The sequence below is a fragment of the Pinus tabuliformis genome, chromosome 5_1, assembly GCF_031772625.1.
Source record: "Pinus tabuliformis cultivar Carrire ecotype Pingquan chromosome 5_1, CPIR1, whole genome shotgun sequence".
Lineage (NCBI taxonomy): Eukaryota > Viridiplantae > Streptophyta > Pinopsida > Pinales > Pinaceae > Pinus > Pinus tabuliformis.
Window position 1 is genome coordinate 701,398,797 of NC_142305.1, and position 72,089 is coordinate 701,470,885.

Sequence of the window (72,089 nt, forward strand, 5' to 3'; positions counted from 1 at the left end):
CATATAAAATGATACATACATGGCTGTACAGTAGTGATAGAAAACCTCATACATACTCTCATATGACCATAACATGACCTCATAACTTATGACTAGATAACCCAATGATACATACAATAAAATTGCATGTCTTCATGAGCATTTTACATGAATATGTCAATAAATACATAACTACTATGATCATCCTCTATGGACTAATGACTAAAATACATGATACATCATGACTATTACATCATCATTAGCCCATACATGTGGCTGAAAAATGACTCCATAAGACTCCTCCATAACATTCCTATCATCAAGATGACTCATCATACTAAGGACCAGACTCTCAACCTATTATATAATTATGATACAATAACAAATATATGATTGAGATAATGATCATACAACAAATCATACATGGTTGGTCCATGTCACATGTCATCTCTATGCATCTTGTACTAGGTATCTTATTGCATGCATGGTTGTACAAATTTTCAACCAACATGCATAGCTCCCCCTCAGCTCAATATACCTCCAATAGACAGGATAATCCTATGGACCTAAATGTGCATGAGGCTAAAAAAACCTCATCAGGTGTTGCTACAATTATCTCGTACTCATCAAGCGACCAAATGCTCCCCCTGAGGTTGTACACCTCTCATGAATTCTGTAGTCCTATATAGATATGAAGGAAATAATCATGGACTACAGGAGGGGATGATCTTCACTACTTGAAGAGATGTTGCTCATTTCTCCACACAATATTTGGCTACTTCTTTTCTTCCTTCATCTTCTTCTTTTCTTCCTTCACTGGTTTTGTCCTAGGTCCTCTTTGATTTTGATGTTTTTTTGTCGATTTTGGCTTCAATAATCAATAATGGGGCAATAAACAATCTCTTTCCATATGGCCAAAACTATGGCATATATAGCACTCCACATGACCAAGAGCATCAAATATTCTTTTGCTCATGCCATATCTAAACCTTTCATGAAAAGTGTCTCTCCTCCAACAGTTAGACTTGGAATCTATTGCCTTATGGCCAAATAGGCGACATGAGTAACAATAGCCATAAAATCGCAATTATAGTTGTTGGACAATCTCCTTGGTTGCTGATATTGTCGTAATCTCTGTTGATTGGATCTCTATGTTCTACTCTAGTAGTTAGTTGCAACATGTCCATACTTGTAAGAACTGTAGCATTGTATGTCATGCTACAAAAGGAACAAAAGAAGTTTCCTTCCTTTAAAATCTAATAAAGCATCCATGATTATCTCTAGGAGAAAAAGCTTTTCTAAATGTAGGAGCTCCTTGAGATTTTCTTCTTTGTTGTTGTTGGTTCTCTGTTCATTCTGCTTCTTGTTTCTTTGGTTTTCATTCTTGCCACTTGTATTTTTTGCTACAGGTTTATTGGGTTCTTCTTTGATATTTTTTCTTGCATGCAAACTAGATTCACACTTTTGAAATCCAAGATCATATTTACATAATGGTGATCTTTAGATCTGAAGCCAATTATTCAAGGCCACAATACGCTTCTCCATATTTTGCTGCTTTCTCAAGGAAGTCACTTCAACTTCTAATCTCTCAACCTCTTCTTCCTTCTCTCGGTATTGCTTCCTCATACTTTCTTCAACTCTTTCTGATTCAACCAACTTAATTTTTAAGTTGACAATCTCTCCCTTGAGCTTGGCCTCCTTATCATCATAGATATGAAATAATTTTTCTTGATCCTTACATGCAATTGCTAGTCTAGAAATCTCAGCTCTAAGACCCTTAATAACATTCTTAATTTCATTATGTGTTTCAACATGATCTAAATCTGAATCATCAAAACTATAACTAAAAAGAAAATCATTATTGTTTATACCTTTGGATTCATGATTTTCTGATCTCTTCTCATCATCCACTGAATCATGTGAACTAGAAGAATCAGACTTTTGGGGCTGAGATTGTTATTTTTGAAGGCCCTTCTTTTTGTTCTTCTTCTTGTTTCTCTTCTTCTCATTTCCCTTATTGTTGTTGATACCATGTCCAAATATGGAATCTAGCTTGTCCAACATTTGTTTGGCATATTTCAAACCTACTAGCCTCTTCAAATCATCATCATGAAGATTCTTGTAGATTATGCATCCATCTTGTGCATCCTGCTGCAAAACTTCATTTGCAATTGGATCCTTGCCACAACCTTTAAATAATACTCTACAAATTTTATATCCATGAGGCAATAATTGATAATTTACATTTTTTCTCCATAAATTGTAATTTGTAGAAGTAAGGATCTATTTCCTTCAAGAACTCATTCCCAAAATAAATAAATAAATAAATTAAAAAAATAAATAAATAAATAAATAAAAAAACCGCAAATTTCTACCAAAATCTCCAAGGTCCACTCTCTAGCGATCAAGATGCAACATAGAGCCTCGCTCTGATACCAATTGTTGGAAACCTTTGAGCACTACTAAGAGGAGGGTGGGTGGTGAATCAATAGTGTGTATTATTACTTTTTTTTCCTTTTCTTTACTTTATTGAATCTCACACACTAATTAGTAGAAACTCATTAAACATTTGTAGATCTATGTGAAAATGATAAGCAACAAATAAACCATATGAGAAAAATAACCATGAACAAGAATGCAAGAAAGAATCAACACATGAGACACAATATATCTGGTGGAAAAGCCTTCATTGGGCAAAAAACCACCCTTGTTACTGTTGCGCTGCTCTAAATCTTCTATTAATAAAATATAGTATTTTTACATAGATTGCTAATTCCGATCAGATGGGGACTCAACCTCATATACAATCAGCTAACTCTGATCAACCCCGAGACTCGATTCTACTGATCATCTCAAAAGAATATGTTTCCCATGGATCTATGGACTACCATCTGCTAAAATCCATCATGATCAATCGGTCCTTGCCCAACTCTGATTAGACTATCCAACTACTGTTGGATTGAGAAACTGTTCATTTCAATGAAACTTCAGAATCACTTCTCCACATCCATGAAGTCATTTCTCCTCTCCTTTATGTGAACCTCCTTTCATCTATTTTCAAACTAGATCCAAGATACTATGCTCAAATCTGATTCAACTCTGCAATCGCACTCTCAACAATAAGATATCATCATCAAATCAAATATAGACACCAAGAACATATGCTCTCCAAACTAGAAAAATAATGGCCACATCAAATCTAAAATACCCTCATAGTATCAAACCCTTGCATAAAAATATAATGTTGCATAATATAATAAAAAATAAAATACATTATGGCTATGTGCCAAATGCATTGTAGCTCCTGCAAAGAAAAAGAGAGATTCACCAATAAAAACACTATCCAACAGCATACAAAATCTCTCCAAACAATCTCTACTCCAGCAACATAAAATATGATCTATTTTACGACATGCTTCTGTTGCACTCCATTCTCTGCCATTAACACTCACTCGTTGAAGCATATATGATCTCCAATAGTTCTGTAGGATACTATCACAATGTAGCCTTCTCTTACTCATATACACTCAATATCTACACTCACATAGCTCCCAAGTGATGAATATAAGAAATGTAGGGAGAAATAGAGCTTAGGGCTAGGATCAAGTGTGTAAGAATGTCACCAAATCAATCCACTAAGACCACAACTTGTGTACTAAATGTTTTCACATCATCGAAGGACCTTTTCGATCCAATCCTGAGTTTTACAAATTATTTTGGAAGCCTCTAGGAATTTCCTTGCTAATTTTTTTTTCTGATTTACGCGAGGAATGTAGAGAAAATCTCATGAAAATCCTTAGTTGTATGCATAAAACTGGATAAACTTGAATAGAACCTTTAGTCACTCTCATAGGCCTATCTTCCAGTGTTTGGAGCCTTTCAGTCGCTCCCACAGGCTTGGCTCCATGCGATTGGGAAAAGGATAAAGAAAAATATCAAGCCTTTAGCTCAGAACCTCTGCCACCTATTGGATCACCTTATCCAACATCTTAATAAGCCTCCAAACTTATGACATAGACTCTAACACATTTGCAATTGGATCAAACATGTCTCCCATGTGTCACTGCCAAATTGACCTAGAAGGCCAACAAACAAGGTTGGCAACAGTGCTAAGAAGTCCTCCAATATCCAACAAACATCCGAGCAAGATGCAAAACCTTTGAGCTATATTAGAATATAATACAGCATCATTATCAAGCCAACATATCATTTCAACAAGTCATCCTCATATGTATAGACATGAAAACCTAGATGAAGACCTAGTTGCCAACTCAACTAATGTGCCACGAACCATCAACCATACAAATTCCAACATCTAACCAACATGAGTGACATCCTATTGTTGACATGAATGTCAACACAATCATCCCATTAGAGGAAATTTCATTCTAAAAGTAGGCTCCTAAATAAAATTAATAAAATAATAGGAAAATAATAAAATAAGAGTTATAAATTTTGGAGGCAAAAGAAGATAAATAATTTTTTTTTAATTGAATTTTTTGCTTACATCCTTATAAGTTTACTTATATTTTAAGTGTAGACACTTGTTGGATGCAAGATTAAATTCCACATCCATTGAGTACCCATTATGCATACTTCTGAGAAGAGCTGCATTGGTAAAAATGAAGATACTTAAAAAAAAATTGTTGATCATGTTTTTTTAATGTATCTTCAATTTTTACCAATGTGGGTATCCTCAGAAGTATGCATAATGGGTACTTTTTGGACGTGGAATTTATTTCTTCATCCAACGAGTGTCTACACTTGAAATTTGAGTAAACCTATAAGGAGATAAGCCAAAAATACATTTAAAAAAGTACTTTTAGGTTGAAATTTCCTCTAATGTAATGTCAACTCAACTAGATACAACCATGCTACAATGAAGGCACCCACACATCATCTAGGATACAAGGGTTGACATCAATGCCAACATGAGCTAGCTACCACCATGAACCAATGGCAACATGAACTAGCTAGATCCATGCACACCATAATGCCAACAATATACAAGATGCTATTCAAGATCAATTTCGATGCATAACTAGCCGAGAGAAGATATTCAATAGTCGAAAGGACTAAAGGGAGAAATACAAACCCTAGGTTCTTAGGGTTTAATAAAGAAAGAATCACAAAGTATTAAACTATAACTACATACAAGAAGAACAAGAGCCCTTTTATAAAGAATGATTACATATACATATATTATTCAAATCCATAAGCCACGAGACCAAGCAAATAAATATTGGAAATTGTGGCCAGAGACCGCAAGTACTAAATGTCATAATTCGATGGAATGAGTTAAGGGCCAAACCCCTTGTATTAAACCTTAGTGTTTACGTAGTGATAAACAAAGTTACCATCCAATAGTAACATAATTCATTAATGATTTTTCCCACTAAGAGTTTAAGCCATACAACCAAGTCTCAAAATTTATATAAAATTAAATAGAAAAGATTAATGACCTACAATCGTCATGAAAATATAACAAACAAACCCTACGCATCTTGGGTTGTATCCCTTCGAAGGCCGGAATAAAAGTGAACCACAAGTGTAATATAATTGGAACTTGGAAGCCATAGTAATTGGAAGCCAGAAGAACACCAATTCTTGAGAAATGAATCAATAGAGTTCAAACCTATAAAATTCCATGTGAAAAATAAATAGCCAACATAGTATTATGTCTGAGAGAGGCAACCCTTAAATAAAACAATTAATGAGTCATAAAATTAAATAAATTACTTGTAAATAAACTTTGGGGTAGTAGTAATTCCAAGCATTTAAATGAGAACAAGTTTGAAGTGTTATACAAAAAAAATTGCAAAATTCCAATATTGAAATAAGGAAAAATCATATAACCAAAGGTTAATGGAAAGTGAGCTTACCATATTCCTGCACATAGGAGAAATATTTTATCCTAGTGCAATAGAAAATTTTAAACTCTGGTTCCATTAATATAGTAAGAGTTTAGACCTGCGAAAAAACCCTCATGTCCATGAAAATAGAAAACAAAGAAATTTCTAATACCATTGTAAATGGTTGACAATAGTATTTTGGGACAATGAAATTACCTTTTCATGAAAAAAATAGATAAAGAATGAACCAAAGAGGGACAATGTCCCTTTTCCTGCAAAGCGAAACCCCTGCTGGGCAGGAGGCACAACTAGGGGAAGTAACAAGATGAAAGGGGCAAGCAGTGACCTTCATAACTGCTTAACCTCACCTCCACTATAGGATCTTAAAGCCAGAAACCTAGTTGTTGATCTCAACATCAATCCTTAGAAAATCGTAGCCCATGGAAATTAGTGCACGCCAGCTGTAAGGGAGTCAAGAAAGTTCCAAGAGGAACCTTGTCGAATTTGTGAAGGCCTAAGGTTTGGAATAATGTTAAACATATGACTATATAAATTCTTAAAATGTTTAGAAGCCATTGATAATAATAATGTCAATCCAATGCACTTGGTAGAATGAGACGAACGTGAAAAACCTATTTTATATTAACCATAATTCTCAAGGGTTTCACATTCATATAAGCCATAGTCGAAAGAAGAAGTAATAAAACATTAGGACCGTGAATAAATATGCAGATATATTAATCGAAGATGAAACATAAAACAAGGGAATAAAACAGATATACTACCATGAAATCATTATAGGTCTAAGTTACAATAGTGGCTAATTTTACAAAGGGAGAATTCGAAAAAAAAATAATAACAAAACATTAGGACCATGAATATATATGCAGATATATTAATTGAATATGCAACATTAAAAAATGGAAGAAAACAGATAGACTACCATGAAATCATTATAGATCTAAGTTACAACAATGACTAATTTTACAAAAGGGGGAACTGGAAAAAAAAAAAAAAAAAACCTTAACTATAGACAAAGTAAATGCCATGTCTATGAGTTAGTAATGGTAATTTTTTTATTATAAAAATTCAAGGGAGATGTTACAAGTGGTATCATAGCCATAGGTTACAATATTGTGGCCAATGAGCCCGATTACAACTAAAACAACATACTAAAAGCCTCTTACCAGATGAAGAAGTGAATAAAATTTCTAGTTTATCGAGACAAGGCAAGGAGAACTAAAATAACCCTTGCATCAGTAAATCGAAATAAATATCATTATGTGAATTTAGTTATAAAAATACTAATGGAATTATTATTGAGGTACCCTTACCCACAAGAAGGGATATATTGGGCACCTAGAAGAAGCAAAAAAAAACCTTAACTGTAGACAAAGTAAATGCCATGTCTATGAGTTAGTAATGGTAAAAAAAATATAAAATATCAGGGAGATGTTACAAGTGGTATCAGAGCAATAGGTTACAATATTGTAGCCTATGAGTTTGATTACAACTAAAACAACATACTAAAGCCTCTTAGCATATGAAGAAGCAAACAAAATTTCTAGGTTATAGAGACAAGGCAAGGAGAAGTGAAATAACCCTTCCATTAGTAAATCAAAATAAATATAATTATGTGAATTTAGTCTTAAAAATACTAATGGAATTATTATTGAGGTACCCTTACCCACAAGAGGGATATATTGGGCACCTATAAGAATAAACAATTGTTTAGAGGATTTATTTAATACCACATGTTAATTAGTAAATCATATCCCGTCACTAATGGATAATGAGTAGAGAGAAAATTTTATGATCTGTAACGATGAGGAAGTATTTGCGTAAACAAACCAAGAGACATATACATGTGTCAATGAAGTAAAGTAACATTTCTATATTGTTAAACAATTATAAAACATTATATAGTTATGTTTAAGAATGTAGGCAGGGTGTTTCATATGAAATCACCCTAAAAAGTTTAGGGTTATCTGCATGATGATTTCGTGTTTCTAGTTGCAAGACACTTTTGTTAATTTGCAAAAAATAATATTTCGATACATAATTTATAATATCAATAATCATAAATATAACTTAAATTAAACATCTAGTATTGATTGTTGAAGAAGGAGATAGGTATAAAAAGGGGTAAAGATATTATTAGTTCCAAATTAAGTAATACTTAATTGTTACACTAGGTACACTTGGAAAGTGATCGCATGATTGGTATAAACTACCTCCTCAGACATATACTTGATGTTGACTAAGAACCTAGATAGGAGTGTGAATCAATGAAATACTTGGTAGTAAAAAGAAAAAAAATTCAAATCCTAACTCAAGAGTAATCTTACCTATGTATGGGAATCAAGCCATAGCAGGAAAGAGACTATAGCATCATGGTGAAACACACACACTAATAAGTGCATTATATGCTCTAAAAGAAAATATTGGAAACCCAATGCAATATAATGAAAAAACCAAGGATATACACATAATAAAGCAATTATAAGAATTAGAAAATGGAATAAAGGGGATCGAGAATCCTGTAATGCACAAATCCAAATATATCATATATTGGTATTCCCAAGAATTCATTCAAACATACTTAATGATAACTTTTTTGAAAGTTGAATGGGAATATAAAACACTTATGATTACAAAATATATTTATAAATATGAGTCAACTGGAGTTATCTTGGGTGGTTCATGAGAATGGCCAAAATCCTTTGCACCAAATTAAGCATTAGCAATGATATGGCATACATCGACAATGATGACAATAAAAGATAAAAGCCTATATGTCAACAGTGTAAATAAGGTATAAATAAGTCCAATACAATAATAGCTCGTTGGTACAAGTAACTTTAGATTTCATGACTGATGAAAACAAACTGGTAAGGGAATTAATACACAGTATCATTGAAAAGACTCTTCATAAAGGGAGTCACAAAGGGACTTGTTACAATAGTGGAATAAATGGCACAAACCATCAACATAGAGGCCCTCCAAAAGTTAAGTAATTGAGAATTGTTTTTTGTTTAAAAACTAGTGAAATGGAGATAAGTTGTGATAAACTATCATAATAACTTGTGATGGAAATGATATCAGTCTCAGAATAGCGAAGTGAGCAACATATTTGAGATTTTAAGTTGAAAGTGACATGATAATAGTATCTAGCTTATTTTTGGATACTAAATAAACATAGAAGCACTTCAGAACAATGTTGTTGATACACAAAAGGATATCAACTTTACACCAAATTTATTAAGTATAAAGTGAGCAAGATTGGAGTCATTGTCAAGAATATGGAAATCTAATAGGAAGGGAATGAAATGAATCTAGGCAACTTTTGAATTTCTTATACTTGATGGATGTAGGGGTCTCAAGATTTTTGTGAGTTACACCCTCATAATACTGAATCATGGAATGGTTCAACAAATGGTTTTATTTATAACTGCCTTACGATTGGGAAGGTTAAGTTTGTTCAAAATAAATATGACGAGAATTTTGATTGATTGAAATGATTGTTGATTTTAATTCCAGTATCTAAAGATTTGACCTAAATTGGTACAACAAGATAAACAAGAATAGATGTAGGCTAGATTCCATGAGAAATCCAGTAGAACTGCATCTTACAACTGTACTTCTCTAGCATGCCTTACTCATGAGTTTCACTCAACTATCTTCTTCAGTTTACATCCATTTCTATTACGCATATTATTGATTAAGGTTTTTGGGGTTACATGTGCCCCGTCTATGGAGACCTTTCTCTTTGGATCTTCTATTATTGTTACCTGCCAGAACACATCATGTTAGTGTGGTTGTATTGACATATTGATTTTGTAAGCATATGTTCACTCTAATCAATCATTTGACCAAACTTCATTTGGTTCCATAAAATTCATATTGAAGTTCAAGGTACTTATCTGGGGTAACATTGGCAAGTCACATGTTGCCCTTTCCATGTCAACAAGAAAGGTAATGCTTTTCCCAATAGGTTACCAACATTATTTTTACCACAACATTAAGTTCTTCTTCAAACTATATGTCACATTTCCTTAGTTACCTTACTCGGCTATCTGTTTGCTTCTAATAACTTTTTTTTACCTATATCCACCATCAATCCTTCAATTCACCTTAGGACAACATACTCATAAAATTTAACATACACATCCATTGTCATATGTGTATTAAAATTTCATAAAAAAAATCATAAATAATATCAATTGCATATGAGATAAAATCTTATATTGCACTAGGTTAATTATTTACTACAATTAACAAAGTTGAAATCTACATTGATACTCTACTCTATATTGTTATCAAATTCCTAAATAACTTAAATAAACCACATAACATCCATTATCACTCAATAATGATCCATCTTAAAATTATTTTAATTTAAATACACTTAAATATTTTTATTATAAATATTTCACTCAATTAAATCATTATCATTTGATTGGGTTACAAAATTTCAACTTACAATCAGATATGGTCAAAAACATAAATATTTCCTCAATTAAATATTATTATATTCATTTATAAAAATTTAATTTATATTGAGATATTTAAGTGTATTGGGGTTCCACATTTCCTTGTCAACTACACAATTGGATATGCATTAGCATTAAAAATAAAACGTGATATCTCTAAAATAAGTGATTTTTGATATACTAGATCCAACACAACAACAATGTCTCCTTCCAACATGGGTTGTACTAATAATACTTCAAACACAAAATGACAATACTAATGTTTTCGGCAATTATAAGTATCAGGTCATGTTGTCCCTTTAGCACCACATGGAGATGTTTTCGGCAATTATAATGAAAAGCATTAGGTCATGGTGTCCCTTTAACACCACATTGGAGGAGCAGACGCAGCTGAAGGATGGTGGGGTTGGATTAGAGGGTTTAGTTGATATTCGATTAAAATATGGATTGGCATCATTATACGTGTTACTAAAAATTGAGATGATGAAGGTTTTTAGATTTAGATTACAAGTTAATATAGGTTTATTTTAAGTATGGATTTAACATGAGTAGAGAGGGATCAAATTTTTTCATGTGCAAATTTCTTTACAGTGTAAAATACAATGTGTTATTTTTTACAATGTGTTATTTTTCATTGTTTAAATTGTATTTAATGTTAAATAGAGTATATATAAGACCAAATAAACGTTTTAACCACAACAACTTAAATTTTTTTCATGATATGTAATTTTTTTATAAATTAGTTAACATGGATCTTCAAATAGTTTATATTAATTTTTTTTGAAATATTTTTGAAAACTATAAAAATTACTCATCTCATTCACACATTTTTTTCACTTCTAATTACTTTACATCATATTCGTTTTTTTATTATAGCTCACATCAGTTTTACATTTAAAACTAAATTTTTATTTTTTATTCTTATTTTAAAAGGGATTGTTGGACAGACAAACTTACACATATCCTCATACTGGATTATAGAATGAGCATCTCGACCCCATAATTCTCCCCCTTTAAAACATTCTTGCCAATTAAAACTTTCCATTTTAATATATCTTTAATCTTAATCTCACTACAATTTTCTTTAATCTTAATCTCACTTAAAAAAATTGTAATTTTTAGCCCTATGTAAGTTAATACCTCGATCAAAGAAAATGATTTACGAGCCATATAGGAACCTACACTTCCTATTGCAAACATAAAACAGACAAAATAAAAATATATACAGAAATTTTATTTATATAAACGTAAAACGCATGTCAAAAAATAGGATTTACATGAACTCTACTAAAAAAATTCTATGATGGTTGGAAAAAGTTGCTCATGCTAATGGTAAAGAAAATTGATGCTGGGATAAAGTCGCTTCCTGAATTTTCTGTTTATATGTAGTTCTTACCAAAAAAATTCAAATTCTAAATTGTGTATGAAAAATTGATGATTGGTTATTTTAATAGGGGAAATTTTATTTATTTTAAATAGATTATAGTAAAGAAAAATATCAAGGAAAAATCATGGATTATGAAAATTATTGTTAATATGTTTATATAATACAAAAATCCCAATTTTAATTTGACTATTTTATCTGAACATAAAAATTTATTTTATTTTAATTTAATTTAATTCTAAGTTTATGTTTTAATGTAATTTGACTTACTCAAAATGTTAAATATGATAGAATAAAACATAACAACATACCATCCATACTGAGCTAAAGAATGTCTCTAAATGGAATAATAATGATTTATATTAGTAACCATGATTTTGCAAATATATAATTAATAAATATATAGAAATTTAACATATTTAATGAAAAGTATAATTTGATCAGGGATCTAGGATTAGTAGATATACATACAATCAATGGTGTACATACTTGGAATAATCGCCGAAGAGGACAGAGCCAGATTGCCTCTCGATTGGATCGATTTTTATTATCCGAGCAAATTTTGAATAGAGATGTGTTTATTGAAGCTAAAATTCTTCCTAGCATCGGTTCAGATCATTGGCCCATTCGGTTGGAGGTTGATATTAAGCATATCAAAGGGAAAAAACCTTTTCGCTTTGAATCTTTTTGGCTGAGGGATCCACAATTCATTCAAAACATGGAAACCTAGTGGAATCAATGTACTAGTAGAGGGAAAGGGAGAATGCATACTGTTCAGTTGAAGCTTAAGGAATTGAAACAGAGAATCAAAGAATGGAATCGGAAAGAATTTGGGCACATTTTGGAAGCTAAGCAGAGGTTGGAAGGAGAAATGGAGGATATCCAGCAGAAAATAATATTGGAAGGCAGAGATGAGGACAATAGTAGGGAGGAAGGGCGGATTATCAGCCAGTTGGAGGAACGTCGCAAACAAGAGGAGATTTTGTGGCAACAAAAATCCAGGGTATGGTGGTTAAGGGTAGGCGAACGGAATACAAATTTTTTTCATCAAGCTATGATTCAACATAGATAGAGGAATCGAATTTTTTCTATCAAGAATGCGGAGGGCGAAAGAGAGGTAGAGCAGGTAGGTATTGCAAAGACTCTAGTGGATTATTTTAAGGGGGTGCTCACGGAAACTCATAGGGATAGAGGGGAGGCCATTAATAATATCTGCAGAGAGATACCAAGGCTAATTACAGCAGACCAGAATAAGGCATTAATGCGGGCAGTCACTATGGAAGAGGTAGAGGAGGTTGTGATGAACATGGCTAAAAATAAGGCTCCCGGGCCGGACGGATATACAATTGAATTCTTCCAGGCGAGCTGACATTTTATAAGACAAGACATCCTGGAAGCAGTGGAGGAATCAAGAATCAGACAGCAGGTCTGGCCAGGTATTAACTCAACCTTTCTCACTTTGATTCCTAAGAGTAACACATCTGAAGAACCACAGGGTTTCAGACCCATAGCCCTCTGCAATGTAATATATAAGATTATATCTACAATGATTGCGAAACGGTTGAAACCTCTCCTACCCAATTTGATTGCGCCTGAGCAGACCGGGTTTGTGGAAGGTAGGCAAATTTTGGATGGTATAGTGGTATCCCAGGAAGTCATACATTCTTTAAAATAGAGCAAGAAAAAAGGGATGCTTATGAAGCTTGATTTATCTAAGGCATATGATCGTTTGAATTGGGATTATCTAAGAGCGGTTCTTCAAGCTTTTGGGTTTGACAGCAGATGGATCGCATGGATAAGTAGTCTGGTCTCCACTTCGAACTTTTCAATATTTCTTAATGGGATACCTACTGATACGTTTAATGCCACCAGGGGTATCAGGCAGGGGGATCCACTCTCGCCATTCCTGTTCATATTAGCAACGGAAGGATTAAGCAGGAAAATTAAGCAGGAGGTCAGGGACCGAAGAATCAAAGGCATTAGATTATGGGGGGCGAATCTAATCATAACACATCAACAGTTTGTTGATGACTTGATGTTGTTTGGTGAAGCGTCGCTAAGAGAGGTAAGGGGATTCAAACATATCTTAGAAGTTTTTATGAATGCTTCAGGTATGGCGGTTAACAATGATAAATCTTGTACTTTTATCTTCAACACACCTAAAGCTGTTAAGGCCCATTTAACTCGAGTGCTAGGTTTTCGACAGGGAGAATTACCTACAAAATACTTAGGTATTCAGTTAGATAGTAATTCCAAGCGAATCAAAAATTGGCAAAGTTTAGTTGATAAGATCCAGAAAAGATTACATAATTGGTCGTTTAGAACGCTGAATTTAGCAAGTCGGGTTGTTCTTTTAAAATCAGTATTACTATCCATTCCTATATACCCATTGTCAATTATGTATGCACCTAAGGGAGTTTTTTGTAAATTAAGAGCAATCTTGGGTAAATTTCTTTGGGGGCGTCATACACAGCAAAGAAAATGGACCTTAGTTTCATGGCAGCATGTAATGAGGAGGAAGGAGGAAGGAGGCCTTGGTATTAGAGATCTGGAGATAGTGAATAAGGTTTTAGGAGCGAAGTTATGGTGGAGATGGGTGCAGGGGGGTGTGGATATATGGAAACGCATCTGGAATCAAAAATACAATATGCCAGGCTCACTGGAAGGATGCCTCCGGGTAGTAGAAACTCCAAGAGGATCCCAAATTTGGGAGCTAGCAAGAAGCAACAAAGATTTGGTCCGGGACTTTGCGTTTTGGGAAATCTGTGAAGGTAACCTTGCAAGTTTTTGGACGGATGGGTGGCAACAACGTGAGAAGCTGGAGAGCAAACCAACTCTACAAGACATTCAAGCAGGCGCGCAACAGGAAGGAATGGAATATGTTAAGGATTACTGGAGACCGGCTGATTTGAATGAAGTGTGGAGGATATGGAAACGACCGACTGAATGGGATGAGAGAATCAGTCCCGAGACTCAACTACTGTTTATCAGAGAATTAGACTCGAGGAAAATTAAGATACGGCCAGGTAATGATATCCTAAGATGGGGTAAGGCCACGCAAGGTATGTTCACAGTTAAAGAAGCCTATTATTGGTTCACGAAGGAGGATCGAGAGGCGGAACCAGTGGCTTGGAAAAAGATTTGGGAAGGTAAATGGTGGCCAAAAGTAACAATTTTCGCATGGTTAGTGTGTAGAGGACGGATCTTGACGTGGATCATATGCAGAAACGAGGAATAATTGGTCCATCTCGGTGTTATTTATGTAATAACGATTTCGAGACCCAGGAACACTTGCTGAATAGGTGTGTGTATACTCAGAGTTTGTGGGACGAACTTCGAGTTCTCTTTGGGCAGTTGAATCGGGATCCTGATAGTCTAAAGAATACCATTTTACAATGGGGAAAATGAAATTTTCAAAGCAAACTGGTTAGGAGGATTTGGAGTTTGGCGCTTGGTTTCGTAATTTGGGAGGTGTGGAAGGAACGTAACCGCCGTATTTTTAAAGATCGGAGTAGCCATGTAGCAAGAATATGGGATGAGGTCTGCCGTTCGATTAAAGAGACGGTCTTGTCTGAAACGTGGCGTGAGGAGGATTGGAAATTAAATTTGGACGAGCAACGCATAATAACCCAATTGAACATAGATTTTACAATGTTATATCCTAACACTGATAGACGTAGTCAGTATCGTATGCAGAGCCCAAATCATTTTCGGTTCCCAGGAGACAACCGAATTAAATTGTCCTTTGATGGCGCATCAAAGGGCAATCCTGGGGAAGCCGGGTGGGGTGGTATTTTCCGTGATAGCAGGGGCATCTCACGATGGGCATATGCTGAATGGGGAGGTGACATGTCAAATAATGAGGCAGAGCTTTGGGGAATTTATCATGGTATTCGCATTGCCGCGCGGAATGGATATCGGAACCTTGATATAGAGGGTGACTCCCTACTTGTGATAGAAATGTTACGGAAATTATAGGGGGGAAAAACCTGGGACCACGTTGCAAAGAGCTGGAGGATGGCTGCAATTATACAGGATATCCAAGGTCTGATGAGGCTGATCGACTATATTACAATCAATCATGTTTTGCGACGAGGCAATAGGGCGGCCGATTACTTAGCCAATTGGGCGTGTGGGGGATCGAATAGGGTGTTGGATGGCAGTTGGGTTGTATTACAAGAGGAGCCACGGTGGGCAGAGCTGGCAACCATCTTACGGCAAGATAATCATGAGGCGAGTGGGTTTGATAGGACTGTTTAACTACATCCCTATAATGATTTTGAAAGGAAACGACAGGCGCATTTATGATGACATTGGAGGTCTGAAGAAAAGAGGGGTTAAAATTTCAATATGGCGGAATGAGTATCTGCAGGCATGCGAAGACATGCTCATCCCAAGGACGAAGGCAGGGCAGGTACTGAGGTGGGAGAGCGGTGGCGTCAGGAGGATAGGGATCGTATCACATCAAGATCCAAGACCTGAAACGTGTAATAATGAGCAGGTTTGGAAGATAACTAACACTAAAGTGGGAAGGTGGTCGCGCGGGGTTATAATGCTGCATGGACGAGTTCTGAGTATGCATGACGGTAGATGCAGAACGGTAGCTCTCATACCTGTGTCTAGCTGATCGGGAGTAAGGTTCAATTCCACCCTGTATACAAGACGAGAGAGGGAAGGGGGTCTGGTGCTATTGTTGGAGCAGAGTCGGGTGGATTGGTCGCAAAGGATTACGAAATTGTTGCGTAACGTTATGGCAGTTAATCCAGCCCGAAGTGAAGGTCGGAGAACACGTAGTCAGGGAGTAACTATGGAAGAGAAAGGGAAGCAGGTGGCTGATGAATCTTTGCCTCCCATTTACCTGGACATACCAGAAGATTCGGAAGAGCCTGAAGTGGATATTCGTGAGTTTTTGGCAGAGGATCAACAGCGGCCGACCTCGGGAGGAAAGGTTGGAAAGTGGATGAGGCATTCGGCTCCAGTGGGCACCAGGGACGATACGGAGGTTGACTCGGAGGATGCTGAAGAGGATGACGATGGATGGCGCGGTAGAGGTCGCGGGCGACGAGGGCGCGGAAGAGTGCGGGGTAGAGGGAAGTTTGCAGGGTGTGGAGGGAACCGAGCTTATGAGGACGGCTCAGGCAGTGGGGTTCGAGGTCGACCGAGGGGCAAAAAGGATATGCAGACGAAATTACGGGAGGGGGAGGCGACCTACACCAATGAAACCAATTTTAAAATTCGGAGGATTATAGATCAGTTAGAGGAAGAGGTAATGCAGGATCAATCTGACCCTGAGATGGCAGACTGGGAGACTTTTCTCCCTGACCCGGGACATACTAGAGGGAGGATGTCCCTTTATAAGCAGTCATTGCATGTATATTGGGGTATGAAACGTTTACTTGCAAAGGCCCTGGAACAAGTAGCTGTTGAAATGGTGGAGTTAGCTCAAGGCGTGCCTACCCTTAAAAGAGAACTGAAGAATATACAAATGACTCTTCTCATGCAGGATAGGAAGATGGACCAGCTGATTCAGTTGCTCAAAGAAAGTGCAATAGCGGTTAAGACAGAAACTGAGGCCAAGAGTGATACCCTGAAGCAGTAGACAATGCAGCTGTGGACAAGAGGTTTTTACATGCAATTTTTGCCATTTTGAGATATTAGATGTTTTTGTTTACAGTGCTGAACAGTATGGTTATGTTCCCAGCTCTAAATAGTATGTTTTTTGGTAGAATAGAGGCGTTTTTAGTATGGTTTGATAAACTGAACATATACTTCTTTTGGATGGCGGTTATATACTTTCGAAGGCCACCCGGTTTCCCTGTTGGGCGGGTGGCAACCCGTATATGTACATAGTTTTATTACAGTAATAGAATTCTACCTCAGATTACAAAAAAAAAAAAAAAAGTATAATTTGAAATAAGAATATTTTTATATATCACAATGTGAAACATATGTAAAATTGATGATGATAATTAACATCCACTAAGATCACTTTGGTCTATTGGACCTTAAAAAAGTAAGAGATTAATTGATATTCTTTAATATTTTATTTCTATGATTGAAACAAAGGAGAGATGTGTTTCTAGATCACCATTTTTTTATTGAATTGAGACTTCTGTGATCCATATCAAATTTTTGAAGATTCTTCGATGAAAATCACATAGAAAAACTTTTGTCAACGTGTTTAGAACCAACCAGTGTGGTTCATCGTCACGAAAGTTGAATGACTAGATCTCGCTTGCACATTAAATAGATAGGGAAAAATATCCAATGACTCAAATATCTCGATAAGGTAATGGCTAAAAAGACAACAGCTAGATTTGACCGGATAACAGCTAGCTTGACTATGATAAGGGGTATTATACTAATTTATATTTATTTATTTATTTTTATAAGAAAATTTGTTTATTAATATTTAAAATGTGGACCATGTTTTGTTGAATGTTGGTAGGTGGCAAAGATTTTGAAAATGAGAATGGATGTAAGTGTTGGACAATCCAAGAGAAAATGTTTTGCATCTTCAACCCTCTTAGTATGGCAAAGGTGACAAACTCTATATTTTAAACTTCATGTTTAAATTTAATTAATAATTATATAAAGAAATAACATTTATAATACATTTTTCTCTCTAAACATGTGAAAGAAAAATAACAATTATTCGATTGTTTTAATAAAATTAAAAATAGGAATATTTTTATATATAAAATGTTATAAATACAAATAATATTTATGAGAAAAAGTATTTCGGCGTAAATCACATGATAGTACGTTTGTCGACGCATTGAAGAATCAAATATAATAAACATTAAAAAAAAAAAAATCAAATTTCTTAAAATACATTTTATTTTATTTTTATTTTTATTTTACAATCAAAATGAAATTTACACCTTCATCCCTCTGGGTACCCAGAAATAAAACAAATATTTACCGTTTCATAATTTATTTTATATAAAAAATTAATTAATTAATTTATTAGTTTTACAAGACAAGTGAGTGTAGTGGAGATCTTTCTACTTAAAGTTAAAAAACACTTCGAAAATGTTTTAATTTTTTTTTCCGTTTAATTAAAACAAAATTATAAACGATATGGCTAGTAAATTTTAATAATAAAATTTTGAATCAGGATTATTAACGAAATCTGTTTTACTCAAAGTTAAGTGGACCATATGTTATATATCATTAAATTTAAACTCTCAAAATTCAAAGCTACATGTTTTGAACATTAGTGAATTTGTTGAGCTTATACACATTCGCTCAGGATAATAAGTAACTTGATTTTGTGGAATTTGTAACTGATTTTGGGGGGAGGGGGTTAATGTCATACTATTCATCTTCACTACGTTAGCTCTGCATGCGTTGGTTAAAATTTTGAATGATCTTTATGTTCTTAGTATTACTTCATTTTGAAAGATGTGCACTTTTTGAAATACTTTATCATTTCAAAACATCTTTTGAATTTTGCTTTATTTATGTTTTTATTAATTTTAAGTATGTGATTTCATTATGACTTTTTATTCAAAATGTTGATGTGGCTTAATAATAAGATGAGAATTTTAAAATATGTAAAAATATTGTAATATTTTATAGTAAATTTTATGTAAAATATATAGAACTAATTTTTTTTTACCAAATTTATTAACTTGTAATATTTTGAATTATTTATTTTATATTTTTTAAGTGATTATTAGATAAAATTGTTGTTATTAGATGGAAAAATTTTAGAAATGGAATAATAACATAATGCTCCATGTTGTAACTTTATATCATTATCATTTTTTATTTAATTAGGCTAGTTAACCACATATTTGATGATGTATGTGTCAATTTCATGCAATGAAGCAACATCATTAGAATGTCACAGTAGGAAAACGCATACACATACATTGATATAACTAGAAAATCCAAAAGGGAAAAAACATAAAACATTTATTTTATAAAATCTTTCATTGGGTGTTCACCCCACAGTCAATGGTTATAAGGGAGTATCTTAGAAGGAAATATCATCTTAAATTCAACATAACTAGCTAGAATCTATTACATTAATCATGATATCATTTACCCGACAATTTCTCGAACACTGTGACTTTGTGGCCTGGTTCTTCCCTGTAGTAGATTATCCTGTAATTGACATGCCTGAATCTGTGTAGACCATTAGTTCATTGCCTTCCATAATGTTAAATGTAATTGATCCTTCACATAAGTCACAATCCTTTCCTACAATTGCTAACATGTATTAATTAAAAACATATAACTACCAAAACATGCCTATTTATGCTTACACGTCTATGGCTATGACACATGTTTGCCCATGCATAACTCACATGCATAAGTTGGAATACATAAAGATTACCAAGGCATGCTCACTTATCCCTACTTCACTTATATCATGAGAAAGGGAAATAGTTACATTCTATTTCTACCCACAAGAACACGCTAGTATTTAAAAGAATCTCGACGGTTATCACCATTTGTTGACACAAGAAGAGGGAAATATTTTCCACAGGGGCTTCACTAAATGAACCTTTGACATATCACATGCATTTGTGGCATACTAAACAATACCCTTAATTTGACTACATATTGGAAAATACCTCTAAAAGTCACATTATTTAAACCCCTACCAATGCGAACCCAATACACCTTCCCAATTTAAAAAACCTCGACTTTCACTATCTATTGTAGGTCTCCATTCTTTCATTAAAAATTTTCATACCCATTTGTATTTTATTTTTCACTTTGAGCTCTAGTTTTATACCTGCCAATATAAAAATCATTTACCAATATACCTGCCAATATTATGTCATTTTTTCATGAATATATATACCCTAATATATTATGTCATTTTTTCCTAAATATATATCCCCCAATACGAACCCACTCGGTATGGTATTTCTCCCCCAACGAAGCCTTGTGATCGCTTCAAAGGTAAGCACCACATTAACTATTATTTCCTTCACACAAGGCACATTCCTTTTCGAAAGAACAACCATGCCAACTACTCATCTTTTAAAGGAATCTAGAAAATTAGCAATGATCTTTTTGCATATAAATTCATATTCTGTTTCCAAAGAATTGTCTTAATGATTAATATCTTGATGCATGTAAACACATATTCTTTTCCAAAGAAAGTTAACCACTATGGTTATTATTCTTCTACATGTGAACACATATTATTTCTCAAGAAATCTAACACAATAGGCATTACTTTTGTTCATATAAACATTCGTTTTTTTTCTAGAATGCTAACACAATAGCTAATGTTTTTATGTATATAAACAAATATTCTTTCAAGAAAAACTAACATGATATCTATTGTTTTGTACACCTCAACACATATTCTTTTCCAATAACTTCACAAAATAACTGCTATATATGTGCGTATATGCACATATTCTTTTCAAGGAAAACATGGCTAAACTTTTAATGCACATGGTTCTCATACAATATTTTTCAAGAACATAATATGGTTTATCTATCTTTTCATGTTCAAGGTTCTCATGCATTCCTTTCAAGAAAATATCATATTTAACTCATTTTTTATGCATATAAACTAGGAAGATCTTTTTAATAAAATAACAAGGTTAACTTAACCTTTTATGCACATAAACTATGAAATTAACACAATTAATCTAGCAATCCAATCTTTTCAAGAATTCATAGGCAGACAACTTGTCTTCTCCATTTGATAAATGGAATATGCTGACGCTGCTAAAAAACACCTTATTGTTTTCGTGCGGCCTTCAACACAACAATTTACTATCGCTGTAAGTAGTTAATGCAATGAAAACATCCAAAGAGATTACCTCAACTGTGAATGCAAGAATTCTAGTGGTTGGAGTGATGAAAGCGCCCATGAAAGCTTTGGGCATGCAGTTTTATTTAGTGAAGCGTTGAATAATTCCAGTGATAACTCCTATATGGTGTGGGATCCCTGACAGTGAGCGTGATTACTCTCTAGAGAATCCACTATAACTATACATAGTATTATAAGAGTGGTTACAATTCTTAGTCATGGGAATGTGGCTTCAAACATAGGGGGTGGGAAATTGGAGCAACGTTGCTACACCAATGCATCTGGAGATTCAAACGTGGTAGGAAGAACAAAATTGATGCTAAGAAAAATACCCAACAAAACAAGAACAACACCCTAAACAAAAATCCCTATTCGAGAAGACTGGATTGTTATTTGGCTTGATACTAGTGGACTTTTGGAATGCAAGAGGCAAAAGTAACCGCATGGAAATGCCTGTAGTGATAGAATAAATTGCACCAAACTTCTTAGGGAAAATTACTACAACCACCAATGAAACAATGAATAATAACCATAAACAAGCCATTCTCCACACAAACTAGAATACAAACTTCACTCTTCAATTCAAACATTCCATAGACCTAATAGGCCTGGTATCACCAAGAATTTTAACACAAAGTTCATAAAGATATTGGGAATTTGTTACAAACTGATTACAAATTGTTTTGTAACCATTTCTTGTTATCCCTTTATTTATTTCCTTTCATTTGTTAATTTAACTCTCCTCCCCAAATAAACTATGATAATTAACCACCTCTAAAACCCTTGAATATTTTAGCTTGGAATGGATCATAACTTAAGTTTCAAACTGTTTTCAAAACTCTAACAGGTTCTTCACTTCAACCAATTCAGATCACGTTACTAATATACTTTATGTTAGTAAAATTAAATATGCCATGTAAAAATTATGTTTGGGGATATTACATAATGTCCACTGTTGTAGTGTTTTTATAGAAATGGGGTACCAAAAGACACCTTCTTAGCAGTTGATTGTTACCTGCAAAGAAAAATAAGTAGTTTGGTTGTTATAAGAGGACAAGCATGGAGAAACAAAGTATGGTAAATGGTGAAAACAATACATATACATACACAAATTAAAACAAAGAAATAAACACATAAATAATGCTTAACAAAGAAAACAAGTGAACATGATTATGGAAAATGACTACCTTTATTGACTCCTGGTGGTAGAAGATGAATATAAATAGTAGAATACTAAACAATTCAAGAGAATTCTTTGAGCTACGGTGCTAAAAAACCCTCAATAAGGAGGTTCCTTTCTATTGTAGTTGCCGCAACACCCTCCAAAACTTTGGCTTGCACTTAATTTCGAAGCCTTCCTTGGTCTTATACATTGTTGTCACAAACATTAGAGCTTATTTCATGAATTTTCCTGCACTTTTTTGTTCCCTTTTGCATGTTGGGTTACTTGGCGTCTTTCGACATGTTTGGTTGTCGCTCAATTTTTGCAAGACTATTATGATGGTTTCAAAGGTATGTATTTGTGTATATGAGTTGTTCTAACTATGTAAACAAATGTCACACCTATACACAAGGTCGTGAGCAATGTCACACAAGTGTCATCACGGTCATCCAAAAGTTTATCTTATGTGTCGCACTTGTCGTATCTTGTAGAAATCACATGAAGGGAAATTATTTGCTCATTTGTTTGGATGATCTATGTTGTTGTGTTGTCAAATTATGCTAAGTGTGTGATCACTATCAAGTCTCATCAAAATTCATTACCTATCCACAACCATTTTCAGGAAACATCCCAAACGAGCAACTTAGCTTCACCAGTCCCCATTTCAACTGCACACTCCACAGTCTCAGCCCTCTAACATGTGACCTTGTTTCTTGGCACTACGCACTGCATAGCTCTTGTCTCCTAGAACTGTTGCACTATGCAGTTCCTGTGCCCAAGATCATGCCTTGATCTCCAAAATTATGCAATTATGTCCTCCAACCTGACTTGAACTACACACTTTTCATCTTAAAGCCTAAAGCTCATCCCTTGAGTACTTGAACTACATAGCTTCGGAGAAGCCCAACTTCCCTTGACTTAGAAAATTATGCATTTGGGTCTCCCAGTGTCCATTCCCTGAGCTTAACCCCACTGGCTCTGGAAACTGTGCAGTCTTGTCCTTTAGGCCTCCCTGAGCTGTGCACAATGTAGTCTCAATGGTCAAGCTCTTCCTCGTGGCTATTGGAATTATGCACTGTGCAGTCACTGAGTCCCTCTTACCATCCTGTCACTTATTTCGTGCTTAGTTGGTGGATCAGAATGCAACATCTTTGACTAGGGGGTTTTAGATTGATGTCGTCTCGTCATGAATGAATTACAGGAATAAGTACCCTTTCATGTCATGGAAATATTTTTGAGGAGAAGAGAGAGGGAAGAATGCCTAAAGACTCTCTTTTAGCTGAAATTACAAGTTGATCAATCAAGATAAACAAATGGGATACTATTTTGTGACCACTATCCAAAGAATGGAGATCATTGAACATTCTACATCACCAAGCCATGCGGAGGTGAAGATAAAGCACATTCAATAATACACCCACAACTTAGCAGTAACAGTGCCTTGACATTGCCACATAATTAAGCAGTCCATCTCAACAATGTCATTTCATGTCATGTTATGAGTGGTCATATGCGACATCATTATTGTGGATCATGTATATGGTATTCAAAATGTATTGTAAAGTGGAACTTGAAAGGACACACATGGAATGTAAAGAGTCATTTAAGTTGAAAAGTCATAGGAAGCCAAACAGTCATGATGGTTGTCAAAGACTCACCCTTAGTTATATATACTCCCTCACTGTATGAGCAAAGGAATTTTCACCTTGGCTCCTCCCACAAGGAATTAGAAAGATAAGCTAGGTCTTTTAGGAGCAAGGTGTGGATCTAATGCTCCGATATTAGAGCTAGTGATGTACATTGTAAGCATGTGTCTTGAAACTTCTACTTAATAACAAAAGCCTTTAAGGCCAATATGTTGTTCATGTATGGACTATGAATGTTTGTAAAACTATTTTGCGGATGTTTGTATTTGATTTTTTCTCTCACATGTGCTAAGATAGTTGAAATGTTTTGGTAAATTTAGTGATTATGTTATTGATAATGTGTTGTAATGGTTTTTATTTCCGTTCCATCCTTGTGCAATACTCTGTGGGATATTAAACAAATCTTTCTTCATTTATTGGTTGTAACGACCACGCATCCATTGTGGACTATTCCACTAGATATTAGACAGACCCTTCTGGTTCATGTGTGTCTCTTCTTGGGTGGTACTATTACCTCTCACTTAGAGGCTCACTTTTCTCCCCTCTCCACAGTAGAAGAACCTTGACATAGTTGCACTGAACGCACACCAGGCACACCTTCTTGCTTTTTGAACACACCATTTCATCCATATCTCTTGTTGACAGTTAGAGCCGAGGCAAATCTTTAAGAATTCAACAATCGGGCATTTTTACTAGATGGTACTCCTACACCAAATGGTGTGAGCTCTAATTGAGGCTTCACATCGGGGAGATCCCCTTAATGTTGGCGGGTCCAACATCGTCAACATTTTTGGTGCTAGAAGGAGGGAAACTAGTGTTTTATAGATGATAATTCCACCAACCCCAACATATCATCATCAGGTCAAGGAAAAAACATTCGTTACACCTCCCCTACATGTGTTTCTAAAGTATGTGGCTCTACTCGGCCCAAGCCTGAATGGACTTACAAAATACCATATGATTAGATTTAGGCCATCCGTCCTATAAACCTTCAATTTGCAAAAGTTGTTGGATTTATCTATATAGTAATTAGTCTTCCATATTCTCCGAAGAAGAGAAAGACCACTCCCAGAGGGGTAGTAGTTTCTACTCTTGAAGATGTGGTCCTTGCTAGTCTTGAAGAATTAGCAAACATTGTGGAAAGGGAAGAAGAGCGTCCACTCTTTCATAGTGGTGATAGAGATAAAATTGTACTCTCGAACACAATCTTCTGTGGGTCAGGTGGAGAAGAGGAAAAGGAGGAAGAGCCATCAGATTCTAACAAAGAAGAGGAGGAAAGCGAGGAAGAAGACATGGCAGACCTAGACCTAGATTTGATGATTGAGGGCCCACTGGCACTTCCAAGTGTTTTACAAAATATGCCAAATCATGCCAAGAAGATCCTAACTAAGTATGACCCTAATAAACTAGTGAAGGTCGAATACGATCTTGACAGGTTTTATCTACATCTACAAACACTTTAGGTACATCATGATGATGTTACATGTAGAATTTTTCCATGTACCTTGGATGGTAGAGCATATATATGGTATCAAATCCTTCCCCCAAACTCCATCCAAAATTGGAGAGGGTTTAAGAAAATCTTCCATGAAAATTTTACTAATGATAAGACCCCTGCCATGTTGTTGAAAGAGTTGGGTATTCTTAAGATGGATAAAAAGGAGAAGGTGAAATAATTAAATGAGAGGTTCAAATACATCTTGAATAAATTTTTAGAAAACATGAAACCTCATGAATCCATCACAATATATTACTACACTTCTGCCTTGCCATCAAGCATTGCACAGTTTGTGAAGTGAAATGTGAAACAAGCACTAATGGAAAATTATGAATACATTATCGTTGTTGAGAAGGAATTGTGCACAATTGGAGTCATCTCAGATGATGAACCAACAAAAGACTCCAAAGATACGGGTAAAGGGTCTCAAACCTCCATTAGAAAGGCCAAATAGAAAGAACCATTTGATCTTGAAAGCTTTAACCATCTTGTCAAGAATTTTCCAAACGAGATGGCAGAGCTAAAACAGAGGTCAAGTGAGATGACCATAAGCAACAAGATTCCTAGATTCAACCTATTCATATGGATTGTAACCTCTAGCAGTAGTAGTAACCAACTGAAAAATTCTGGACAGAGCTCCAATGTTGTATTCAATATTGAACACTTGGGCACATATCAATATTGTTTGTATAATCAAGAACATCATTCTGAGAAAATGTTCGCATAGTGGAATCAAGCCATGAGCATGCTTTCTACATATCTTGTCGATGTGGTAATGACCAAGAAGTAGACTGAGCGTACAGAAGAATAGGAAGAATTCGTTGTAGCCGAGGACACTCTAATTGTCGAGCATGCACTAAAATGTTCAACTGTATACTCACATCCCAAAAGAGTATTCCCGATAAGTAGTGTTCGAGTGATGGTCTGACCTAGAAGAAGACCATCCGGTACAACCTGAGAAGCCAAGGGTCGACCACTATAATCGAGTTGCCCAAGCAGAAATTTAAATAAAATATGTTGAGGAAAATTAGTCCACCAGTCAACTCAGTGCATAACACTCAGAGCAAGCCTGGGAAATCAATCTCAACGAAAAGTGGTTCCGCGAGAAGTAAGGAAAAAACTATCACTCTGGAAGTTGTAGAATAAGTTACATCCCCAGACACTTCGACCATTCTTCCTGCTATGGACTAAAACATAGTTGATGACATGAAGAAGGTTCATGCGAAAACTTCAATGTTTGAGTTAACAAATATCACGAGCCAGATGAACAACCTCTTAGGAACACTTGGGCATACCACCACAGGTAATGTCACATCTTTAGATAAGGGATCTAGTAAGTCTTTTGGTTCCCTCGAATCTGTCCTTAATGCATTAAAAATGGATGCAAACAATCTTTGCCCACATTTCTTGTTAACTTTTGAAATCTTTAATTTCAATGTACACATTTGCTTGGTTGATTTTGGTGCATCAGTGAGCTTAATGCCACTATCTGTTGCCACGAAAATCAATGAAAAGTGCGACAAAAAAAATGCATAGATTATTCATCTCGAAAGAACTCATGTCCATGCAATTTTTTAACTCAATGATGTCATCACCTCCTTATCATCTCACGGAGGAGTCCACTAATGTATCAACAAGGACATTCCCGAAGCATACAACATATTATTGAGTAGAGTCTGGTCCAACAAGCTACAAGGATACTTTTCCAGAAACTAGTCACATATATGGCTTCCGTATAAGGGCATAAATAATCAGATCCAGGTGGATTCTGAAAGATATATGAAAAACATTATCACTCCCTTGAACAGACACAATGAAAAAATGGCTTTGGCAGAACCAATTCCCGGCAATTGCTTCCTCGAAACCCAACTGGGGTGCTATCTTGTGAAACCATCCCCAATCCCACCACAAACACAGTTGGAGCTCCTTCCTAGTCTAACTAGTGAAAATGACCTTTGTACAGTTAGTAGTAGTAGTAGCAGTACTAGTGTAGTTCCCAGTCCATGTACATATGATATGTGGACTTTGTACTTCGATGGTTCCAAAATGCAAGAGGGCTATGGAGCTGGTTGCATTTTAATAGACCCACTACAAAGAAAGCATTTGATCTGTAGCCGATTGGAATTTGAGTACATGAACAAGACTATAGAGTATGAAGCACTCATATTAGGCTTGCAAAGAGCCATAGACCTCAATGTGGCCATCTTGAAAGTAGTAGGTGACTCAAAAATTGTGGTGTGACAGATACGTAATACCATACATTGTGTGTCACCTCATCTTAGAAGCTATCAACAAGAGGTATGGCGTCTTATTTCACATTTATAGGCTTTCAATATCATTTTTGTTCCAAGAATGCATAGCGCAACTGCAAATGCCTTGACAAATGTTGTTGCTAGTTTGTCACCATTGAGGGATGGTTTTTCTGTTGAAATTATTTATAAGCCTTTTTTCCCTCACAATATCACTAATTTACATGTTTTTTATGATGACCAATAGATACCGTACTTCATGATGAACACTGATGTGTTCAAAGATGCAACGATCGATGAGGACGAGCATGAAAAGGAATTGCAGGATGAAACCAATGCAAGTAAACGAAATCTCATCCCCATGGGTGTGGTATCATTGGAGCAATTGTATGACCTTCAAAATCACTTTCAATGACCTCTTAATGCTAAGACACATAGTTCCACATTGTTGCAAGAACATATTAAGTTTTGAACACAAAAATATCTGAACTATGTCAATCTTAGTGCTAGTTGTACACCATAGAGAGGAAAGCCTTAATCCACTTATTCAAATAGTACCGGGATGTGTTCACGTGGATGTAGGGATGAGCTTAAAACATATGACATGTGAATCATTCAACATGTGATAGCGATAAAGGAAGGGGCCAAGCCATTCCAACAAAAGTTGAGAAAAGTACATGCAATGCTTGAGCCTCTTCTTCAGAAAGAGTTGACGAAACTGCTGGATGCCTAGATCATATACAGAGTGAAACACTAAACATGGGTGTCAAATTTGGTCCCAGTGAGAAAGATGTCTGTGGAAATCAACTTGTGTGTATATTTCCAGAATCTCAATTGTGCCTCAAACAAGGACAATTACCCCGTGTCGTCCATGGAACAAATATTTCTAGTTTAAGAGCCTAATAGACATAATACCACCTTTTGAATGAAGTGGGGCACATTCACATTCAGGTGAATGTCATTTACGATAATCAACACTGGTGCAAAATTTTAACATGTTATGGACATCGCTTTCCGCGAATTGATTAGATGAAGCATAGTGGTCTATCTTGATGATGTAGTAGTGTTCTCCAAATAGAGGTCAGACCACATACTCCACTTAAATAATATTTTTGAGTGATTTCGTAAGTATGGGATATGCTTGAATCCTAAGAAAATCATCTTCATAGTGTCCGAAGGTAGTCTCTTGGGCCACATTATTGCCAAAAGTGGGATCAAGGTAGACTCGTACAGGGTCAAAACAATCACATAGATTCCATTCCCAGTGAAAAATAGGGCTATGCAATCCTTCTTGGGGAAAATCAACTTCCTCCACAAGATCATCTCCAACTGTGCTCAGATTGTTAAACCAATACAGGAGATGGTGAAGAAGGATGCAACTTATAAATAGGATAAAAGGGAAAATGATGCATTTTCCCATATTAAGCAAGCTATAGAAAAAGCACCTGCATTGTACAACCTAGACTTCAATAAATATTTGTTGCCCTACACTTTTTCTTTTGAAACTTCTCTCACCGTTGTACTCACTCAAAAGGATGAACTGAACAATGAGTGGCCTATCTCCTTCATGAGCGCGAATCTGCAATGACCAGATATTAACTATCCCCATCGTGAACAAACAAGCTTATGTGGTATACAAGGTGATAAATCATTTTTGGACCTATCTATGGAAGAATCATTGTGTTATCTTTGTCTCGCACCCAACAGTCAGATCGTTACTCATTCTACAAGAGTTGGGTGAAATTAGAGCGAGTTGGATGACTAGGTTGCAAACATATGATCTATAAATCAAGCTAGTTCACACAATCAAGGGCCATGATCTTTGTTAACTAGCGGCAGAGGTAGTAAACACAAAGGAAGGAGAACAAAACATTGCAAGATGGGAGCAAGAAATTGAGATGTATAATGTTGAGAGAGCCTCCCCCACTACTAGCAAAAAATCTTGGCACAAGGATGTGCACAAATACCTTGAGCATGACACAATGCCCTCCCACTTTTCCACACGGAAAAATAGGTCACTCAAACTTAAAGCATTATCCTATCAGTTGGTGCATGAGATGTTGTTCATAATGCACCACAATGGAGTATTGCTCATGTGTTTGGAAGTGAATGATTCATAAAAGGTATTACGTGATCTCCACGGAGGATCGGTCAGGGGACACTTCACAGGAAACACAACAACATATAAGGTTATGCAGGTAGGGTTTTACTGGATTACATTATGTAGAGATGCTCATGTTCATGTTCGCAAGTGTCCAATATGTCAAAGGTATGCCGACAGAAGCAAGAGGTCAGACACCCCATTGTAATAGAACAACCTTTTCAACAAGGGGCCATGGACATTATTGGAGATATTTTCCTACATTCATCAAAGCAACACTGATACATACTCACTGCCAGAGACTACTTCACGTGGTGGATAGAAGCAGTTCCACTCAAATAGGTGAATGACCAGGAAGTCATTAGTTTTCTGCCACAGAACATCATTTCTGGGTTCGACATTCCTACTTCAAATGTTTTTGATAATGAAACATACTTCTCATTGCTAATACTTTATGATTTTGCATTGGAAAATGGAATTGTATTGAAACATTCAAAGGATTATTGTCCACATGAGAATGGTCTTGTTGAATCCATGAATAAGAACCTAATCCTCATTATAAAAAAGACCATATTCTCTGAGCAATGAAATTGGCACTCCACTTTGGTAAATTCCTTATGGGATGATTGAGTCATGCTGAAAACTTCCCTGAACACCACCCCTTACTTCCTGGTGTACATAAAAGAAGCCATCCTTCAGCCCAAAAACTACTTTCTTGCACTCCAACTCTCACAAGAATCCCAAGGCAAGCCATGTTGTTAGTACAACATAGGATGGATACCTTTCACAAGCTACAAGAAGAAAGGTTGAAAGCAAAAGAAAAATTTTAACTTCACCAAAATCATATCAAGAGGTGGTTTGATCAGAAGTATGTAGAAAAACAACTTCAGTGTGGGTGACCTAGTCTTAAAGTGTGATAAAGCCCACAAGAATAAAGGCAAACACACTAAGTTTCAATCCCTGTGGATTGGGCCATTCATAGCGCATGAAAATCTTGGCCAACACACTTCTCATATTCAATTACTTGAGGAAAGATTGATTGTTTCCCTGTCAATGACCAAGACTTAAATCAATATTTTCAATGAATTTCTCGGGTTGTTCCCTACACTGTGTACGTAGTCTTTTATTTTGTTGTTTGTTTGTTTGCTTGAGTTTTTTGTTTTGTTTTCATTATGTGAATAAGTGTTATGCATGAACATGTTATGGTTTCTAAGTATGTGTGTGGTCAAACTATAAAGAGCCTTGTGACAATTCAGCATTTGGATAGCCTTTTGTCCATCTTCCTTGTGTTGGTTACCTCTTTTGGGGGACGAAGTTTAGATGGAAAATACGATCCATCTGTGAGGAGAGTTTTCGTACAACCATGAACCCATGTTTAGTCCGGAAGCCTCAGTGCATAAACTTGATCTTTATGTTTAAGTGTCTTCATGCTTATCGAACTAGTAGAAGTAGAGAAGGGGAAAAATCTAAATGAGAAAACCTAAATCATAGGTCTCTATATGATTCTATGAAGGAACAACCTCTTTTTTTCTCAATAAGATAGGATCCCTCTTCTATGCCAAAATAAATAATTTTCGATGCATAATACTCTTTAAAATAAATAAATAATGGCGAAAGAAGAGAAAGGATTCCTACACAAGAAGTGAAGCAACCAACTTCATTGGGGTACTATCTAGGCTCACTAGTAGCGAAGAAATGTTTGTGTTCCTACATGACACCACTGGGGTACTGCCCAGGCCTACTGGCAGTGGAGCAACACCAGAGATGAAAAGTTATACTCTGAAAATCTTAAGCTCGCGGGATACACTTCCCTTCCCAACTCAAAAGATTGTGGTATTGTTGAATCTTTTTTTGTGTTAAATCAAGAAGGTAGAAGGGGGACCATGTCTATTTGTGGTGTAAGTGGGAAGACAAAAGTAATCTGCATGATGAATCAATACTCCTTAAGGAACTGAGGCCGTCCACAAAAGAAGTTAACTAAGATAAAGAAGTTGGAGTTCAACCAGTGTGTCACCAAGTCTTGTATTTGTTGCAACACCCTCCAAAATTTTGTCTTATGATCAATTTCAGAGCCTTCCTTGGTGTTTTACATTGTTGTCGCAAACAATAGAGCTTATTTCATGATCTTTCTTGTAGTGTTTTTTTCACTTTTGCATGTTGGCTTAACTGTCCTATTTTTGCATGTTTGGTTATTGCTCAATGTTTTCAAGACTATTCCGATGGTTTTAAAGGTATGTCTTTGTTTATATGAGCTTTTCTAACTATGTAAAGATCTATCACACCTATACACAAAGTCTTCAACATTGTCGCACAATTTTCCTCTCAATCATACCAAAGTCTATATTAAGTGTTGCACTTGTCATAAAGTAGTCACACTAAGGGAAATGATCTTTGTGTTTGGATGATCTATGTTGTCATTTCATCAAATTATGCTAAGTGTGTGATCAGAGTCAAGGTTCATCACAGTTCATCACCTATCTCACACAGACATTTTCAGAAAGCTTCCCAACTGAGTAACATAGCTTTACCAGGCCCCTTCTAAACAATGCACTGTGTAATCTCAACCCTCTAGGATGTCACCTTGCTTCTTAGCATTGTGCAATGCATAGTTATTGTCTTCTAGGACTGACGCAATGTGCGGTTCCTGTGCCCAAGCCTAGGCCTTGACCTCTAGAATTGTGATTTATGTCCTCCAGCTTGACTTGAACTGTGTACTTCGCATCTTCAAGCCTCAAGCTCATCCCTCGAGTCCTTGAAATTTGTAGCTGCGGAGAAGCCCAACCTCCCTTGACTCCCAGAACTACACAGTTGGATCTCCCAGTGTCAATTCTCTCAGCCTGACTCCACTGGCTCTGGAAACTGCACAGTCTCGTCCTTCACGCCTCCCTGAGATATGCACTATGAATTCTTAGATCTCAAGCTCTTCCCCCTCGCTGCTGGATTTGTGCACTTTGTAGTCACTAAGTCCCTCTTCCTAGCTTATCACTTGTTTCGGGCTTAGTTGGTGGATCAAAATACATCATCATCTTAGACAAGGGGGTTTTTAGATTGATTTCATCTCATCATTAGTGGATTGTAGGAATAGGTACCCTATCATGTCATGGCAAGATGATGGAGAAGGAGAAGAAGGAGGGAAGCATTCCTAAAGACTCCCTTGTGGCTGAGCTTACAAGTTGATTAGTGAAGAGAAAGCAAAGGGACACTAGTTTGCAACGACTATCCAAAGACTGGAGATCATTGAAGATTCCACATCACCAATCCATGCAAAGGTGAAGAGAAAGCACATTCAAGAAGACATCAAACACTTAGCAGCAACAATGACTTGATATTTCCACATCATCAAGCATTCCATGTCATAACTTTCATGTCATGTCATATTATGAGTGATCATATGCCACATCACTATTGTGGATCATGCATATGGTATTCAAAATGTATTATAATGTGGAAGTCAAAACGACACACATGGAATGTAAAGAGTCATGTAATTTGAGAATTCATAGGAATTCAAATAGTCACGAGGGTAGTTAAAGAGTCACCCTTGGTTATATATACTCCCTCATTGTATGAGCAAAGGACTTTTCACCTTGGCTCCTCCCACAAGGGATTAGAAAGTTAAGCTAGTTCTTTGAGGAGCAAGGAGTGGCTCCATTGCTCCACTATTGGAGCTGGTGATGTGCATTGTAAACATGTGTCTTGGAATTTTTACTTAATAACATAAGCCTCCAAGGCCAACACATTTTTCATGCATGGACTATGAATGTTTGTAAGACTAATCTCCAGATGTTTGTATTTCATGTTTCTTTTCACATGTGCTAAGATAGTTGAACAATTTTGATTATTTTAGTGCTTATCTTATTGAGAATGTGATGTGATGGTTTTTATTTATTGTTGTCCCATGTGGACTATTCTGCAGGATATTAGACAAGTATTTCTTCATTTATTGGTTGTAACTATCATCACATCCGTTGTGGACTATTCCGCTGGATGTTAGGCGAACCCTTCTAGTTCATGTGTGTTTGTTCTTGGGTGGTACTATTACCTCTCACTTAGAGGGTCACTTTTCTCCCCTCTCCGTAGTAGAAGAACCTTAACATAATTACAACTGAACACTCCCTAGGCACACCTTCTTGCTTTTCGAAAACACCATTGCATCCCTCTCTCTTGCTGACAGTTAGAGCCGAGGCAAATATTTATCAATTCAGCAATTGGGCCTTTATACCAGATGGCACTCCTACACCAAACAGTGTGAGGTCTATTTGGGATTTCACATCAAGGTGATTTCCTGAATGTTGGTGGGTCCAACACCGTGAACAATTTCTTCACTCTCTTTTCAATATTCTCCTCTCTATCCAAGAAGTATCAAGGCTCTCGCAATGGTGAAATCCTCTCCACACTGGAGTGATGGATTGCTAAGAAACATTTATTGAAACACAATAGTTCTCTACTTATTATGCTTCAACAATGGAATGAAGGGTTCCTATGATAGAAATTTGGCCAACATAAAATTGTCTTCTCTTTGGTTCTCCCATGACCTGTTTATATAGAATTTTTTGAATCCCTCTTCCCTCTCTTGGTTCATTAATGAAAATGACTTATGAGCAAGATAAGAGAATTCCTTTTAGGGTTTCATATCTTCAGGGTGACTCAAATTCAATTATCCAGTCATTTCTTTTTCCACACCCCTTTCAAAGGAAATGTCACTCATCATGTAACTATCAAATGGAAATACACGCAATCATAAATTTTTAACTCTTATACGTTGGACCTTAGGAGAAATAATTTTTTTTGAACTTCATGATGTCTTCAACTAGAAAATCTTCACTTGTGCATTCTACTGGACAACTTTGGGCATCTTTTGGATTGTACAAATATGTGCACAATTTTTTGGTGTTAACACCCACCTTAAAGATAGCACTGTCATCAATGTTCATTTCCTCTTGTCCCACTGGAATTCTATTTTATTATTAGGATTAAAATGTATGATAAAACAATTAGAACATAAACTAGTGTTAGACATGTACTTGAATTGAAGAAAATTTTGATTTCTTTGGGAGTGTTCGATTCAGATGGTTATAAGTTATAGGTTAGAATGGAGTGTTAAAAGTCTCAAAAAGCATCCTAGTTGTCATGAAAGCAGAAAAGGTCAGAAATATTTACAAACTTAAAGGAAGTACTCAGGTTAGTGAAGCAACGATTGTGTCAAAGAAAGAAGAAGGTACTTGCTCATGGCATCCGTGATTGGGTCACATGAGCGAGAAAGGTCTTCAAGTACTGATGAACCGTAAATTACTTCCTGATTTTAAATCCTTGAAATTGGATTTCTGTAAACATTGTGAGTATGGAAAATAGTGTAAACAGAGATTTAGAACTGAAGTCATAATAGTAAAGAAATTTTGGACTATTCATTTTGATCTATGGGTACCATCTCTTGTTGTATCATATGGAGGTGATTTATACTTTTTAAAGTTTATTGATGATTTCTCCAGTAAAGTTTAGGTCTTTATGTTGAAAAAGAAAGTCGATGTATTCAATGTCTTTAAACAATTTAAAGCAATGGTAGAAAAAAGAATAAGCAAATCAATTAAATGTTTAAGAACTGACAATGGTGGCAAATTTACTTCTCTAGAATTTGAACAATACTATAAGGATGAAGGAATTGTTAGACACAAAACTGTTGTTTATACTCCTCAGCAAAATGGTGTTGTTAAATATATGAATCAGACTCTTATGGAAAGAGCCAGAAGCATGATCAACAATGCTAATCTGCAAAAGCCGTTGTGGGCAAAAGAAGTATCCACTATTGGTTATTCAGTTAACAGATCACCTTCAGTAGAAATTAATTGTAAAATTCCTCAAGAAGTTTGGTCAGGCCATTGTTGTGATTATTCACATTTAAGGATATTTGGTTTTAATGCCTATGCTCTTATTCCTAAAAATCAGTGTTCAAAATTAGATCCAAAATCAAAATGTTATGTCTTTGTTGGGTATGACTATGCGGTGCAATGATGCAGGTTGTGAGATCTTACATTGCAGAAGATAGTCATTAGTAGAGATGCAACATTTGATGAATCTTCTCTTTTAAAATTAAATGTTGAAAGAAGTGAACACGAACAGGTATCGCCAAATCAACAAATTCAATTGGAGGCTAGAACTTTTTTTGGATGTCAAAAGGAAGGATAGACTTCTGGAGTAAAAGGTGATGAAGGTACAAAGGAAACTATTGAAGTTTCTGAACCAGTCACTCTAAGAAGGTCTACAAGGGAAAGAAAAACTCTCAAAAAGTATGAAGATTATGCTTCATCTTTTTCTTTGATTACTAAAGACAGGAAACCTTCTTGTTATCAGGAAGCAGTAGATGATACGGATAGCAAAAAATGAAAAACGACTATGGAAGAAGAAATGGATTTCTTAGCCAAGAACAATACCTGGGATCTTGTAGAACTTCTTGAAGTGAGAAGTGTTGTTGGATGAAAATGGATCTTCAAATTGAAACGAAAAGTTAATGGAAGTATCGAAAGGTATAAGACGAGACTCGTAGCAAAAGGGTATTCTCAGGTTGAAGGTATTGACTTTCATGATATTTTTTCACCAGTCATAAAACGTGTTTCTATTCATACTTTGTTGGCACTGACTGCATTACTTAACCTTGAGTTAGAATAGTTAGATGTTAAAACAACTTTTCTACATGGTGATTTGGATGAAGAAATATATATGGAACATTGAGAAGGTTTTGTACAATATCACAACATAATAATAATTTTGCAAGCTCAGAAAATCATTATATGGCCTGAGGCAGTCGCCCAAGCAATGGTACAAGAATTTTGACTCCTTCATGGTGAGCCAGAACTTTATTAGAAGTGAGTATGATCATTGTGTATACTTCAAGAGTTTCAGTGGCATATTCATTATCTTAGTTTTGTATGTTGACGTTATGCTTATTACAAGAAAAAGTATGAATGAGATCAATAGATTAAAGGCTCAGCTCTCTAGGACATTTGATATGAAGGATCTTGGAGCAACAAAACATATCTTGGGCATGGAGATACACAGAGACAGGAAAAATGGTAAGCCTTGGTTATCACAGCAGAAATATGTGGAAAGTGTACTTAAAATGTTCGGTATGAACAATGTGAAGCCTGTTAATGTTCCGTTAGCTTCCCATTTTACGCTCTCTTCAGTTTTGAGTCCAAGAACTGATGAAGAAAAGTAGTATATGTCTCGTGTACCATATGCAAATGTTGTAGCCAACTTAATGTATGTGATGGTATCTACAAGAACTGACATTTCACATGTAGTTGGAGTTGTCAGCAGGTTCATGGAAAATCCAGGTGAAGAACATTAGTGAGTAGTGAAATGGGTGCTTTGATATTTAAGAGGCACAAGTGATCATTGCCTCATCTTTAATGGTAGTGAAGGATCAATCTGCGGATACGTGAATGCTAATTATGCAGGTCATTTTGGTAAAAGGAGATCTACTATAGGTTATTTTTTTTATGCTTGTAGGTGGAGCAATTAGTTGGATGTCAAAGATTCAAGAAACAATTGTGTTGTCCATTAACGAAGTAGAATATATAGCTGCTTCAGATGCGAGTAAAGAAGCAATCTAGTTAAAGGGTCTACTTGATGATATTGGAACGATGTAGGAGAGAGTGAATGTACTCTGTGACAGTTAGAGTGCAATGCACTTGGCTATGAATCCAACTTATCACGGCAAGACCAAGCACATTGATGTAAGGTATCATTTTTTGAGACATGTGATCGGTGGCTAAAAAGTAGTTCTCAAGAAGCTCCATACACGAGAGAATTGTGCACACATATTCAGAAAGTCAGTTATAGTAGAGAAGTTGTGATGGTGTTTAGCTTCTCTTGGCTTGCAGAAGAGATGATTAATGGGCATAGGCAAGAGATTAGGAAAATGTTTTCAAGGTGGATTTTGTTGGAATTCGACAACTAATTATGTAAATATGAGTAAAAATTGTATTAGTTACTGTCAAGTTAGTTTTATACCAAAACACCAGTTATGTAACGGAGGAGGCTCTTATAAAACTGATGAATGCCCGAACTACTATAATCATGGAGAATCATATTTCATTAAATAGATTTCCAATCCCTTGCCCCATGGATGTTTCCTTGATATGCTATCAAGGTTTTACCACGTAAAACCGTTTTGTGTTAATGCATGTTTGCATTCAGTTTCCATTCAATTTTTTCCTCCATGTATTTTTTTTCTTTGGCGTTTAATCTTGTTTTGTAGATTAAAATTCAAGAGAGTAGGCTATTACAGCATTAGACTTCCCTACATAATCTACAATACAACTATAGAAAGAAAATAGGCAAATAGCAAAACATACAACAAATATCTTTGAAATGTCAAATCATTTACACTAAACTTATTGCTAATTTATTTTTAGTAATTTGTTCCAAATTCAATGTGGAATATCAACATTCAACCAGATCTAGTTTCATATTTTCCAAGTATTACTCAACATTAGAATATTATAAAAGGAGGAGTTGAAGCTTCAAGAGAGGGGGAGGAGGATTGGAGGAATTCTTTGGAGGCAATGAGAGACTTTGTTGTAACAAAAACCCTATTTTTGTTTCTATTTTCTTTGTTTTAGCTTCTCATTTATTATGTTTTTCCATCTTACATAATATGGGAGAAAAGTTTAAAAAGATGGTAAAAAAACATGGTGAAAAAGTGAAATAACTTGGTTAAGAGTGTATATTTTAAATTTTAATGGCTATCTTGATATGTATAAAACTCTTTGAAAACATTAATAACCTAAACATAATAATATTATAAATATTATTTAAATTAATAATTAAAAAAAATCTCACTCTTGAATTTTATATTTAAATTTATAATATTTTTGCATGTTACAATGCAAAAAAATTATAGAAGCATATAAAAATATTAAATATTTTTAATATTAAATTTTCTTTAGGTAATTTTAACATTCTTCATATATCTGTAACGTTAGAATTAATGTTTATCACTTTGAATGCAAAGACAATCATGATTGCTTCAAAACTTGATTATGAGCCTAGATGCATGGTAAAAAAAATTAAATAGCTATTACTTATGATGCATTACTGAAATTAATCTACTAGGTAAAATATAACAATACACATAAACTAAACCGAAAAAGCTAATTCACAAATATACCCAAAAATAAACCTTATATCATATTCTAAATATGCCAAAAGAGATAGGAGAAGAAGTCTAAAAGGAGAATAAAAACATGGCGAATAAAAATATTGTTGATTGTTGATTACTATTGAACTTTTGTCTATGGGGTTCTTTCTTCCGGATTACCTACAAACTCTATCCATATTATGTGTATCCTTTCTAGCATGACTATGAGTATTACTTTTTCGTCAGCCCAACATTGATGCTTTAAACCTAATTTATAGTGATTAAACCCTAATTTAAATGTGTAAATTATTTATTATGATGAATGTTTCATATATTAAATGAGATTAACCCTAAAATGGTTGTAAATGTTTAAATATTATATTAATAAATATAGTATTTAGTGTCTCGTGCCTTAATCCTAACAAATATATATAAATCATATTAAAAATGTTATATATATATATATATATATATATATATATATATATATATATATATAAAATTGTATTAACCATGAAATAATTATAAAATAATATATTAAGACATATATTATTATGCCGCATGGTTTAAATCAAACTTATAATTATTTATGACTAACATGTAGTTATAAATTATATATTATAATAAATGTTATATATGTTAAATTTGGTTAACCATAAGACACTAATAAATTATAAAATATTATATTAATAATATTAAAGTATGAATATTATAATTTTAACCCAATTAGAAAGATGATAAAAAATGTTGAGACACATACTTTCTTACATTACACCTACGCATTTCCCTCATACTTGGTTGTAGAGCACCTCTCCACGTAATAAACATTTTTCTTACTTTTTCCACCTTCCATCTCTTAAGTTTTTTTATATATATTTTTTGAGACTAGTTCCTAATGGGTTGGGCCTCTACTCTGAATATTTTACAGTCCTTGTTGTCAGTCCCCTGTCATCTCACCTCCAAACCTTTTATTTCATTGTTTATAATGGGATGCTACATAGTGACAATGAGCAACTCATTTTCTTGAGCTTGAGGCCAAAAGAAGGTTATATATTCCTTGGCATAATTCCTAAATAACCATGGAAATCTCAAGAAATAAAAAATGGAACCCAGAAATTAAAATAATTTCTTTATCTAATCAAGTTATGAAACAAAACCTTCTAGAATGGATTCCTCCAAGTGAAAATCCTGAAAATCCTTTAACCATAAGACTAACTATGGAAAAAAATAAAATCAACCTCTTGTGGAAAAACCTTAGGGTATGCCCAAAAAAAGAGTTTTCATACTTGCCTCACACAAAGAAAAGTGAAGTGAGTGATTTTCCCTACCATTGTCCCATTATAAAAATTTCCCTTCAAATGGATCTATCTTGATAACCTTGTAGTAGTCTTTAATAAGCACATTTTTTCCCAAAAAATATGCATAATATCCAAGAAAATAATACTTCAAAGTTGACACAAACTTCATGAAAACAATTTCATTATGGAAAAAATGATCTCAATAGTTCATAATGATTTGGTAATGCCCATGTTGCAATTATTTCATTATTGGATATTATGATTTTATATTGCTTGTATATATTTAAATCAAAATACAGACCATGGGGCCAAGACCACGTTTGGATATTACCAATGGAAAAGTATAATTATTGTATGTTATTATGAACACAATATTGTTTATTTGAAAATATAATGAGAGCCAGCACGTGAGTATTCAAGCTACCTTGTTATCATGAAATAAATTAAAATCATTTGGACTCCATGTAATGGATAATTTTTGAAGTGGCACTCATCACAATATGAACCTCCATTTTTTCCCAAGATTCCTAACCACTCAAAAATAGTGAGACATGAGAAAAAGGGCATGCACGGTGGAAGGAAAACAAAGCACAGGAGAGAAAGGCAACCCTGTGGGAAGAAGGAAAAAAGGGATTCTATTGGTAAAGAAATGGAATGAAATAAATCAAAACAATTTTATACACCGACATAGTGAGAAGTTGTTAGGGTCTAAAGAGGAAGAATATGAAGTATTGGTTATGATTTCTAACAGAAGGGAAGCTTTAGACTTGGGGATTACGATATAGTTCATTTTGTTGGGAGAAGCTTGTTTGGTGTTGCTATATTTTCAAGTATTCATGTAAGTTACTATATTGCTTTGTTTGTAATCATTTAATGTTTCTTTTAGAATTATATAAATTGGTAGAATATCGTCAAATGCACAGGAAATGAAGAATAGATAGTTAGGAAGGTGTTATTAAACTTATTAAATTTCTCTTGTAACAATCTAATTTTTTTTTGTTATGAATAGCTTTTAGTCTTAATATTCTGAACAAAATAAAGAACTACCTCTAAATGGTTTTTCACTTGTAGACTTTATATAATTGAAACAAGGAAATGGATAGCATTAGCATCGCTGTAGGCCAATGTAAAAGGTTAAATTTTATATTAACCTTTAAAAAATATAGTTCCTACCATATGTATGAAAACACTTTCAACAGTACTTGTAAAAACCTTTAGTATAGGTATCTTATAGTTAACCCCTCTGCCCCAAGTATTGTTCGGAAGTATTATGAGTTTAAACATGGCTGAGGGTTAATAAGGAATATCTAGGAATTAATCATGAAATAGGTTGGGGCAAAGATAGGATGAGCTTAAATTCTTGGTAATATATCTTCATTGCGCAGAAAAGAAAAGAAAAGAAATGTGTTCCTAAGTAACCATGCAAAGGTAGAAGAGAAAATCGTTTAAAAACCATGACTATGTAACTTGTATGAGAAAAAGACTAAGAAGATATATAAAAATGGAAATATAACTGAGCATGAAAATACGCCCATTCATATTTTAAAAAGGTTATAGTTGAATAAGCCTCATATATTAGAAAGAGAGATTTAAGTTTGAGGAGTAGCTAAAAGAAGAATTATACTTGCATTACTGGCAGGAATTTAAAACATTTTTAAATACAGAACTCAAGAGATAGAAAACCCAGGAAATACCAATCTAGTGTTTTGGTTTATATGTTTATATGGCTATAAAGAAGATACCTAAACAATGTTTAGGTGTGAATTAAAACACGGGTAGTTTGTGCAGGTAGAAAATTATATAAATATCAATACAAATATATATATACATATATATATACACCGTAAACACTAGTGTATAAATCAATGGAGTTGAGCGTTGATCGAACAACTAAGAACTAACATATAAACAAAGATAAAGATATTCCATACTTTTGCTATGAACGTAATAGGCGAGTGAATATCATCTCTGGGTCGGACATACCCTACACTAGAATGAAAGGAGTTCAATAGAAAATCAGATACCCAAAATACACTTGGAGTAATATGTTACATTTAACGATAACCTGAGACAGAACTAAGTTTAACATGGAGCAAGCAAAAGGAGAGAATCCTATATTATTACGTCATACTCACGTTTTACAAACCTTGTGATTGAATAAGTAATTTGTTACAAATTATTACCTTACGAAAATTGTGAACGTCAAGACTTCCGACACTTGCTGGAAGAATTTTTCAGTGAGTATTGTGGCAAAGGGAAGGCTTCAACTATTCAACCATGTTTATAGATAAAAATTGAGTATGAATTGACAAAAAAGAATAGTGTTGTTACCTGTGGCTTAGAGAAACCTAATGTTGGGTTATCTTAGAGCCAGATATAAAGAAACCTATAAGAAATGAGGCAAAAACCCAGTAACAATTGAGGAAGGGTTTAGTGGCCCAAATGGAGAACAATATCATTACTGTAAAATAAGAAACAAATAGTATTCACTTTGGTATTGTTGATTAATAAAAAGGAAATAGTAAACCCTTATCGCTGATACTCTAAATAGTAATTATGAATAAGAAGTTCCATAGTAATCTCCATTGGGGTCTACCTAAGAAGGGTTAAGGGAAAGTTAAATGTAAAATAAAACCCAAAAGAAGAATCATCAGATCAACCAGACGAAAAACATAAGGAAATTAAGAGGAAGAATAAAAATCCCTCTATCTTACCTAAAAAAAAACCCTCGCACGACAAAATAATTAAGCCAGACCTCTGAGCCTTAATTGAATGGTCCTGCTCGGATGATATCTCACATTAAATGTCGTGGAGCCTAAAATCAGAGATGGGAAAAATCTGAATTGATGGATGGAATGCTAAAGCTCTCTCAGAGTTACCAAGACCTGCACAGGATAATAATAAGACCTGCCAATTAGCAAAAGTCCTCTCAAGCCTGATAATTTCAAAGAAAAGAACAAGCATCCAACAAGACTACGTTACTGGAAGGACAATCTCCATTGATGTATCAGAATGTCAAGTGCATTAGTTATTGAAGACGACCATAATGTCTAACAAAACCAGAATGGGTTGAGGTGAACAAGGACAATCATTTGGAAAAGGAATAGTATAAGGAGTTGAAGGGTATGAAAACTAGAGAGGAAGTAAACCCTCATTAAAATTTTCCAAAGTGCTTGATGCCTAAGCGAAATAGAGTAAATTACTAATGAGAAGGGGGCGGTGGGGGTATTAACCCTTACCAAACGCCGGGGAAATCTAACCATCGTTGGATCACATTGACTAATCTAAATAATTCTTTACTGATACATTATGTGGGTAGGTGAATATTAAATGGAGTAATGGAAGCCACGTAGCTATTGTTCACATGGCACAACACCGTATAGTTGAGTCGCGTTTATCTCAATGCAGAGGGTTGACATATAGTGCGATGGTAAAGTATATTTTCTATCAAAGCTAAGGTCATGGGTTACATATCTTTTATAAAGCTTGTAAACAAGGTCACCAAGAGTTTCATATGTTTATCAACTAGGTAAGAAACCCCCAAGTACGGTGAAAAATACATAGACTAGTGATATAATAGAATTCATGGTATGGTGGTACAACCACCTTATTACTTTTAATTTTACGCTTTACAAAAGAACAAAGTATTTTTATTAGCAAAAGTAAGAGATGGCATTGGATAAACTATTTTCACATGAGATGAAAGTAAAAATGATCATGAATCAGTAATCTAAAGTCAAAATAAACAAAAAAATATCATGAATTAGTAATCTAAAGTAAATAGCATACAAATTTTTATTTTTTTTAAACTTGAGTTTGGGGGTATATTACACTATACTAACTCTTGGTTTTTTCTAATGTTTCCCTCTTTATGATATTCATTAGATTCTTATTGTGGGAATATGCCAAATAAGTGGATAAGAGTTTTAAGAGTGAGATAGGAAAATGTCATAGTCAATAAGAAATGTCAGTAAATGCACTAAATGTAATTCTTTGTCATTGTTAGATGTAATCTTTGTAGGTGTCCCAAAGATTGTGATAACCCTTTGTTCTAAAACTTCCATTAGAACTTTAGTGGTGGCATTCTTTGTGACATTTGCTTTGATCCGCCAAGTGAATTCATTTGTACTAGTGAGAATCCATCAATGACCATTACTAAAGTTTCCTTGGATTTTCTAATGAAATATAGGCCTCGTTGTTGGAAGGTTGTTTCTATTATGACTCGTTGAAGAGGGAGATCCACTAACTTCTTATTTATCATGAATAAATATAAAGGATAAAGCTCTCTTCAAACTTGCGGAAATATAGAAAGATAGTAGACCAATAATGGCTTCCTCATAAAAAAATTATGAGTCATGGTCTTGGCTAAATTATTTCCACCACATAATCTGTGGTGAAATTCCTTTTGCATATTCCCTCCTTCCTCTTGACTCACACATTTGATAATTAGTACATATATATATTCTCCACCCGAGCCCTCATTCAATAAAGCAATACCTGTATGATTCTAGCCTCAAATACCCCTTCTTAGGACATGGAAGGTCCACAAGGGAAACAAGGCTTTTCGAATAATAGTTGATGCCTTTCTACCAATCATGCTTCTTGAATTCTTCATTAATTGTGCATACCATCGCACTTGGATGATCCTTATAATTAAAAGTCACTTCATTTCCTTTGACCATCAATGGATCTAAACCTTTGTTTTTGATGACTTTGTTGGGCTTGATTTTTAGATCATATTCCCATATTTTTACTAGACACTTGCCTCTAGCTCTCAATAAATATCATTTAGATAAACGCCTTTAATTACTAGATGCAGAACCTAGTTAATAACATTATTATAAACAATATAAACCCTTAAGTTCTTGAGTGATTTGACCAATGCATAAGATTACTTACCATGATGGAATATTTCAATTATGCATGCTTAAGCATTTTTCTCATGAAGGATACAATATTCTCTTCACCCTATCCACTCTGTGGGAGACGTATACTTACAACAATATTATTAAAGGAAAAATAAAATATTATAAAATATTTAGAATAATCAAGACATACTGCTATTGTAGATTTTATAATATCTTCTCTGATATCTCCAAATGTTTCGCTACTACTTTCGTCCCATTATTAATTAACATCCTTCCTTTAGTAACATATTTAAATGTTTTTTGATGTCAACAATATCGGGGGCGTATATTTTAATGAAGTTAATCTTTCCAAAGAAGGATTTAAGTTCCTTGTGACATATCAATGGAGTGATTACTCTAGATATTTCCCTACGTGGTACTAAGGATTGTCTTCTTGGGGTTGAGTAAGATTCTATATTCCCATCATATTTTGAAAATATGCCTAAGATGCACAATATGAGTGGTTATCTACCTTGAATACACTTTGAGATCTCCATAATAAATTTTTATGGTCTTTCCCATGAGGTCCCTAAAAGCATACTCCATTACTCTTTAGAACATGGAACCTAAATTAATCAACCCAAAATGTATCCTTTGATATTTGTAAGTACCTAAAGGTGTAGTGAATGCTTTCTTATTTTTATTATGTTCATTCACAAACATCTGGTTGTACCCTAAAAATCCATCCAAGAAAGGCAACATCTTGAACCTGTAATCCTTTCCAAACACGTCTCTTTATTTCAGAGTGGATTGATGTCCTTAGTGAATAAAACGTTCAGATTGTGTAATTTCATGCACAACTTGATCTCTCTTGGTTTCATTCTCACTACTACAACGTTCGAAAACTATGAGGAATACCTTTTTCGGATAATGATCCTTGCATCTAGTGGCTTTTCCGTGTCTTTTTGGGTAAGACAGATCAATTTCTTATTTAGTTTTTTGAGCTTCTAGAAAAACGGTTTTGCATTCTCCTTAATGGAATGACATGTTGAATAACATCTTCCCTGTATGGTTTTAAATAATGATAAGAATATGGAAGCACATCCTTGAAATCTATGATAAGGCCTTCAATGGGCCTTCCTCTCTTCATTTCTCACACATCTTCCAACTTTGAGTATCATTGGATGTTTTTTTGATCCAAAATTTATTTTTATGTAATTATTTGGCCTAATAGTTTTTGTGCTTCCCTTCTACATGTCATACTTGTTTAAAATATCATCAAGAGGGTTTACACTTGTGGGAATCTTATTATTTCTAATTTTAAAATTGCATCTTCTTTTTTCCAAACAACTTCATTCTCTAAAATCCATGTCACTAGTTCATAAATTTGATTATCTATTGATCCTCCTCGAGGACCTACTAATGGATATGTTGACGATGTTGGACCCACAAACATATAGGGGATCTCTCTGATAGGAAGTTCCAATTAGACCTCACACCATTTGGTATAGGAGTCCCGTCTAGAAATAATGCCCCATTACCATATACTTAAAGATTTGCCTTGGTTGAAACTATTAGCATAAGAGAGAAATGCACGTGTACTTTTGAATGAGCCTTTAGGAGAGAAGTATTAGTACTAATATAATAAAGACACACATGCATATAGATGAAAGAATTGTTAGTCATCAAGAGAAATAGTTCACACAGATGTAACAATCATGAAGGCAAGTACAACACATATTCGATGAGATGAGCACCAAAGCCACCAAATAAATTCAATTTCTTTAGTACATATGAATTCCAACATATAACACAAACATCCCAAGAATATTCATAAAACATTCACGATATATGCATGAAAATGTGTTGGCTCAATGAGTTTCAAATATTAGGCGAAAGTTCCAAGATACATTAATACAATGAATACCACTAGCTCCAATAATGGAGCATTAAGTCACTTCTTGTTCTCCAAAAGAACCATATTCCTCTCTAATTCTTGGATGGAGAAGCCAACGTTAAAAGTCCTACCTTTAGGTAATGAGGGCTAAGGGAATGACCTTTCATATCCCTATCACTCTTGACCTTCCTCATGACTCTTAGATTTTTAATGTGACCTTTGGAATCCTATATGACTTTTGTGGTTCTATGTAACTTTTGGACTTCTATATAAGTTTTGAACTTATCCATGTGGCTCTTTTGTCCATATATGACTCTTAGACTTCGAAATATTTATATTTAAAATATTTTCCAAAATTACATCATAATTTCAACATCATCATGTGACAACTATTGCAAACACACGATAATACTGAAAGGGTGGGTGGATCAATATTAAGGTTAATTTTAAACTTTTATGTCTATTTACTTTTCTTATTCAATTTTGGCACCCATTCATATAATCAACAACAATATGTAATATGGAAGCAATATGAAATCAACATACAAGCATACAGACCATGAGTACCATACACATGAGATACAAGGTTTTTCACGCGGAAACCCTTTTGGTAAAAACCACCAAGCTTGTTGTTGTTATTGATGTAAAATAAGAGAACCTACTATATTACATCAATATGTTTTGTTAGCACCCACTCACAGGAAGCACCAACATCATTTGATTGTTTACTAGCACTGACTAGCAGGAAGCGCCAACTCCCTCTTTTTGTAGACACTTGTCCAACTTACCAGAAGCACCATGTTAGGCACCGAACTCACAGATTTGTTTCTCCTTCATTCCAGAGATGACTCTCTCTAAGAACCTAAACACTAGATTTAGCAATTCATTGCCCATTCAGTGTTCACATAATGGCTAGATATTTAGTAGGGTTTGTGGGTATTGAATGTGGTGGTCGGGTAGGGTTGAAGAAACCTCAACTATTAGCCAATGAAGTAAAATCAGAGTGTCTATAAGGATTATCAGTGACTCATAAAATGCTCCAAGACACAGAGGCAAGGTAAATGATGCCTATTTGAGAATATAATCGTTGTAACATTAAAGTTTATAAAATGATTAAGAATCCATCACATTTAAAGCATCTAACAAAGGATGAAATTTAAATGTAACTTCAGAGGAAAAAGTGAGTATTTAAATTTATGTAATGGAGCATCTAACAAAGGATGAGTTCCACAACATTTACTTTCAGTATAAATACTTAGAAGATTTACACATAAATGAAGAACTGAGAAAGGAATCACATGAACATATGAAAGGGGATGACCTTCAAAGCATCATTGTAATGAAGTTTTGGTATGAAAGTATTCTTTACTTATGCACTTCATATTATTAATATTCAGGAAGATTACAAAATAGAGCAATAGTTTCTTCTCCAATACTAGAAAATTCAACCTTTTTTCATCCTTTTTGATGTAATATATAGTGAAAATGCATAGAAGATAAGATCCACAAAAGTCTGGTAGCAATAATTGTAAAATATTTACAATATCTGAGAGTTTAATTCACCAAACATAATCAAAATCCTATCATTTTAGTTATTCGGATCTCTATTTGGCACATAACATTGGTCAAAGTATCTTGTGAAAATGTTGCACATATCTCTTGCTATTCTTCTCGAACAAGGACGAGTCATAATTTTACTGTAGGACCTGGAACTGTTCACTTCCTTATAAGCTTGATATCTATAATTGCAACTCATATTCCCTCTTGGTAGCAAAACTAGTACATGAAACTGTAAAATCTGTTAAGACTGTGCAACTACCCGTTGTAAATGCTTGCTTATTTTAAGGCTCTTTTTTTTTGGGTTGAGTCGTATCTTTTGCACTCCCTTAGCCACAAAACCATTTCATATATTACCATAACATATCGCAAATAAACTGACTATCAAAAAGATTAAAATGGAGTAGGCCAAAATGCTAAGGTATAATTAGGGTTTTTCAACAAAATTAGGGTTTTGTATATTTCTCTACCAACAAAGTAAACTTTTCAATCTTTCTTAGATTCTACAACCTGAGTAAGGATGTTTAACTTGTCTTGGATTATTTTCATCCTTCTAGTAGCTTTCTATATGGTTTGGCTAGCTTTTAGGGTTTCTTTCCATTTTTTGTTTACATACTCTGTTTTCCTCTATTTTGTGGCCTTCTTTTTGCTCTGTGAAACTTTCATAGTTTCTTCATCTTCATCAACAATCATTGTCCCCTTTAGCTTAAGGTTTATTTTTTCCTTTAAACTCAAACTTAGATTGTTTGTAGGGAAAGTATGAGGTTTTCTACAATAAACCCTAGGCTTTGTTTCAATTTCTTCATCCCCTGTTTCAATTTTTTGTCCCCTTTTCATCTTTTGTTGTTGTATGCATTGCCTCGTCTTCTTCCAGCATTAGTTTTTGATGTCTTCTTTCTCTCTTGATAGAAACCCTAACCTCTGGTTCCTTTACGAGGTTTTCAATATGCTCTTCAATAAGGGATATGACTAGGATCTCCCTTTGTTTCCTTAGCTAGAGTTTTGACAAAAATTTTAGTTTGACCTCTCCTTTGTCTTCTGGGTGCAGGGTGTCTCATGTTTCTTTGTCTCAGTTGTTCCACCTACTTGTTTAACTCATGAGCATATAGTATTTTTATCAGGCCCTGATGAAAAATGTCATGAGGTTGCAATTCACATCTACTTCTGTATATGGTAGACATCTTCAACAAACTTTGATGAAGCAAATAGGGAAAATTAATCTCACTAAAACATGCTAAATGACAAAAAATCCTCATGTGATATAGATGAATTTTAGAGTACCTACCTTCACAGGTGAAGAAGAGTTATACAATCCTAAGAATATTAGACCATTCAGGCTTCATAATGTTCTGGGGGACTCCTACATTCCAATCTTAGTTCTGACAATCCTCCAGATTTTGTAATTTCTACTTTTTAAACCATCTTTCACCCTGAGTAGGAAAATTTGTGGCATCTACAATGGATTCCTCAGTGACTTTAAATTGTAGGCTTTTAATTTGTGTTGTATTTCCATCAATAGAGTATATAAAGTCATGAAACCAACTTAGGTTGTGTCCATTGAAGCGCTAGAATACTGATTCCCAACCTGCATTTCAAAACACAGTAAGCATTTCTAGATAAATTTCAAAGTACATTCCATCGGGCTCAAAACTTTTCACATGACCTCATATTCCCATCTTGCAAATGTTTCTAACACTACAAACACTTTCAAAACCGTGAATCCCCCTAGATAGATGCTGCAAACCATTCTAGAACCTTCCTATGCACTGTAAATAATTTTTCTGGGTTTGTTGGAAATTATCGTTTAGGGAAAAATGGGCATTTTTAGGCTTTGAGTTTAAACTTATTTCTTAGGCACTTGAACTGATGGGGTTCGCAGCTCGAAAACCTAACTTTTAAATTTTTCAATGAGTGGTTTGAAAATATTCTGTAGCACAGAGGTATGAAAATAAAAATGGAAAAGTCAATATATAATTAATAATCCTCATAAGTTATGTGACTTCAAATCATGTACTGAACTTCATATCGTAGAAGCAGAAAGTGGAAATCAATATATAATGGACAATCCTCATAAGTTATGTGACTTCAAATCATGCACTAAATTTCATATCGTAGAGGCATAAAGTTAATACTATTGTTACTACCAAATGTTCACAAAATGTTCATTTGAAAGTCTAGGGGGGGAATAAAAAATTACATTAAATAAACTAGTGAACATTTCGAAGAAGGTGGTCACAAAGAACCCTTGATTATGATTTTCCATGAGATAGCCAATATTAGAAGTTCTTACCTTATTGGGGGTATTAAGCATTCCCTAGAAATTGATTTCCTTTTTCATAAGGCCCCCTTGATTCTTTTGGCCCATAAGAAAGTTCCAACCTTCAATACTAATATGGGACTTGACCAATTTACAAGGGCCCCTAAGAATGTTGTAACGTTCAATACTAATATGTGGCATGGCAGTTTACAAGGGTTACATTTGATTAAGTTACATTGGGAGATGAGTCAACTCAAATACATCCTTATCGATGATATGAGCTTTGTAAGGAGAAATTTGTTGTTACAAATTGAACATTTCTATATGTGTGAAGGACAAGGAAAAGGATTATGGATTTTTTACAACTATTTTCATTATTTATAAAGCGTTCAAAAAAGGATGGACACATCAATTATCAAAAATGATTTCAACATATACTAGAAGCAATTCTAAGTGTAGAAGAATTGAAATTATTAATGACACACGTATATACCAATATGGATGATTTAAAAAGAGGCATCATTTGATAAGACAATACATTTTTTTGTTATAAACAATGATGTACAAATCAAAATATATGTTTCATGGTGTCCCTAATTGCCTTCTATTGAATATAGTGTTATTGCAAGAGTAAATAACAACTACTTAATGGAAAATAATAAGGAATAATTGGACAATGTGTTAATTGTTGCTATTGGAGTGAGGGTTATACTTAATTCAAATATAGGGAGTAACACAAACACTGTCAACCATGCCCTTGTTGGATGAATTATTCTATTAGATTGTTCATATTTTACATACTAAAAGAGGTAATAATAGATAATCATAGCTTAGACTTGCTTGGGGATTTAAAATACATAAGTTGCAGTCATTGACATTAGAGACAAAAACTATTAATATTGGATGAAAAGAACAAGAAGTTCTTACTTTTACTATAATATTGAGTTAGGTCTGGATTCCCTTTAATTTCAATCTCCATTTCGACATGATTGATATGAAGAGATGGGAAAGTATGGGTATGTCTACAAGAAAAGATGAAGAAGATGGATCTAGATCAATGACTATGTTACTTATTAGTGTTTCAATATCTCAATCATTACATTTTTATTTTTCATATTATGTAAATTTCAAAGGATCAAGTTCATGTCAAAAGTATACATATACTTTAGACCCAAAGTGAATGCATTTTATATCCAAATAAATCATGGTCAAAAGGATCAAATCCTTGAATGTGAGACCCATTCCTTAAGATTTGCACTATGAAAGGAGGTTTGCAACTCTAAGGATTTGATCATTTTGATGCATCATAAATCTACATTAAATGTATCTACAAGAGGTTATTCCTAATCCAATTTTATTGCACACTTAAGTCAAATTATAATAGAAAGATGAAAAATTATAATAGAAAGCAAATCAAAATTTACTTAACATATAATCAAATTTTCAATACATTAGTTTCTTTGCATGCATTACTATATATGTTCTCCATTACTTACTTCTTTTAATATGTAAGTGTCTTCTCCATAGAATGATATATATAGAAGTATATATACCCTATTTTAATATGAAATTTCCAAAATGCCTCCAAAATGCATCTTAATCTTTCTAACATTTTCAACATTATTTTTCATAACATCTAAAAATTAATAAACAACAAAAATATTAAATTAATACTAAGCAATTCTTCTTAACAAAAAAACAATATAAAGCCACATTATATAATAAAATTTCCCAACAAATAAATTTCAATAAATAATTTCCAAAATCACACTAATTAATAAAAGTCTTTAATAAATAAATTTCAAAACATCTCCCACCATTGATCAAATTATTTTCTAAAACAAAGCATACTTCAAAATATTCTTACTATTAACTATTATTTTCCCTATCATTTTTCCTATCACTTCGATTACTTTGCCCTTTGTTTTCTAATCTTTTTCAATAAAATGATCATATTTTACCTTCAAATAACTAATATAAATATATCTACTCCAAATTACTACATTCACTTCAATTAAATTATCACTCGTTGAACACTCTCATTTCATCATTAAACTCACCCCATCTATCAATTCCGCTTACGTTCACCCCGACCCCAGACTTAATTCCACCGCAATCCCAGCCTTAGGTTGCCTACATTCAATACGGGCATTGAGTGCAGCACAACGAATTTCGAATTCATGGCTTGCGTATGTAGTTTCTGTCTAAATGCATGATCTTGAAAGCCTTGAATCCCAGCATTAGGTTGCCTAAATTCAATAGGGGCATTGACTGCAGCACAAGGAATTTCGAATTCATGGCTTGCAAATGCATTTTCCATCTAAATGCATGATCTGGAAAGTCCTGAAACTTGAATGACTTACTTTATACTTAGAAGATTTAGCACCAGAATGGTGGATAAAATCCATGTCTCACTCCATCAGGAGGTGAAGGAAGAATAAAAGTACCCAAACCCCAGACTAGTTAAACATGGTTATATGAGACATGTATATTTTTTTTCCAAATAAAAAAAGCGCTTTTGTATTAAAAAAAAAAAATGATAGTAATGTGTCATGTTTTTTTATTACAGCCTGCTTCTTCAGCATACATTACCTCCAAAAAGACAGTTAGTTCTATGTACCTAACTTTTTTAGTTCACTATTTATCTTACTTAGTCCAAATATTGTTTATGATAAAAAGAAAACTCAAAATGTATTCATCTTCTTACAGTAAAAAAAATCCTTGTTGTCCTTCATTACCCAGCATTTTCTTCTAACTGTTGGAGAAGTTGATACTTCCAGCATTTGTCTTAACCCCATGTTCAAATGCTGTAAAAAAAATTTACTAGGTTCTTTTCCAATACCTCTTTTGGACAATAAATCTGCAGTTCAGTTCTGTTTTCTGTATATGTGATCAATGTTGATGAGTTGGTATGTGCTCACCATAGTCTTGATGCCCTTCATCCAATTATTCAATATGGGAAGGTTGAAATTATTCAGACCCTTGGCCCACTAGATAATGCCTTTTGCATAAGCATAGACCTGTAGGCTCTCCAATCCCAACCATTTCCCTGCTATCAACACTCCCCATAGCCCCACTATGTCTACCTTACTGATAGTGCCCTGTCCCAGTTGCCCCAAAAAATGATAGTTTTTTCATGACTCAGTAACTATGTAAATCTCACATCCTTTGTTCAGGGCTCAATGACTATGTAAATCTCACATCCACATTTCCTTTCATAACAGGCATCATCTAAGAATCTCACTGGAAGTGTATGCCATATATTTTTCCAAAGGATTCTTCTTTGCTTGCTTGCAATTTGAGCTGGTCCCATCTCCAAGAAATAGGCCACTGTTTTTATATATGAGACATGTATCATTCAACTGTATATCTCATCGATATATGAAACTTGTATCAGTCCACCCTATATCTTGAGCTTAAGTGAGAATCTTCACATCCAAACCTTGAGTTGAATATCATTATAATAGGCATTGCGACGCCAATTTCATTTTTGAAAATGATATCAATTTCATCAACGAAGATGTCACCAATTTTTGTGGGCTCGTTCGCTTTTATCTTCACTGGTTTTTAAGTTAACCTATTCAATTTTCAGTAAGTCACAGGTAAATACGATTAGCTTGCAATGGCCTCTAAGCAATCCCTGCATCAAGTGTTTCTTCTGACCTCTTTCTCCATCTCTACGCATCAGTCGAAATATTTGAGCGTAATATTCGAAGCATTTTCTAAGTGTAAGCCGTTGTGGGGAGCAAATTGGGTAATCATTTTGATTTTCCTTCCCATTAATCCTGAGTACCTCTTTCATTTAACTGGTTTCAGTGAGTACAAATGGATGTTGTTTAATTAGTTGGGAAATTGTGATTTCATATTGTTAAATTTATAATTTTTAAAAGAATTTACGCATTTCAGAAATTATACTACATTTAAATAATCACATTGTAAAGTATTTTCATAATTTTGTAATTTCTGAAAACACACGTTATAAGAATCAAGTTTTTCAGGCTGACCTTGACTTGAACTTTGATTCAAAACTACCTCAGAGAAGAACTAAAAGTCGATTGAATCTATTGAAAAATGACCATGGCATCAACATACCTTCATTTCTTCTGGAAAAACCCTAGCGGCCTGCTTCTCGTCCATGCTTGTATCCACGAAGCGAGACCTTTCGTATATGCCATACTCGTAATTTGAAGGATACTCTTTTCTGTTCACTAGAAATTTTCGGCACGGTTTTACAGTTTTTATCAGCTTCGACTGGTAAAAACGAAAATTCATAATGCCCGACTCCAGCAAAACACGATAAATACCTTGGCTTCAGCCGAGCATGACGGATGAAAACAGCCTCTTGTGTCATATGCAGCACCATTTTGATCAATACAACACAGGTTTCTACTCGAACGAAATAATCATTTTCGTTGGAGCATTAGCTAATCCGAAAAAGCACAGTCCTTCGTCTCTCCGTAGTGCCAATGCAGAATAGTCCTCTTTGCTTGAAGAAAAAGGATGAGCCAAGTCTCAGGAAATTTAACTTTCGAAAAACTAGGGGGAGAAGATTAAATGACAGAAATAAATATATATTATGAATACCTAGCTTGTTGAAGCCCATCTGCGATACAAACTTAAAATCCCCATCCGATGAATCAATTGATAACCATATGACAAACATAGCTATGGTTAATCCTGAAATCGCCAAAGACAAACAGTCAATAATATATATTATACTATGGATACCTAACGCGTTGAAGCCCTTCTGAACAGGTAAAACGCCCGCCCAACTATCGTCATAATAACCAAATAACTCGCGTACCTATAATGAAAATCCTCGACACTTAAAACTCCCACTAGACCTATCATCATATTAACCAAATAACAAGCATAGTTATTATTTCCATTCCTGAAAATCCCTAAAAGAACACTTACGATCAAGATCAACAACCCTTAACGCACCGCGTAGTAAATAACAAGCGTAGCTATCCCTTCACGCGCCGATTAGCAAATAACAGGCGTAGCTATTACTATTCCTGGAAATCGCAAAAGTAAACAGCCAAGATCAAGATCAAGAACCCACCCTTGACGCACCGCGTAACACAGAGGTTATTTACTCTGTTATTGTTAGACTAAATCCCCGTTAGCTACTGTGTGTGCATCTTCCACGGAGGGATTTCTTTGTTATCAAACCTAAAACCAGCAGATTATCGATTTTAAAAAACAACCTCGAGAAAACTACTATACACCACCGACTAAGTGGTTTTCGTAGCCCTACGCTGACGGGTCCAAACGGCCGTGTTTTCCGCTACAACCGGTGTACCGCGACGTTGTTTTCTCCGTATTCTAATCACGTCTCCGCTAAAACCAGTGTACCGCGACATTGTTTTCTCCGTATTCTAATCACGTCTCCGCTAAAACCGGTGTACCGCGACATTGTTTTCTCCGTACTCTAATCACGTCTCCAAATGCACGTACTTCATCATTCATAAACGATAAACGACAGAGCTAAATGTTTATTGAGCAGATTTTATTGGTTTAATTGGTATCACTCCAGATATTTCGGTTCCGGAGCCTTGGCCCCTCATGGCGCCAAGAGCCAAAGCCATAAAGGTAGAAACCAAGATGTTGCGTTTTTTCAATGTTCGGTGCATGTGTACTCAACCTCTTCCTATCTATTCACTGATCGTACTAAATTCATGGCTATCGCTTGGGATCCTTATGTCGCTCTCGTGTCCGATTCTGAGGGCTATATTACAAATTAAAGGTAAAAAGAAATCATAAAGCGTATCGCATCTCCTTTCCGGATGAACTTGGAGAACTTGCGATGATATCATGTAATGAAGTGTAAAATTTATAATCCGAGAACGGAACGATCTGAATTAGATTTGGCAATTGAAGAACCTCAAACAAGTAAGGAGGCATATGACAATGATGTTGTTTTAGTGCATCAAGTTCGAAGTATGTGGAATCTAACAAAAGCCTCGGGAGGTAAAGTATTGTGTCTGTAAATGGAAGGAAGCACAGATTAAATGTGTAAAATGCGTAATCAGGTGTCGAATGAATGCTCTTAGAGCCACGTTTGAAAAGAAAATGTTACAGAGACTAAGATACAGCATTCAAAGATACCCATCCTAGGATTGCCGGCTTTCACGGTGCCTATTGTGAGCCTCTGGAAATTTGGCATTAGCACAATTTGTCTCTACACGTGCAAGAGACGAGACTAAGAGCATGCGCTTAGCCTTTTGAATTATGTTAGGGATGAAATGCGAGAGGTTTTTCATTACTCCTTTAACCACTCAACATAAACTAGCATCTGGACTCAACATAAACTGGCATCTGCACCTAGAGGTGTAAAGGAAGGTAGATAGGAGAAGCGGGGAATATGGAAGTAAAACCAACATTTAAATAAAATGTCAATTAAATAAATTTAATTTGCATTTTCAAGTGCAACACCTAAAAATTGTTTAATATCATTTAAAACTCATATTCATCTCTTTTCACATTCTACATATATTTGAAATCCATGAATGTGGTACAAACTTCAAACATCTTTATGGAATAAGTCATAACTCTTCCTTGGACCCTTAATCCAACAATCTTCACCCAACAAAGCTTGAATACGCTTCAAATATGCAAAGTATGTCATGCTCTCGCCTCAAAAAGTCCTAAAGACTATATCTAGTTGAAATATTATTAGATTAGGTGACTTTCAACGCAACATTTGGTAAAGTACAAAGCTTTGCATACAAGAAATTCAAAGATCTCATCCGTAAGTAGTTCCTTTATAGGGAATGGTTTCACATTAAAATAGTCCATTTCTTCTTTTGGTCGAAATCTTCTATGAAAAGGGTCTACCCTAAACATTATCATCTGCAGCATACGCAAAGCCATGTCTCGTGAGGATTTGGAAGCCATTGTTGTCGGAAAGAGGAGGAATAGCCCAGAGCTCAATTTCGAATTCGAATTTGACAATAAAAAATCAACAACAAAAAAAATTGGAATAAAATTCCACATTAAATTTGATATGCTATTTATATATTCTAAATATTATTAAATGAATTTCAAATTTTACTAAATGATAATTACCATCAACTTTAGTAATATATGTAGATTGATACAATTCTAAATCTAATTTAAACAAATGAAAAACATATATTAAATATTTCAAGCTAATTGAAAAATTAAAAAGGAACTAAAACCACTTTGCTTTTGTGTTACATTATTTCCCTAATCATTATTTATACTGCAGTCAAGTATAAATTGTATGAATTTTTAAATATAAAATACAAGTTTTTTCTTATGATCACATCCAACGAGCACATAGTAACGTTAACAATTGGAATGCTTGGATTTAGACTTTACGTAAGCTCAAGTATAAAATTTAACTAAAAATCTAAATAGGCAACTCAACAAAGAACAAAGATCCAAATCCTCCTCATCTGATCTCTCTACTATAGTTTTTTGTTGGAGTGGTTGTTACTTACTACAAAATGTGTTTTCTCTTGTTCAAAGAGTAAATGAGCAGTGAAGTTTGCAGTCATTTTCCAAGCAGCAGGACTCAAAGCCTACATCAGACCCTTTCCAATGGAAAGTGCTCTGAACAAGCTTTCTAACAATATGTGTAAGTCCAAAAATGGACTTGTGGATCAAAATATATGGACTTCTGAAGTTTCAAGGGTTAAAGCCTTGGGAACACATATTACAATATCGAAGATCACAATATCAGAGGTCTAGAGATATCGTTGATTGCATATCGTAGGTCAGAGATATCAATGGTCGCATTATCGGTGCATTGGAATATCAGAGGGTAGGCTATGGGAGGTCGCATTATCAACGCGTCATATTATGGACAGTCGCAATGTCAAAGGTCCAATAAATCAGAACAGGAAATGTCGGAGCTCGGAGGAGATCAGAACATCGACAATCAGAGGATTGAAACTTCCAAAAGTGGAAACTTTTAAAATTTTGTGATATTGTTAAAAGTTTTGATAGTGTTAAAAACCATCGGGGAGCACTGATAACGATTAACAAAGGCTTCCATCGCACCAAAGGAGGACGAGCCCTTTTCTCTCTCCTCTAGCAGGACACGTGGCAACATATGATTGGTCCCGATAAGCTACATATGGTAGCATATGATTGGCTTCAATAAAGACACATGGCAACATATGTTTGGTTTCGATAAAGTTATTGTGGCGTATGATTTCAATATGATGTGGCAGAACAAAAGTACACGTGGCAAATAGTTTTGTTGTTTTGAGGGGACCTAAGGCAAAAAATCTGGGTGGCACTTGTCACCACTCATGAGGTGTCAGGTGGAGTGATGAAATCATATCTTAGATCTCATATCATAGGTTGAGGATGTCGGCACTTTGTAACACTTACTACTTGAAGAAGTTCTGATAAGGTGGCTCTAATATGGGGCTGGCACCACAGTGGCAAAGACTCAAAGAACCAAAGGCACAAAGGTTGGGGCTGAGCACAAAGAGATATCGGCATATCATAAGTGCGAAATATCACAACTCCCATGTTAATTTGCCAATTAAGAAACTTCTGATGAGTAAAAGCTCTGATATAACACTACTGCAATAATACAAGACATATTGGGCTCTAATAATGTAATACAGAGAGTTATGAGATGAATGAGTTGGCAGTTGTGATTCTGCGACATGACTAAGGCCACCACAACTGATCGCTCCCATCTCTAGAAAGTGGAAAATTCAAGATGTTAAGGGGAAATGGAAACCTGAACCGACTCAATAACTAAAGAGGAACATTGTGGCTCAGAAGTGGCATGATCGGAGGCTATCATAGGAATGGCAGGGAGATATTTTCCTCAACCATCATTTAGTTTTCCTTATTTATTTTATTCTTTTATTTCTACATATTAAAGAAAGGAATCAAATCATTTATAATGATTTGGGCAGCATACCTTTGCATGTCGAGACAAATAGTCGATTCGATAGCTGGAGCTCACCTGAGATATTTTTTAAATCTTATTGTAAAAAATCTAATGTTAAATAGCAGAAAAATTCCCCTACATTTCAACTTGAGATCACTCACCTAAAGGGGTTTTCAAAATGGCCCTTCTTACATTCTTGGCCAACAAATTTTCACACTGGATGTTTCTTCTGTTGCTGGTTTTATCCCCATCATGTCCCTTCAATTCATGAGTGGGGAGAAGATGACCAACAACAACTTCTTCAAGAGGAGCCAAAAGTTGAAGAGCTAAGTAATGTTTGTGGCTTCCTTGAAGAAATGACTCCCTGGAAACTGTTCAAGAAAGGGAGACAACTATAAATTTTCTCATTAGTTCCATGATCCAGTAGTTGACTACATGACATCTTTCTTTAGACTGCAACAATATACATCAATTCCAAGGTATGTATCAAATTTTTGGTCTGAAGTTGTTATGGGGTGCATGCCTATTTTAGTCACTGATTTCCAGGAACATAGCCCAATTAGAAGATACATGGAGGAGATTAAAAGAGTTCAGCATCAACTCTCAAGTTGGAGGCATATATCAAAATTTTTGTCCAAAGATTTTATGTGGTACATGCCTGTTTTAATTGTAGAATTTGTAGAGAATGATGGCATAAGGTCTAGTACTCTGATGTTGAGATGGTATCTTTAGAAGGTTGACTTCACTTGGGTGAATTGAGCCTTGTACATAAGTAGGAGTTGTACATAAATAAGCTCACTAGGTGAGAATTTAATTTCCAGTTTATAGAAGTGATAATTCTACATTTTAGTATTATGAGGAAAGGAGTCCCAGAAAATAAAGTTCCATGGAAATTTTATGGTTTTATAGGTTCAATGTATTTTTTGACTACATGCGTAATGGTGAAGGTTACTAGTATGCAGGTTCTCAACACCTTGCTAGAAAGGCACTATCCCCAATTGGAGCCAATGTTCTTACTTACTGTAAAATGTGTTTTTAGTTGTCTAAAGAGTAAATGAGTAGAGAATTTTGCAGTCAGTTTCTAAGCAATAGAAGGACTCAAGCCTACATTAGACCCTCTCCATTACAGAGTGCTTTGAACAAGCTTTCCAATGATATGTGGAAGTCCAAATATGGACTTCTAAATCAAAATATATGGTCTTTTGAAGTTTAAAGGATTGAAGCCTTGGGAAGTCATATCAAAATATCATAGATCGCAATATTGGAGGTCCAAAGATATTGACAATCGCATATTATAGATCAAAGACATTGGTGGTTGCATTATTGGTTCATCACACTAATGGAGATCAGGATATTAGTGGTTGCATTATCAATGCATCACATTATTGGTGGTCGTAATGTTGAAGCTCCAATACATCGAAGCAGGCAGTGTCAGAGCTCAGAGGAGAGTAGAACATTGGAAATTAGAGGATGAGAATTTCTAAAAGTGCAAACATGTAAAAGGTTGCAATATTTTTAAAAGTTCTGATAATGTTAAAAACCATCAAGGAGTGTTGATAAGGATTAACAAAGGATTTCAGCGCAAAACCAAAGGTGGATGGGCCCTTTTGTCTCTTATCTAGCAGGACATGTGGCAACATATGGTTGGTTCTGATAAACTACACATGGTAGCATATGATTGGCTTCGATAAAGACATGTGGCAGCGTATGATTGGTTTTGATAAAGCTATTGTGGCATCTAACGTCAATATGACGTGGTGGTACGGAAAGACATGTGGTAGGAAATTTTGGCATTTTGAGGGGGCCTAAGGGGACAAATCTAGGTGACACGTGTCACCATTCATGATGTCCCACATGGAGTGATAACATCATATCAGAGATCGCATATCCAAGGTTGGGAATGTCAACACTTTGTAACACTTGATACTTGAAAAAGTTTAGATAAGGGGGCTCTGATGTTGGGTTGGCACCATTGTCACAAAGACTCAAAGAACCAAAGGCACAAAGGTTGGGGCCCAAATTGTGTTGTTGCAAGTTCTGAGCTATGTTTACATAGAAAGTGGTTGTAGTTACTATCTTCAGAATACATTGTGTGATCCATTTCATATAGCCAATGATACTCAAAGGTGTTTAGTATTGGACCGATGGTAGAATTAAGGGCCCTCACAATGTTAAAGCAATATATTTGATTGGGGAGGAATGTTAGCTTAAGGGTGGAATAGTTCGGTGCAAGAGTAATGATTTCTGACCATGTTTGACCATTTATCTCCATGTAAAATATAGTGATTCGAATATGGAAAGCTACAGGATCGCTCTATTTCTAAACAACACCTTGTTATCTGGTGAAGAATTTCTTCTTGTACATAAAAATCGACCATTTGCAATTCGTGTGGATGATGGTGGATTCAGACATCCTTGCTCTGCAAATTTTGATTTATGGTATGTCCTCTCTACTTCTTTATCTCCTCATTCAATAAAAACTCAGTTTGATCTTGTCTTCTAGACAGTTGTGCAATATGTGCAACATGCACTTCAAAACCTGGAGCTATGTAGATTTAATATCTCATCTACCATTCAACAGGTGAATATCCATGGCTAATTACTATATTATTGTAACATCTCCAACAAATGGAATTTATTAATTACTGTGAAGTACAAATGACATAAGTAGGGTAAAGTTATATCTCGTTTGATAACCTCTGTTTGAAGTTTAAACCATCTTGCAACCGTTGTACTATTCGTGAGTCACACTGGAAAGCATATTCATTTTAGGCTGTCAAATTTGCTATAGTGTCATGAGGAAGAACCTCATAATAAAAATCCTATCGGATTAATGAGGGGGGAAATAATTTCGATGCAAAGGAATATGAAAATTATGTGATGAGTGCCATCTTGAATATATAAATTCACTCTTAATGATAGTGGCTAATAATTAATTTTCCTAGTCTATCATTTGAGTGTTTAAATTTTATAAGCGTTGAAGTTAGATTAATTTATATATTAAATCTTCACAAGATAATTTCCAAGTCATGTACATACCACATGACAATTAAATTGATTCCTTTAACCATAAACACATTTAAATTAGTTATTAAGCATATATATTTATCATTTTATTAATTCTAAATTCTAAATTAATAACCGTATAGATTTATCATTTTGTTAATTATAAATTCTATTCTTAGAATTGAGAATGATATCATCCTTTCCTGTCAATCAACAAATCATATTCTCAATAATAACTTCCTTGCATATTTATATCCACTATTTAAACCATATTTAAAATATATTTTTACCCAAAGAATTTCGTGTGTTTTTTATTAATGACCATCCACTCGACAATATCCCTGACTAGTGAGACTTGAAGGGAGACATCATAAATTTAAAAATGAAAATTACATCTAGTTATAGTAAGATACTTGAAGTTTCCTGCAAGCATCATATACAATGTTCACTCCAGTGCAATTGTTCTTGTTGCCATAGGTGTCTTTGTAGAATCGCATTTTTCCATTTTGAACCTCTTTAAGATGTGTAGCATACTTTTCTTGACATAGGAAAATACCTTGGGTATATTTCTTGGCTTCAATTTCCAACATGTACTTCATGAGAACAAGGCATGTTATCTCAAATTCTATTTTATCACAGATTTGAATTCATCTAACATCAAATTCACTATATATATCATGTCATCAACATAAATACAAGCTATAAGAATTCTATATTGATCTGATTTGGTATATAGAGTGGGGACATCATTGCTCTTGTTTAACCTATTACTAAGAAAATATGACTATAACCTTCTCCTCTAGTTTGCTTCAAGCCATGGAATGATTTATTCAACAGGTACACTTTGTAATCTTAGACTTTTACTTCAAATCCTAGTGATTAATCAACATACACCTCCTCTTCTAGTTTTCCATTCAAGAAAGTTCACTTTATGTCCATCTAGTAAACATGATATTTTATTGGGATGCAATGGCTAACATTACTCAAATCATATCCAATCTTGGTACTAGACTACATGTTTCAATATGGTCAATACATGGTTGATGAGAAAACCCTTTGGCAACTAGCCTTGCCTTATAATTATCTACTTTTCCATTCTCATCTAGTTTGTCTTGTACACCTACTTAATACCAATGGTGTTTTTCCCTATAGGAATATCAACTAGATCCAATGTCTCAATCTTTTCAATAGATTCAGCATATTCATTCATGGCCTGCACCCAACTCTCTTTTTTCATTTTCTCTTCAATATAGGTAGAACCCTCTTTGGACCTACATTCTTGGCAATATTGTTTGAGGGATTTGTTTCCCTGAACTTTCCACCTATTCATTTGTTGGCAGAGATGGATATGTTCTAACCATTGTGTCATTCTCTTGATCTCTCCAAAAATTTCTTTCCAATAATTTTACATCTTTGATCACCAAATATTTCCCAGTCACTCGTCTATATAACTTATAGGCTTTGTATTATTCATTGTATTCAAAGAAAATGTATTTTTCAATCTAATTGTGAAGTTTTCCCAATCCTTCTAGGACGAGTGCACAACAAGTACAACCAAAAAGTCTAAAATAAGAAATTCTTGAGTTTGTTCCACTCATGCTTCTTAATAAAATTTACCTTTCACATTATGTGTAGGGACATTTATTAAATGTGTAGACTGGACAAGAAATAACTTCATGCCAAAAATCATTAGATAAATTTTCGTATTGGAGCATGATCCTTGTCACATTCACAATGGTCTAATTGTGTCATTAGTCAAAACAAACAAAAAACATTTGCCTATGACTTTCACATGATGATCATCTCCTAGAGTAATTTCACATTGAATACAAATATCAATATGAGAAGAAAAATGATAATAATAATAATAATAATAATAATAATAATAACAATAAATAAATAAATCTTATTAATTGTCAAATTATTATTGAAGCCATTGTGCAACAACAAAATATCCTTGTTTTAATATTTTTCAATGATTTGACATGAGATGAAAATTGATTTATATGTCTATGCTTCAACATTGAGGATACTTTCTTTGCCCTTGTTCACATATGGTTGTTCTTTTTGGCATTCACTTTCATAGTGGCCATATTTCTTGTAGTGATAACATTATACCTTTAACTTGTCTATCCATCTTATACCTCCCCCCCCTATAATTTTGAGAGTGTCTAGGCTGATTCATTTGTCTACTTTGGTGTAGATCTTCCTTCTAACTAATGATTACCCCTACCCCATTGCCCATTTTTCCTTTGCTTCCTCTCCTAGTACCTCTACTAAGGGACCCTTGAGTCTTGAACACATGTTGTAAGGAAGCTTCTTCCATGTAGTTTCTTGATTCATCAGACTAAAGGGATCCCATATAAAAATATGTATTGTCAGTGTGGACGGATAATTGTGATAGGCTCAGATGGTAACTTCTAAATTGTTGCATTCTTTTAAGATGGATGCCGTTATATACAATCAGAATGGTGGCTCTTAGGGTTCACATGCCAGGGTCTTTTCCTATTCTAATTTCTCTTTACATATTTACATAATTTCACCCAATCTTAGAGGATTAGGTGTCTAACATTGCCCCACATAATCTAAATGGTGGTACTTTAGTCAAAGCATCTTTCAGAATCTTCTCTTTCTGTCTAAGGAACCCTACTTTTATAGGAGAGCAAGAATTTATCTTCACCTTTTCGAAATCTTTCTTTCATCTTGCAAAATTCCCCACAAGAGTGTTAAAAGTAAGGTCCTTTAGTTGGGCACTAACTTATAACGATTAAAGATACCAAGAATATATAGGATAGAGGGAATTGACAAATGTTGTGAGATGGATTTCCATTTTAATTATACTGCCTTCTACATCATGCATAATAGCTCTAATTTCTAAGGCTAGGGGCAAGGGGTCATTGTACTTCAATTCTAGATTGAAGAGTTTGGTCATCAACTGAAGTACCTTCACTTCTAAGTGTGAGTCAAATAAATATTTCAAATTCTTTAATGCATCATGAGCATTTGCAATTGGAATAATATGGTGACTCACCTCCTCACTTATAAAAGTAACAATCAGGGCATATACCTTATTGTTCTTGTTCTTCCATTTGGCAAGTCATTTATCTAATATGGGCTTGACATGTAGATTGTCAACTTCTTCTTCACAAACACCTTTCCACAAATCGTTGAAGGTAAGGGTGTGTTTGATCTTTCTAGACCATTCATGGTATTTTTCCTTTTGAGTGAGTAATACAACAAAAATGGAAATGAGGGAGTGCATCTTTATTAGAAAAGTCACTACAAAATATTTTCAAACTTAGTTTACCCAAGGAATTATGATTTAAAATGGATGTATTTTAGTTTGCAACAAATTTATTAATAGTAACCTATAATTTTTAAAAAATTTCATTCATGTCAAATGGTAAACAATTATAACTTGAAAGTTCCAATGACCCATCTCCTTATTGGTTGAGCATCAGATAAAAATAAACGCCACTTTCAAGCAACTGACTAATAATAGAAGTCAATATACACACTGAGGGAGAGAATTTATAGAGGTTGTTATTAGGAAAATCCTTCTTGCGAACAACAATCTCCCTAGACCCAATCGTCAAATATAGAACAACCCAAAACAATGTATGTAACTTTTTCTTTAGGAAATACTTGAACAATAATCACCTCATTAATAGAGTAGGGTTTCTATGCTTGAGATCCCTCTCCACTTTCAATTTATGAAACTAGATACTGCAACAGGAAAAACATGCAAAGGATCAAAGTATATAATATATAAAAGCTCAAGGGTGAAAGCATGAAGATGGGTTACACTTTTGGGCCAAATGCGGTGATGAAGTTTTATGTTTTTCATATTTTATCATTGAAGCCCTCGAAATTCATATAAGCACTCTCAATTTTGATTCAGAGTATGTCAAATTGTGGAGAATTATGTTGTTGTCCTTGTGATATTTTTTGCAAAATTATTTAGTGTCATATAATATGTCAATTTTCCATTAAATGAAATTCTTGTCCTTGCAAAGTTTCACACATATTAAGAGGTATGAGTGTGTTCACGTAGCATAGATTAGTCCAAATTGTGTAATTAAAAAAAAATATAAATATGAACATGATCTAAATGGAGAGAGCTAAGTTTTTCATATTAAAAAATTGTTCTTTTTTAATGAAAAAATATATTTTTTATTATTTTTCCAAGTTGGCTAAGTAATATTTCAATTGCATTTTGTAGACATGCGTCCACGTAAGTTTGTTTTCAACTATTTAAATAAATTGAAAAACCAAAAGTACCATTTTGAAGAGGCCTCGTAAAAAATGATAGTGGTATTTTTTCCATTTTTCATTTTGTATATTGTATGATATTTTTTTATTCAACCTCTTTAAAACATTCAAACATTATTTTTAAATTAAATTAAATGAAAAGTATCATACGAATTCCAAATTTCAAATTCATATGCCCATGGATTGAAGATTCCTTCATGAATCCAACGTAGAAATTTGTAGGAGTTTTGAAACTATGGATTTTAGGACTTAAGAGGCCCGATCGAGTGCTTAAAACATTCGATGAAGCACTTGATTTTGAAATTCAAATAGCTTGGTTGAGAGTTAAAGAAACCCTCGATTGATCCCTTACCATGGTTAAATAAATGAGCGATCTAGCTTTAAAGATTGATCTATCCTATAGGTCGATCTAGCTTTAAGGTTGGATCTAGCTTTAAGGCTAGATCCAGCCTCTAGCTGGATCTCACTTTAAGGCTAGATATGGCTCTAAGGCTCGATCGAGCCACTTTTTTTAATTTCATGCCTAGGTTGTATTGGCGGGAAATTTCAAAAACATGCCTCTATCGAGCTCCTGGATAACCTTGGGTTACATTGTTTAAGCCATCAAACAGATCGATCGAGCCATCATTTTTTCCAATCAAACACAACTTCTCTCGTTGAAAAGTGTAACCCAGCTAGGGAGAATTTTAAGAACCCCACTAAATTTATATTTATAATAAATGGGTGAATCTCCATGATGCATGGAAAAATGGAAGGTGATTTTATCAATAATGTAATATGTATATAAAAAAAATTGGCGAGTCTCTCACTAGATTATATTATCTTGTAAAATCATGGTGAATCTCTCACCAAATTATATCGTCTTATAAAATCATGGCGAATCTTTCATTCAATTATAAAATCTTATAAGATCTCGGTGAATCTTTCATTGATTAATAAAAACTTTGTAAAGGGCTGTCAAAGTTCATAATGAGTATTTCTTGTAATGACTTCAAGAATTGTTAAGAAATCCATCAAGAACCAAAACACCTATATTCCTTATATGGAATATAAAAATATTTCTCATGGAAAGCCAATTAGGTTTAGTGCAGGTGGTAGGGAGAAATCCTACATGTGGCAATGTGTTGAACTCATAACGAGTATTTCTTGTAATGTCTTTGAGCCTTGTTGTCTAAAATATGTATATTTCTCATATGGAATATAAAGATATTTATCATGTATTAAAAGAAAAGGGAGGATATGAAATGAATGATATAATTACAAAGCCACATGATGGTGTACTTAGCATTGACTAGTCACAATGGTTGAGAGGTTAGTCATGTACTTTAGTTCATATGTGTCAATTCATTTATTATTTTAATTGTTATATTATAATTATTGCATGTTTATTACAAGTTGGTACCAACACACATAATTTTGGTAAGATAATGTGTGGTCTAGTTCCAAGTTAGAGTGCTTGCCATTTTTCCCATGGGTCAAGCTTCACCCCTAATTTTTTTATGGATACAAACTATCAATGTAAGAAACACAGTAGGTTCAAGTATTGGAAAGCTATCAACTACCCTGCATGGGGTTTGCCATATTACAGGGGCATGTGGCCTCTCAGATGTAGCCACAATTTATTCCTAGCATTATTATTTCCTTGTTATAATGTGCAGGATATTAATACATAGTTTGCATTGACCTACCTAGTAACACTAGGCCTTTCTTGGATCTCAGGGTTTACCTTTCATATATTCCTAAAGTCAGACTACTTGGAAAGAACAATTTGTACCAATAATTATTGTTTCATTGATGTAACATGCAAGAAATTAATACATAATTTGGATTGACCTACCTCATACCACTAGACCTTGCTCAGATTTTAGGGTTTACCCTTTATCTCTTCTCGAACTCACACTTCTTGGAAATATTACTTCAATTCTCTCCTCTCCCCCACAAGTCAAGGGCTAGGGTTCAACATATATACAACACAGTAAGTTAAAATACCAACAAGTTATCAATTACCCTTCATGGGCTCTACCATATTAGAGGGACATGTGGCCTCTCAAATGTAACCACAAGTTTTTCCAGGAATTATTGTTGACTTGCTATAGCGTGTAGGAAATTAATACATGATTTGCATTGACATACCTAGTACCACTAGTCCTAGCTCAAATACCAGGGTTTACCTTTCATATCTTCTTGAACTTAGACTACTTGGAAAGAACAATTTGTACCAAGCATTGTTGTTTCCTTGTTGTAGCTTGCAAGCAATTAATACATAATTTGCATTGACCTAGCTAATACCACTAGTCCTTGCTCAGATCTTAGGGTTTACCCTTTGTATCTTCCTGAGCACACCTTGCTTGGAAAGGATACTTTAATGCCCTCATACCCCACAATAAAATGGCCTGGATTCAATAGATATATGACACAACATGTTTAAAGATTGGAAAGCTATAAATTACCCTGCATGGGGTCTGCCATATTATAGGATCAATATGAATGTTTTCACCGAGAATACACTCATTAACATAAATGTTAAATATGGGAATATGAAATTTGTACACTGATAATTGTTTGAAAAATAGTTACACACAGATGTGACATCATGGACTACCACAATTAAAGGGTACAACATGCAAGGTAATGGGAAGGGTTTATATATAGATATATCTCCAAAATTTTAACCCCAAGGGTTGGCTCGGTGGTCTAGAGTAGAGTCGGATGTGTCATGTGAAGTTCTTTACTATTGTTTCTATGTGTTTCTTATTCGACTCTCTTCGATTCCCTTTGGGTGAGACCCCATGATCAGGGCCAATGGTTTTCCCAGTTTACCGTCCATGAAATGTGGGGAAGTACTTCATGGTTTCCATACTTTCATACCAAGTAAAAAGAAATACAAGATATATCTCCAAAAAAATTGATTATTGTTCGCTTTCTTATATGTGTAATACCACTGCGCTTGGTCATATAGATGTGGATTCATGGAAGTACTCCAGGGTTTTCCATGCTTTCATTACAAGTAAAAAAAAGAAAAGATATATCTATAAAACAATTGATTATCGTTCCCTCTCTTATATGTGTAATATCATTTCCCTTGGTCATATAGTTGTGGATTCATGGCCTCTTTCTATAGGTGATTTGTATTTTTTTTCTTCCTATTATGGTGGCAGTCAAAAACCAAATTAAACCTATGTACACAAGAAGGTTATTGTAGAAGTTCACATATTTTCAATTTTTTTAGGGTTATTGCATATTGATGGTTTGGCAAAAATAAAATCCAACTAGTTTGTTTTGATGGATTGAATATAAATTATCAAGTATTACTGCAAGGATTTTGAAATATAAGCTAACTTTTCTAATCAAAAATAAAAAAATCTGTGGTGACCCCTTTTAATATTCAGTGTACAATTTAGTTTAAGGCAACTCAAATATTTATGGTCAATGATGAAATTGAGTTGTGCATCTAAATAGATTGACTTGTCAAAAACTAATTCAATGGGAGGGAGGGGGGAATGGAAATTTTACAGAATCAAGGGAAGTATTGCAAAATATACAAATTCGTTGAAGATTGTTGAATTATTTTTCCAATATAGAAGGGAATACATTCCACACGTGGAAAATCATTATTACTGGCACTTATGTACTTATTGCACTTTCTCTTTCAATGTTTCTTTTCTTTAAGCATTTGCTAGCATACAAGAATCCCAAGTTGAATCAATTTTCCTCATTAGAAAAACCCACAATTGATGTTGATGTCGAAATCCAATAGGACTACTATGAGTCCTTTTCCACATATTGTTTTGGGAGATATATCATGGCTTGATTGGGTGGGGAGGAATGACCTATTGAGTTCCTGGCAGGGGCATTCAAATGCCACAACACCCCTATTGCAAACTTTTTGTGAAAATGGATTTGTAAAGCAACCCTTTCATCTGAATTGTTTCATTAAGCCATGGAGGCTTGGGCAGTGGTTCTTCCATGTTGTTAAATTTGGCATTATTCAATATATGATAATAAAGCCTCTTTATGCAATTAGAGCAGTGATGATTGAATCATTTGGTGTTTATGAGGAAGGAGAGTTGAAGTGGTATTACAGGTACAACTAAAGGTGGCACTAGGGACTTTGGAAAATACCTCAAAAATTCAAGGCTAATAAAACATATCAAAAATTTTAGTGTTTAATAAAACATATAAGAAATTTTCCTTTTTGCATTGGCAATTTTATATGGGCGGTATATTGAGAGCATGTTAGTATCTAATAAAACATATTATAAATGTTTTCTCTTTTATGGAACAAAAGACACATGAAAAGAATATAAGGCCATATTCATTATGGTCAAATCCATTCATAGAAATAAGATTAACCAATTCTATCATCAACTAAGTACAAGGCCATTTACTAAGTGGTAAAGAGCACTACTATGTCACCACCATTATGACACATGGGATAAACTGAAGATCATCTTCCACATATGGTGGTCTAAAGAGAGTTTCAAGCTGTAAAAATCTTAAAATAACAAAAAGAAAGATATCTGAAATTGTTGTATTTTTTCAATTCTTTTACTCCAAATTTTTTAGTAATTTAGCCTCAAAATTTTCTTTACAATGCCCAATAGTCTGGGAAAACTAGGAGAAAATCCCACGTTAAAGTCTCGTGAAACTTGGAACATGATGGTCAACAAGTGGTACAAAATTACCTCCATTATACAAGGACTCTTCCCTTTATAGTTGTGGAGCATATAAACCTTTATGCACCCTATTGTTTACAAATGTTAGTATCCAGAGTCAAT

The 72,089-nt window shown here is 34.5% G+C and overlaps 1 long non-coding RNA gene across 3 annotated transcripts; it reads right to left on the bottom strand.

Annotated features, from left to right (window-relative positions):
* Nucleotides 1-21,734: 21,734 nt before the first annotated feature.
* LOC149166868 (uncharacterized) lies at nucleotides 21,735-56,292 on the bottom strand. 3 transcript variants are annotated; one of them, XR_016260505.1, is made up of 5 exons: nucleotides 56,067-56,292; nucleotides 55,734-55,826; nucleotides 55,454-55,635; nucleotides 55,242-55,357; nucleotides 21,735-22,513 (listed from the first exon to the last, which is right to left on the bottom strand). It is a non-coding gene; the product is annotated as an uncharacterized LOC149166868 (long non-coding RNA). The 3 variants fall into 3 exon arrangements; XR_016260506.1 differs by lacking the exon at nucleotides 56,067-56,292 and adding an exon at nucleotides 55,954-56,057; XR_016260507.1 differs by lacking the exon at nucleotides 21,735-22,513 and adding an exon at nucleotides 43,070-43,476.
* Between the last annotated feature and the right edge of the window lie 15,797 nt (nucleotides 56,293-72,089).